We start from the raw sequence: 72,089 nt of genomic DNA on the forward strand, positions 1-72,089 counted from the left end.
TATAATGACCTCCTGGCCCTGGAGCTTCCAAAAACAGGCATTTGACAAAGTTCTTCAGTGTGGCTGGCTGTATATAAACATGAGACCTTTCCAGCCAGCAAATTATTTATTTATTTAACATTATCTGCTTATCACCCTGCAGAAGTTTCTCTCTAGCCTGCCTTAGAGTCCTGATATCTGCATTGAATGGGCATTGAATTCCACTGATCTTAAAGTTGTCAAGGCTGAGACATACTGCTGTAGCCCATGTGATCCTACAGAGCCCTTTTTATAGTAAGTTGTGTTTCACCCTTATATTTTCCTCTGCCAACAGAAATGCCTTCTCTCTTGAGGACCATCTTATTTGTTCCATGCTATCACACTAGAGAACCAACATCACCTGAAAGTTGCATTTTCTTTCAGCTGTCATTTCCCTACACGGGAAACTAATTTCTTAGTTTTCTGATTTATTAATGTACAATTTTACTTTGTTCTCCTATGTTTCTTACATTACACCTAGGTGCTATCTCCTGTCATATCTTATTTGTCATTGGCCAATATAAGATTTAGTTATACATACTTAAATATACACAAACTCATATCCCTGTGCATTGACTTAATAGTGTCATACTCAATAGATAGAATTCTAGTATTTCATGAAATACTTTTATTACTTTAATCTTTGTTTTTAGCACTACATTCTACTTTTAATTTCCTGCGATCTATACTTATTGCATTGCAGCAAGTGTCATATTCAATTCTGTTGACATCTTAGAAATGTTGCAGACTCTAAAGCATTTATTGTTCTTTCTAGATAATATCCTTCTTTCTTTCCTATGTCATGGCTTCCCATACTTCTTAAAATTTATTTATGATGTCAACTGCCCAATTTGTTGGTCAATGACTATAATAAAAATCATCATATTAGTTTTCCATTGAAAAGTTTGAATTTGCTCTTTGGAATAAAAGTCAAGAAGGAATTATTAGGCATACGCTGAAAAACTAAGTACAAAATGACCACCTCTCTCAAACTCAGCAAGGATCCCTTCCATTTTATTTTCCCTTTTAAGTCCCATGTGAGATATAGCGTGACTATCTCTAAGAGACCAGTCCAATTTTGATGCTTGAGTCTTTCTCTCACAAACTATCCTTGGCATGCTGTCTCAGGGCAGAGCAATTTCAGCAGTTTTCAAAGCCATTACAGATATCTAGATGACCTCTAAAAGGCAGCTAAGAGAGCTTTCTGCATTGCCTTGCTTCCATCTAGCAGTCACTCAAGCCAACACACTAGCTTGCAGCCCACTTCTACAATCCCCACCCTCCATGCTAATGCCTAATTTCCTTTATAAGTATATATCAGCCCAACAACAGACCACAAGGAGGTTTAGCTTTTCAAAATGTGAAAGGTGGAACTCTTGTATCTGTGGGCTCCAAGGCATTCTTCATTCCTCCCTTGACTAACTTTATGCCACTGGAATAGTCTGATGATTGGAAAAAATGGGCACTCCTATCATATCACATCTGGAATATGCTAGATTGGTGAAAGATCTGTATGTGAGTTTTATATATGGTTAATAAGATCAAGAACATTAACACATAATCATCTTTTCTACTCTGGATGAACATCTCTTTTAAGAGAAAGGATTTCTTATTTGGACAGCCATGTCTAGGCAGAAATATCCACATTGGGTCAGGAGGTTACAAATGCAAGATGATGTCACTTTAAACTTCTGTATGACTGTGTGAATAAGTTGGTACATTAGCACAATAAAAGCCTTTTATGAAAACATCCTGAATCTATTTGTCCATCAAGATCTGTATTTATAGGCAGCTGTTCTCCAGCGTTTCAGTCAGAAGCCTCCTGGCCACTTCATCTTTGAACAGAAAATTCTAGAACACTCAATCATTGAGCTGTGGACTCTTTCTCAACATGCAGTCCTAACATTTGGATAAGAGCATATTAAGGAAATGATTTGAATTAATATACATATAATCTACTTAATTCCATGATCTATCTACAACAAAGAGAGTGCCTATTTATGAAGGATGAGAAGAAAAATACCCATCCTTGATTTTAGTCTTCTTCAGAGCAATATCATCTGCCATATGAGAAGCTCAAAGTTAACAGCTGTGGATAGTTCTAAAACCAGAAGTGCAGAAGTGAACAAGGAGAGGGATTTGTTCCCATGCTGTTTATTTGGAATGTTTGTGTGTACTTCTTTTAAAGGAAATGTCTTCCCATTTAAATGACTGGAAGATGATTAATTAATAAACTCCTAATTTTGTTTATATTCCTATTCAGGAAAATATTAGGCAGTAGAAGGAACTTAGATCCACTGAAGAATTTTCTTCTTCAATCATGATTTTCAGTGTTGGAAAAATTAGCTTTAGAAACATTAATATTGGGACAAAGGAGTGCTCTAAAGTTGGAGATTTCTGATTGATATTGGCAGGAGAAAGGCTTTACTGAAGTTTATTATAATAATTCAACATTATTTTCTAGCTTCAGTCTCAAAATAATCCAACCCAAAGATCCTAAGAAATAATTGCCTATATCCCTCTTGTTAAAAATGTCATTGTAATATACTTCTAATTCTGTCTTTTTAAAAATGAGAGCAGAAAAAAAATCAATTGTTTGTGGGACAAAACCAATGGAGATGCAATTCACATAGTTATATATAGTTATACATTTCTTCTCACTTTTAAATGGTATTGATTTAAATGTAGATTTCACATGTGGAGCTTGGAAGAAAGGGCTTTTCATTTAAATGTTAATAGAAGAATAAACCAAAATAATAAAAAAGCTTGAGAAAAAAATCCCTTCTATTCTTTAATTAATATCTTTTTATGATGCTTCCTTTTTTTCTTTGTACTGCTGCTGGTGATGTGTCCTTTATTAAAAAACAGCTTTTTTTAAAAAAAAAGAGAGAGAGAGAATATGACTTTGAAAATGCCTAAATTAAAGTGCTTAAAGCTATAGTTGACAGGAGAGTTTGAGCAGAGCCTGAGGTGCTGATAACAGAAATCTCAGCCTTCCATCTTGAAGTCAATCCTTAGCAGCCCATTCATCAAAGTAACTCCTGAAAATGTTCAGTGTGATTATTTTCTGGTTGATGTGGAATAAATGTTCTTTTGGGAGGTAGGATAGCTAGACAATATCTTTTTAAAGTGGCCTTAAAATTTTCCTCCGGATTTAAGATGAGCAATAAGGTTTGTGGAAATGTGGAATGACCTGCAAGTAGGTTGCATTCCATTATGAAATTAGTGAAATTATTTCTGTCAACTGGCAGGCATTTCTGACAATTGCAACAAACAAAGACCATCTCTTCTCTACCCATAGAAGACTACAGTATGTTTAGTATTTCTCATCTATCAAAAATCAGACAAAGATTTGTGTTGGTATAGTACAGAATGTAGATTTGATTGGTTCTGTTATTTTTTTAACTGGGAATTCTGGCCATGAATTGCAGTACTGTGCTCCAGTACTATTCAGCTGTAAATTGAGACCAATGCTCTTTAAATTACGAATGAACTACAGGTAGTCCTTGACTTACAACCCTTCATTTAGTGACCATTTGAAGTTACAAGAGTACTGAAAGAAGTGAATTGTGAACTTAACAACTGTTGCAATGTCTCCATGGTCAGGTAATCAAAATTCAGACACTTGGCAACTGGCTCAAGTTTATGATGGTTGCAGTGTCTCGGGGTCATGTGATCACCTTTTGCAACCTACTGACAAGCAAAGTCGATGAGGAAACCAGATTTACTTGACAACCGGGTACCAACTGCAGTTGTTCAATTAACAGTTGTGGCAAGAAAAGTCATAAAATGAGGCAATTTTCACTTAACAATTGTCTTGCTAAGCAACAGAAATTTTAGGCTCAATTGTGATCATAAGTCGAGGACTACCTGTGCTATGTACTTCCATTTCCTTAATGTCTGATATGTAACTTGCCTCAGATACCTGTATGCACTCCAGCTCATGTTTATTAGTTATTTAAAACTATATAGATTGAGTCCCTTCCTGTCATATTAAGTCACACTAATAAGGTACTGTTATAGGGAACAGAGAGTAAATACAAGTTAGTAGTTGGTAAAAATGCAATATGTCTATCTAATTTTGTCTGATGTAAAATATAGGTAATGTCTGGTTATTCTTCCTACAGAGAATACATAGATGTTAAAAGAATTTCATTGAGCTTGGTGAACAATTCTTGAGTGAAAGTCTCTGCTGTGCATTAACAAATTAACTCCCAGCTTCAGGATTGTCTGACTAAAATATCTTCATATATCTAAAGTATTGTCATGACCTTGCTTTCAGTTTCTTTAGTTTTTGTTGGCTTTCTTCCATCTCATTAGAAAATTTCAGTTTCCAAAGATCAGATTTTCCACTTGGTCTCCCCTGCTTCTGCTCAAGTTGGCAATATTATTATGAAAATGTTTTGTAGAGCCCTGGGACTGCAATTTTCTTAGTTATTGTGCAGGACTCTTGCATGTTATACTATTGTGTTGTTGACTTGCCTTCCTTTAGAAGATAGATATCAACCCACAGCTACGAGATAGTAGTAAAGAAAAATGATATCTGTTAAACATATTCCATAAAGTTCCAAGGACCACAACATAGAATTCTTTATATTTAATTAGTGGTTAGCCATATTTCTCTAATAACCGGCATAGGTATTATTAATCCTCTAAATGACTGAATTTCATGCGAATATTAATCATCAAAAGAAGCAAATAGAACAACATAGATGTAGTCCTACAGCACCATCTTCTAAGCGCCTCCAAGAAAGACTGGAATTGTCACACTTTAACTTGGCACAACTAAAACTCTATCCAGAATCTCATAGAATCCTACATTAGCTGTTATTCAGGAATATGGTAAACGTTTAAGAGATCCAATAGTGAAAGGTAAGTAATTTACTGCTGAAAATATATATAATTATATACATGCAAAATATCTTCCTGATGCAGAGAATGAAAACAAAATATCTCCCTCTCTCTCTCTCTCTCTCTCTCTCTCTCTCTCTCTCTCCACTTGCAGAATTGTCCTTGAGAACCAATTATGACAAGTATTTGCAACCAAATGTTTTTCCATTTATCTGCTTGGCTCACACGTGCATGGAAATATATGGAATCAAAGTCTCATGCTATTTTATGGAAAGACTTAGCAATTCATTTTTTTATTATAAATTAAGAAATGAAATATATTAAAATATTAAATCAGATATGCAATTGAAAGTGTTTAAGCATTCCTGTTAGTCCCATCGACTTCTACAATTTCCATTCCATTCTCAATTCTCTCTTGAAAATGTCCAGGCCTTATTAGGCTATTTAGGGGTTCCTGCACCCCTAGTATTTTGCCTGAATACTTTTGTCATATCTACAGATCAGCTTTTGCTAAATTGGAAAGAACCTCCTCTACAGGTCATTAGGAAATGGAGCTATGTTCAACTTACTCTTTTTCTTAAAACTAATGAGAACTTCCTGTAAGTTCATCTCCACCATAGAACCATGCTCAGAGAACAGCTAGCTAAATCTAAGTATAGGATATTTACAGGTCAAATAAAGCCAAGATTCACTTGACATTTCTATTAATTATTTAAGTTTGTCCTTTTCACAGAACATGTCAGCATTCAGGGCAACATATCTTGTTTTTTCCTTCCATTAATAGCGAACCCAGGAAAACCATTTTATTTAAATTACAGAAAATATTAAAACATGAAGCTGTTTCCTTCTTTTTTCATATCAAGCTGCAAATGGATCTAGATAATGGTCCTCTTAAATATTAAATAAAATATCTTCAGAATGGATCTCCTTCCAAATTCCTGAAAGCACCTTTCTCTGCTTAGAACTAAGAAAAAATAAAGCAAGCAATGTTCCCTCAGGGCCAAGCTAAATGATATATAAAGTGCTTCATGCTGTACCACATACAATTTCTTTTTATTCTAGTGTAAGCATGTGGTAATAAGGAGCACTTAGCTAACCTTGGCTAATCTAAAAAGCTAATCAGGATTAGTACTTGGATTTTCATCTTCTTTACTTTGAAATCCCAGAGTTGTAGGCTTAGACAGGGAAATGGAGAAAACATTTTTGAAGAAGACAGTGCTAAATCATTTCCATACAAGTACTCTTCATTTAGTGACCATAATGGAGACCAGTAACTCCATTACTAAGTGCTGTAGTTGCTAAGCAGAAAATCACATGATCACAATGGGCTTACATCATCATTTCTCAATCGGTCATAAAGCAAGACATCCCATGACCACAACGTCTATGTTCTGTATTAACTCTGGTTGTTGGAAGTCAATTACCAGAAACACAAAAATGACAATCACATGACCATGGGATGCTGCAATGGCCATAAATACATATCCGTTGCAAAGTGCCCAAATAGTGATCATGTGACTGTAAGACACACAACAATGGTTGCAAATGCAAACTTGGTTGAAAAGTTTTTTTTAATACACTATCATAACTTCAAACAGCTGTTAAATGAGGCAGGAAGTACACAGTGGCCTGATCTACATAGATAACACACCATGTGAAGAAGGAAAACCTGATTCCTCCTGCACTCTGCCTATTCTACATAATAATGGATCTCTTGCAAACCAAAAACTACTCACAGGAGCTTTCTATCTCTTCACAATTTAAGAAGGCTTCCCCCCCCCATTCTTGTGCCATCATCAGGCCAATCACATTATATATATATATATGATGCAGATCCCAAAAGGGGTAGCTTTTAAAAGCAGTAACCAAAATTTAAAAGAGTCAAGGAATGGGAGAGGAAACATGGTATCTACAGGATATGGTTGAAAAAATAAAGATAGGGGCCATGATGACACAGTCAAAGCTGTGCCTGTTTTTTGTATGTGTGTTGCATAAAAATCAAAGGAAGGAAAGACAATAGAGAATACAGGATAATTGATAGAAGTACTGTATGAATCGATCCATATGGTTCTTTTTACAACTAAAGACTAAACTAAAGTTCAGAGCTTGTCTTTTTTTAAAATATAGTTTATTGATTTTTTTACAATAACAATCTTTAGTGCTTAGTAAACAGTGTATTGTCTGGGTTCATATATTTAAAAAACAATAAATAATAATTAATTTCTATAATTCCATAATCAATCTATTAATTAATGATATATTTCCTTGATCTTCTCTTCTTCCAATAGTACTCTCCTTTTATCAACATTAAGCAAATATAATAATACTTTCAATACATACAAGGTTGGATATAAACACTTTTCTTCTGTTTGTACAAATAACAGTAACATCAGCATATAACATCTTTTCTGGTCCGCTTATGTTTCAATTGTATTTATAAAAGTCATCTTATTAAGTCACTATATATCCTGTTTTCAAGATTCTTATTTAAGCTTAATTTCCTCTCTGTATTCAAACCATTCTTATCAGTCATAATTTTATCAATGTTAATTACCTTTAAATATCCAAACTTTTCATTTACCATCCCAATATTTTTATATTTCATATATTATAAAGAATACTATACTACATATATCGTATCCCTCTTACTGTAGGGTCCCTTTATATCCATAATTTATTCTTTTAACCATATTCAAACAAGTGTTTAATCATATAGTACTCCATCTGGTAAGTCGAATCAAATCTCTTGGATCTAACTCTAGCCTTCTTTTGCAAAGTAGCTTTATAAGTCAGTGTGTTCAGCTTGCCAGGGGATTCTTCCTGTATTTTTGTGAATGTTGTTAGGAATAGAAAAGACAAGTCAGGTAGGATGTGTGTTTTTTGTCTCCCAAACTCTAATAATTCTCCTGGCTGCTCTATAATTCATTTTTCCTATCTTCAGGTTTATTTTGAAGTCCTGAAAAACAAGATATCTTTTCCATTTCTGTTGTGGCAAAATCTTGCAAGTTTTCTTTTGTATGTATTAGACTGTGGTTCTCTTCATTTGTAGCTTCTCTTCTTGGGTCACTGTCCTCTGTTATCTGGTTTGTTTGTTCATTCTTTGTCATCATTTTCTGAGAGTTTTTAAATTGTAGGTTTAAGTTAAAGATGTGCTCATTTATGTTGTCAAAATTGTTTTTAATCTCATCATAATTTGAAACCATTGTCATTTGAATCTGTCACAGCATTGCATACATTTCCTTCTGGAAAATATTTGCCTTGTCTTGAAGTATGCTCCTGCAGATCTCTGATGTTCCAGGCTAGGGCCTTCAGAAGGAGATATTAGGTGTGTGGTTTCCTGCACTTTTAGATAGGTATGCAATATCCATTTTATCTCCCCCCTCCAGATAGTCTTTCACCAGTACCATAGTCTCTGTAATTAGCCTTGTCAAACCAGCCAATCTTAAAGTCCAAACAACCAAATCTTATATAGTTCTTATCTTTATATATGGTGTTTCCAATTATCAAAGCACTGCTAAAAGCAGTATTTTATACTAGTTCTTCTATTCAGGGGTCTTACAATTATCAGGCAGTCAGATTACAGTCCAGAATGTTTAACCACCTAGAAGATTAGCCAAAAGTCAAGATTTTTCCTTCTCTGTGAACAATTCTTGAGCTTAGAAATCACAGCTTAGTAAGTATTTATAATCCCAGAAGGTCAGCAATTTTTAAAACAAATATAGTTCTCACTCTGCAGTAGGTAGCCCGGTGTGTTTTCTTTCCTCTGTTCCCAGATGTTCTCTATTTGGCGAGAAGCCACTGAGGTTCAAAGGAACAAGTTGATCTTTTTCTGGGCATCTTGCCAATTTTTGAATCAATGCAACTGTTGTTTTATGCCCTAATCTGCCACTAGATGTCAGTAGCTATTCATTTTCCAATTTTTAAAGCAAAGAGTTATTTTCTTGTAATTTCATCAATGCCCTTTCAGTTGTAATGTCTTAACAGTTTTCATAATTTTCAGATTTATCCAGATTGTAGTATTATTAAGTTCATTTCAATATATTTCTGTCCCCCATAAAAATTAAATTGCTGCTTCCATCTATGGAAGGATGGGGGTGTGAGCCCCTCCCTTCTCACTTTCGGTGGATTTTTTGCCTCTTGGGGATCTTTTCCAAGAAATCAGTTACAAAATAGAAGAGAGAAGATCAATATTCTCACCCAGTTCCAAGCACGCTGTTCATGGTTGTTTTGGTTAGTGTTTTTGGACTTCAGCTGCTGGTAGCTTGGGCTAGTCACTGGTGTACAGCTACCCTTTCTCCTGTCGGGTTGGAGGGCTTCCCCCGGATCAAACGGATAGACCACTGTCTTTCTGTGATCCACAGGGGGGTCTCCTTTGTTGACTCTCTAAGGTGACTTTAGACCCATTTAGGGTACCCTGGCAGGGCAAAATCATCGGCCATTTTGCAACAGCGCAAAACCAGAAGTCGGAGCCTGTCTTTTTTTGGGGGGGGGCTGTTGGAGTCAGGTTGAGTGCTTAAACTGAGCACTTAGCCAAGTGATAAGTTTGCTGCTTGGGTGGCAACTTGAGGGGGGAAAAGTTCCTTTTCCAAAGATTGGAACAAGCAGGGTGCAGAAAGCAAGACGAGTATAGCTGCTCAAAATTGTTCAGCATATCTATCCATATGAATGAAATATGGTTTGCAGAATGGACTGTATAATATTGTTTATTTAATGATTATAGCAGATGGTTAGTGTGGATTTTAATTGTTGGTGCTAGTTATTTTTAATGTGAGTTACTTAGTATGAATGTTTTATTTATACCTACCTTACTGCGGACATGTATTGTTTATATTTTAAATTACACCATAGATGTTTATGTTTTACACTATACTGTAGATGTTATTATGTATTACAATTGTATTTCTGTGCAGTCAAACAATTCTGAGTAGTTAATATAGAAACAACAGTTCTAGACAGTAAAGTAAGTCTTCTTTGATTTACTGTGGCATACAAATCTGATAGGCAGACAGATTCTATTATTACAGGTATTATTGATTTAAGCTCATACAAGCATTCTTCTTTCAGCTATGTAATTATCATTATGTTCCTATAATCATTCCTGCAGTAGTTTTCCCAACTTGATGTGCATCAGATGCATTTGATCAGGGAAATATGACTAGGTGAAAGCTGAGGATGATGGCGATTGCAATCCCACAAACATTTAGGACTTAGCTGAAGAAAGCTAATGGCCTATACCAGTGATGGCGAACCTTTTAGAAACCGAGTGCCCCAAAACCGCACCACCCCACCCGCCCCCACTTTACTCCATCCTCACCCTGCCCACCCTCAGGGCCATCCACGGCCCGCTGCAGATCACCCAGGCAGCCCTGCAGCACCATGGTGGCCATGCCCTCCGCCTGCGTCCCCCAGCATCATCTGCTGCCTAGCTGCCATGTGCTTGGCTGTGCTGCTCCACACAGGCCTCACCTGGGGGTGACTCCTCCAGGAGGGCTGCTGGTGAGGAGGGGGCTGTGGGGGAGGTGGGGCTGGGACAACAGCATGTGTGTGTGCCCACAGAGAGAGCTCCAAGTGCCACCTCTGGCACTCGTGCTATAGGTTCACCACCACTGGCCTATACTTTGTCTAATTCTGGAGCAAAGAATAAATAGAATAGCTCATCCAAAATTTCTTTACATTACTAACTGCACATTTTACCTCATTCCCATAAAAAGCAACAACAAAAGGGATTATGCCCATGATTTCCTACAACAGAGCAACAAAAAGAATACATAACCTTGATTATTGCTCCTTGCATGCTGACAAAACCATGCTCCAGAATGCTTCCCATTTATCATATGGGGATCCATGGTAAGACATGTGAGAAGCATTCCAAGAACACCATAAAACTACTTAATTGTAATTAGTAGATCCTTTTTACATGGGGAGAAAAGCCAAAGAAAAATAGAAGTGTGTGAAAGAGGAGGGGTCCCCAAGCCCCAGGTCGTGACCCACTACCAGGCCACAGCCTGTTCGAAACCAGCCCAGGAGAAATTGGCAAATGCATGCAAAGCTCCCCTTGTACAAATGGAGAGTGCTTGCGCTCATGTGCGAAGCACCATTTACATGAATGGACCTTCGCCTACGAGCGCAAGTGCCTGCCATTTGTGCTAGTGGAGTTTTGTGCTCGAATGCAAGTACTTTCTGCTTGCATGCAAAGCTCCATTCACGCAAGTGGAGGGTACGCACACGTGCTGCTCTCACAAATGGAGTTGTGCATGTGCATGCCTATCACTCACTCACCCCCTCCACCCCCATGCAGGGGCCAGGCCACCAAGCTGGAAAGGTTGGGGACCGCTGTGGTAGAATGTCCTGTTGCAGAAGTCAGGAGTAATACATACTGTTCATTTCATGTGAAACTCATCCTGGATAACAGGAGAATATTACTAGCAGAGTTCTGCAGCTATGCATCTCTGCAGGACAGCACCTTGTTTTTATTGATATTAGACCTATTCAATTGCTTCAAATTGTGATATGGTGCATCCTGAAACATGTCTCTCTTCTCTGACCTCTTTCTTTTAAAATTGATGTGGTAGCTGATTCAGCACATCCATGTGTTCATTTCTCACTGAGAGAATGGCTCTGAATATACTTATCTGCAGCCTTGACATTTCTGTACACCACATTGTGACAGGGAAGGAATGCCAGCCAGATAGCTTTGGACAACACCGAGCAATTCCAATAACCATTTTACTATTTTCCTTTCACACCGCACTGCCTTCTGAGAGTGGCATCCTTGGCAACAGTTGTATCAAGGCAGATAAAGATTAAAAATAAAAAATACAATTCCTCCTGATATAACTGCTATTAAAAATATTTGCAAACAAAGTATTTGAGATGGGAATAATTTCCATAGAATTAGACATGGTAGTCTTTTGCAGCAAAATCACCTTAAAGATAAACTGAGGTACTTTGGCAAATAGTTTTGGCAGCATATCATTCTTACACCATAATACATTTGCTTGCCACTAACATTATCCAAATATTCTTTTAACATGTGCAATTTAATGTGGCAGATTATTTCTGAATATAATTTCTAGCCTGGTGTAGATACAAAAATGTGTATCTACAAAATATTTAACCACTGGTGAGCTGAAAACAAACTAATTGTATGCTGGTGCTGATGAGAGATATGTCAGCATCAGTTCTTTTATAAGGAGTAGAGTTATTTGAATGGTCTTCTGGTAATAATGTTGGGGTCGTATCTATTGTACTGAATCCCATGTGAATTCACATTCCTACATGGACAAAATCTAAACCTTATGAATGCTACTGAGGAACTCTATATGTCTGAATTTATATTTCAGTTGGCTTAACATGTGTGAACCATTTTGATTTAGTTTTACAGGGTAAACAGAAAATATTACCCAAACCAATTATACCTTATGTAACAAGCACTCATAGTTTATTATAGTGTATGGCTTGATTAATGAAACTTAATGAGTTTGGCCAAAATGGTGGCCATGTTTGAATATGCTTGAACATATTATGGCAATGCAGACATTGTCTCATCTTGTTGTACTAATATAATCATCTAGCCATAAGACTGTCTACTGCAATACATTATGTTACGCCAGGGGTCCCCAATTCCCAGTCCTTGGACCAAAACCGAGCATGCCAGAAACCAGTCCATGCGGATAAGTGAAACACCATCCGTGGGATGCAGGCAGCATGCAAAACCATGCCCCCGCTGGTCCACGGAAAAACCTCCCTCCACAAAACCAGTCTCTGGTGCCTAAAAGGTTGGGGGCCACTATGTAACGCTGCTCCTCTAATCTCTGTTTTAAAATATACAGTCTCAATTATATTGCTATTCATAGTATTGAATATACTAAAATATGAGAGACAGGCAAGTATTCCCATGAGCCTGGAGACATTCTGTCTATTCAAAGCAGAGTCTTGTTCACATTTTTCTTTTTTGAAAACATGCCTGTTTCTCAACTTTCATAAGATAAAGAGGATTTGCATTTTAAAGAAGATCACAGAAAGTGGAAGAACAAAGTTAACAGAAACCACAACCAAATATCTCCTACTGTCTAGGTCTTGGGGTTATGCTTTCCTATTTGTTAATTCAGACTTGTTCTTGTGCAATTTCTGGATAATTATATTGCAGTTCATCCCTAACAAGGGCCAGAATGGAAAGTGTGGGGAAGAGGCAAATGGGAATAAAATTAAAACCCATGATTTTAAGGGGAAAAAATGTCAAATTGAGTTTTTAGTTTTTAAGTCCCTATTAGTCTTTTGCTAGTGAAAAGAAAACTTTATTTTTCTCAAATAAGATTTGCAGAAGAAACCAGCTTTGTAACTGCCATTTTTTTCTATCTGATGACAAGCGGGATCACTTGAAATTTGAGAGAACAGATGAGTTTGTATTTCTTATTCTTTAAAATCAATGAAACAACACATCTTTTTGCAAACATTAACATGATGTCATGAGAACATTTCTACTCTAGAAGGTCACCAAATGTTCAGTGTAAGGCTTAGACTTTTAAATCATCAAGTCAAACAATGAGTAATATCAACTGGACCTTTTTTTCCCATCGCAGATTTACGCCGAATGACAGCCGGTTTTATGGGCATGGCAGTGGCCATCATCCTATTTGGATGGATTATCGGGGTGCTGGGCTGCTGCTGGGATCGAGGCCTTATGCAGTATGTGGCAGGACTTCTCTTCCTCATGGGAGGTAAGGAGAAAACAAGTTGAAAATACATGCTCCCTTTAACTGCATCAAATGTAATTGCAAGGTCCTAGAAAATGATCCCCTATTCGGTTATTATAGAAATCAGCAGCAATGTGCTTAAAGTTTTCTATAACAACTGGTTCTTATAATTAAATATATGTAGTCCTTACTTAACACTGGCCTGTTTTAGCAACTGTTTGAAATCATGGTGATACTCAAAAACTAACTTTGCAATGAGTCCTTGCACTTATGACCACCACAGTGTTCCACAGTCACATATTCAAGGTTCAGGTGCTTCACAACAGCTGGTGTTGATGACCATCACACCATCCTGCAGTTATGTGATTGCTCTGTACGTGCTTCACAGCCAGCTTCTGACAAGTCAACCAAGAAGCCAGCAGTAAAATCACAAGGGATCATGGAATCTTTGGCTTAATGACTTTAGCTGACTTGCTTAACAATTGCAACAGCAATGAGGTTATACATTTGTTGTGGTCACATGATGTTCAGTTTAATTATCATGTCACTTAGTGACACAGTTTCTGGTCCCAAATTGGCCATTAAGTGAGTACCACTTGTATCAATTTTCTTGTATACTGCTTAATTTAACTTCCTTTTTTAAAGCTTATTTTATTTTCCCACTTTTTGAAATGCTGCCTACTGGTGCTTTTATATAGTTAGCTAGTTAGTTAGTTAGTTAGTTAGTTAGTTAGTTAGTTAGTTAGTTAGTTAGTTAGTTAGTTTATCCCTATAGAGCACTGAAATTGAGCTTGCAGCCTGAATCTGAGACCGGCTCTACCAATTCATAAAAAATGTATCTATTTTACAAACTTCTACCTTTGTCCTGATTATAGGTATCTCAGTTTGTTCCCCTATCTCTAGGCCTCACAGGGGCTAGGGGAATTTCCATGCTTTGGTTGTTATTCCATCCTACCCTACTATACCATAGCATGTAGATCAGCCTCAGTTTAGTTTGTTTTCTGGGTGGTGCACTGCTAAAGCAGCCATAAGCCTTCATTTATATCTTCTGATAATAATTGGCCTGTTTGGATAATCAAATCCCTAACTTCCTTTTTATACCAGATCTCTGAGTGGATGAGGAAAATCCCCAATGTCTTGCTATTGTTTTTGAAGTTCCACCTTTTCTTCAGACACTTTGGATATTCTTCTTCCTTCCATGGAAGTCAAGTTTGCCCAAATTGTAAAGATTCCCAGTTGATGGTTCTGGGTCTCTTAAAGTTCTTCTAGGGCTGATATGGTCAGTGACTTGACTTTCCATTGTCAAATGTTGCAACAAATCCATAGACAGACAATGACTATCATTAAGGACTAGTTTGTTCCTAGAGGATGCCCAGGAGTGATTTCTTATCATTGTGTTCCTTACTGATTTATCCTTGTCATGATGGCTTACTTATTTAGCTTCAGCTGTCAATTAAAACAAAACAACAACAAAAATTCTAGCTGGTCCAGAACCGACCCAGATTGGATCCTGCAACATTATCCTGGGACATGTATATTTGCCTTCATTCACATTATGTCTTCAACATAAATAACGTACTGTCATTCACTGTTTTGCCAGTATTAATCATGGACATACAATTAATCATGGACATACAATAAGCATTCTAATAATATCTTATTGTTAATAAGTCAAAAGCTGTATGCTCCAAAATATCTCTGTTTGACTTTATGAATCTGTGTGGACTCCAGTCCAAAACCAAACCATGAAATCCCTAATATTACTCCCACTAATGAGGAACTAGCACCAATGCTAGCATAGTCCTATCATTCTGATGTTAGAAAAGGTGTCTTATGCCATCGTATATAATTGCATGCTCTACATAAAGCATACCTTATGTTCAGGACAAAAACCAAGAATAACATCAATTTTTATGATACTTGTCCATCTTTAATCAGTGTAACCAGATAATTACATTTCTTTTTTCTATTGAAAATTTTTATTTTTTAAAACATACAAACATTTATAAAAATACAATAAAATTTTAAAATAGAGAACCCCCCCCCCTTACCCTCCCTCCCACCCCCACCCCCCCTCCCTTCACTTCCCAGAGCAGAATACAGGGTTAAGAAAAAAAAAGAAAAAGAAAATTATAATAATTAAAAAAAAGAAAAAAAAGAGAAAGAAAAAAAAATATCATAATTAACCTTTAACTCCATAACTTATAAAACAATTCTCTATAATATTTGATATTCATTCATAAAATAAATAAAACTTTTTAATTCCATATTTTTTCTGAATATAATCTATCCACCTTCCCCATACAGTAATATATCTTTCTTGTGTATGATCCTTTAAATAAGCAGAAATTTTTGCCATTTCTGCAAAACTAGATACTTTAAATATCCATTCTTCTAAAGTAGGCAAAGAATCTTTCTTCCAATATAGACCTACTAGTAACCTTGCTGCAGTTAATAAATTCAACATCAAAGTAGTTTCTTTTTCATTTAAGTCAACAAAAATACCAAGTAAAAATAGTTGAGGAGTAAACTTTATCTTCTTTCTAAAAATCTTTTGAATGTTCCACCAAATCATAATCCAAAAAGCCTTTACTTTTTTACAATTCCACCAAATATGAAAGTATGTCGCATCATTATTGCCACATCTCCAACATTTGGGCTGTATGTTGGAATACATACAAGATAATTTTTTAGGATCTAAATGCCATCTATAAAACATTTTATAAAAATTTTCTCTCAAATTTTGAGCTTGTGTAAATTTAACATTTCTTATCCAAATTATCTCCCATAAATCCAATGAGATCGGCTCCTGTATATTCTGAGCCCATTTAATCATACAATCTTTAACCAATTCTGTTTCCGAATCTAACTCTAATAAAACATTATATATTCTTTTTATATGAGCCGGACCTTGGTTTTTAATCTGAATAACCAATTGTCTATCTTCTAGTGTTATTCCCTCTTTCTTGTCTACAGTCCATCTATCCATTATTTGTAAATATTGAAACCATGACTGTAGAATATTTTGCTGCCTTAATACATCTAGGGATTTCAAATGCCAATTCGAACCAGAACAAATTAACAATTCTTTATATGAAATTTTATCAAAATTTGTCCCCTTAGAGGTTCCCTCAATTGCATGTCTGGGAATCCCCCAGATAGGTATTTTATAATTTAATCTATAATAATACTTCTTCCAAACACGAAGTAAGGCATTCCTCAAAATATGTGATTTAAAAGTCCGATCAACTTTCTTATTAAAAATTAAATATGCATGCCAACCATATATTAAATCCCAACCTTCCAAAAAAAGAATATCCATATTTGTTAAATTAAGCCAATCACTTAACCAAGTTAGGGCGGCTGCATCATAATATAATTTCAAATTGGGTGCCTTAAGTCCCCCTCTTTCTCGAGCATCCTGTAATATCTTAAATTTAACCCTTGGTTTCTTCCCGGCCCATATAAAATTATTGATACCCTTTTGCCATTCCTCCAAATTTGCCTCTTTTTTAAGAATAGGTATCATCTGAAACAAAAAAAGAAACTTTGGTAGAACATTCATTTTTACAGCTGAAATTCTCCCCAACAATGACAATTGCAATTTTTTCCAATCTATTAAATCCTTTTGGACTTTTGCCCATAGTGGTTCATAATTGTTCTTGTACAATTTTCCATTTGAAGCAGTTAGATATACTCCCAAGTATTTAACCTTTTTTACCATCTGAAAACCTGTGGCTTTAATCAAACTTTCCCTTTCTTTAACTGACATATTCTTAGATAATATCTTAGTCTTATAATTATTAACTTTAAAACCAGAAACATTCCCATACTGTGTTATAAGTTCTAATAAACCATCAATCGCCTGATTCGGCTGTTCCAAAATTAAAACCAAATCATCCGCAAATGCCCGCAATTTATACTCATTCTTCCTTATCTTTACACCCTTAACTAACTTCGATTCCCGAATCTGAATCAATAAAATTTCCAATGTTAAAACAAATAACAATGGGGATAATGGACATCCTTGTCTTGTCCCTTTTTGAATATTGAAATTCTCAGTCAATCCCCCATTTACAACAATTTGTGCAGATTGCTGCTGATATATAGCTTTAAGTGCATGTAAAAAATTATCCCCAAAATTCATTTTCTCTACCAAAGAAAATAAAAATTGCCAGTCCAATTGATCAAAAGCTTTTTCAGCGTCCAAAAAGATAAAAGCCACAGGAATCTGATTATTCTTATCCAAGTACTCAATTAAGTTAATAATTTGTCTAACATTATGTTTCATATATCTCCCTGTTATAAATCCTGCTTGATCACTATGAATCAAGTCTTTCATAACCTGCATTAATCTATTTGCCAAAATTTTTGTAAAGATCTTATAATCAACATTCAATAATGAAATTGGCCTATAATTCTTAGGCTCTGTAAGATCCTGATCTTCCTTCGGAATCAGTGATATAAAAGCTCTTTTCCAAGAAGGAGGAACTTGCATACCCAACAAAATACTATTAAAGAGTTCCTTTAGTGGCTCTATCATTTCTTCAGATAAAATCTTATAATACCTAGAAGTCAGTCCATCTGTTCCAGGAGACTTTCCAACCTTTAACTGCTTAATAGCTAAGCCAATTTCCTCCACAGTAATTAAACTATTCATCCCATTTTGTTGTTCCTCTGAAAGTCTAGGAAAATGTACTGATTGTAAATATTTATCTATATCCAAACCCCTTATATTATCACTTGAATATAATTTTGTGTAAAAGTCCAAAAAGCTTTTTTTAATCAAATCTTGCTGAAAAACCTCAGTACCTTTATATTTTACTTTCTCTATAATTCTAGCTTTCTGTTTCTTTCGTAACTGATAAGCCAACCACCTCCCAGGCTTATTCGCATTGCAAAAAGTATTATGTCTCATATACGACAGATTGGTAGCCACCTGATCTGCCATCAACATGTTAAATTGTTCCTTAAGCATCTTTATAGATACCTTTAAATTATTATCAGTAGGGTTAAGAACCAACTCTTGTTCTTTTGATTTGATCTCTTCTTCTATTTCTCTACGTCTTTGTGACCCTTTTTCCCTAAAAACTTTATTCAATTGAATCAAAATTCCCCTCATATATGCTTTACTAGCGTCCCACACCATAGACATCGATGTTCCCTTATTCATATTTATAGTAAAAAAGTCCTTTAAATGTTCTTTACACTTTTGTACGAACTCCTCCCGATTAAATAAGTTCTCATTCAATCTCCAGGATCTTCTATTCCCGTCTTCCGAATATAACTCCATCCACACCGGACTATGATCTGACAATGTTCTAGGAAAAATTTTCACCTTCCTCACTCTAGGGAGGAAGTCACTAGTAATCAAAAAAAAATCAATCCTTGAAAATGACTGGTGTCTATCAGAATAAAAGGTAAAGTCTCTATCACTTGTATTCCTTTCTCGCCAAATATCAATAAGCTCCAATTCTTCCTTCAAATCAAAGAAAGTCATAGGTAATTTAGTTTGAATAAAAGTTTTAGAGGAACTTCTTTTGTCTATAGTTGGGTCTAAAACCCCATTCCAGTCACCCATCAAAATTACCGATTTATAATCCAACTGAGATATCTTGCCATGCAGCAACTTATAAAATTGTTTCTGTTGTTGATTGGGAGCATATAGTCCAACAATAAGAACCTTTCGGCCTTGTAATAATAATTCCACAAAAAGATATCTTCCTTCAGAATCAGCCTCAATTAGTTTAGCTGAAAAAGTTTTCTTCACATAAATTACCACTCCCCCTTTTTTCCCAGGGGCTGGAGCAGTAAAATGTGTGCCCAGACGGGAATTCATCAAAAATTTAGAATCCTTTAAAGTTATATGAGTCTCCTGCAAACATATCAAATCATTATTATGTTGTTTCAAATAATGGAAAATCTTTCTTCGTTTCTGGGGCACGTTTAAGCCATTAACATTCCAGGTCAGGAACCTGACCATCTCCACCGGCCTGGAGCCTCTGGAGCATGGCCTGCAGATCTGCTGTCGAAGATCTTTTTGGTCTTGCCCCTCCCACAGGCTCTGTAACAACCAAACTTTCACCACTCTTCTGCAACTGCTCTTTTTCTTTACGTTTATGGGCAGCTCGTGTCATCCTTTGCTCTTTTATGTCAGAATTCGGTGCAGCTTGTTCCATAACCATCATTGATGAGGCTCCTGCCATAAGAGACTCTTCCGTCATCCTTATTTGTGGAGGTGGTGACAATCTTGCTTTTAAGATAGACTGATAAAAATCTCTTGCTTTGGAAACAGTAGTTAATCTGTGACGTATCCCTTCATAATTTACTATTATTCCTCTTGGAATCTCCCATCTGAACTGAATTTGACGATGTTTCAACTCATCAGACAAGAAAGTAAAATCTTTTCTGGCTCTTAAAATTTTTGGAGGTATCTCTTTTAAAATTATCACGTCTTGATCAGCAATTTGAAACTTTTGTTTGTAAAAAGCCTGTATAATTTCATTACGGATAGATCTTCTAGAAAAATAAATAACCACATCTCTTGGTAGATTTCTCTGTCTAGCAACCCGTGAATTAACTCTAAAAATTTTTTCTATCTCATTCTCAATTATTTCAGGCCGCCAACCAATATTAGGAGCAATATCTTTCACAATAATCATCTTTAAGTCTTCCTGAGGAAGATAATTACATTTCCTTAAGGTTGCATGCTTTAGCGTGTTTCAGAAATGTATGTTCTCCATTGCCATTTGACTATTGTTGATAGAGTCCATCACTGAAGCTGCCTTAAGTTCTCTGCCATTGTGTTAGTTATGAGAATATTGCTAAGTGAAGGGGATTTTTATAGCCAGTAGGGCTTTAAACATAGGGAAGATTGTCCCATCTCCCCTATGTTGACCAAATGAGGGCACCATATTGATTACTTTTTAAGGCTTGATCCAACTTGATTCCTTTTGGCCTGCTTGCTTAACTTGGGTTGAGAGGACAGAATCTACTGCAGTGTTAGATAATAATGAAGATGGTTGATGTTTATGGAGATTCTCAGTCATCCAAGTCACGGTTGTCCCAAAGGTGCTTTTTAAAAGGCAGCTGGACTTTTCTTTGTTTTTGCTTGAAGTTATTTTGCTTCTCATCCAAGAAGCCTCTTCAGTTCTTCAGTTTCAGAACTATTTCATTTTCAAAGAGCTCTAGAAGTATAATTCTTCAGAAATCTGATCCCTGCTTCTCTCAGCCCATCTACGGTAAATCTATAAGAAAAAGTGGGATGAGTGTTCACTAAACCAGAGCTTAGCACTGAAAGTTTGACTCAGTGCACAGATTGTATTAAATCTCTGTTTCTGTAATACTGAACTTATATAGTTAAACCACATTTAAACCTAGCACGCCATGCTAGCCGGGATTGTAGGGTTAAGTTTAGAGTTCACTGTGTCATATGATTGAAGTAAATTGGGTCTGAATGTGTTTTGTTAGTATTGGATTAGCATTTTGTGACCTCAAGCATTGTGACTGGTAAACTAGGGCTTGTAGCCTAATGTAGTCTGCAAACTCACCAATAATGGGAGAACCAAGCTGATGTTAATCAGTTTCCTAAAAATATCCAAAAATCAAGAAAGAATTGGCAGACAATGGGAGAAAATCACTGTTCAGCTTCTGCCATGTAATTATAACAGGAAGTAAATGAGATCTTTCTGACCTTTAGGATCAGTTGCAAATTGGAACAGATTACTCTGGTTTACATTAACTGATATCCTTCAGAGATACTGGAGTACAACACCTATTAACTAGAGAAACTTATCTATAGACAGCATTAGTTGAAGATTGTAGTCCAAAACTGAAAGGTGCCAGGTTTAGAATACCGGTATATTGAAGGGTGTTATTTTTCCATTACTCAACCAACCCAAAGTTTGCAGCATGAAGGTTAAAGGCTTGTTGCATCTGTCAGAAACAAATATCTGTGCTAGGGGAGCTTTCTAGTTATATAGCTGTTGTTTTGTTTTCAGTCAGTGTTCTAGCATAAGACTCCCCATGTGAGTTCATTTTAGTCTCATTGACTTTAAAGCTCCATGCAGCCAGCTTTAAAATATTGATGGCTTGTATTCAATGTTGCCTGACTCGCTTTTATGGAGAATAAAAAAGGCAATTATTTTGGAGCTTTGTTTGCTTGTTTGATTTTTTAGAGCTTGATATTTTGACCATCTGATGAAAAACAATATCAGTACAAATGTAGTAACTTCCTGGGTATTTTTGACAAAACAGATCACCGTCAACTCAGTATCAAACAAACAACAGACTAAGAAGCAAATGCCAGTATTTTCTTCATAGTCAATTTATTTGATTTTTGCTATAATTTTCTTGGTGTGCAGCTCAGGCAGTGGGATGCATGGCTGCAGATAATTAGATATATTAACTTATATCCCTTTTCTGAAACAAAATATTTTCCTTCCATTTAACTATTCACAAGTACTGCCTATTAATGTAATATTAATGTATCTGTAAGGCGTCTCATGAAAGTCTTCCAATTTCACATGTTAAAAATCCTTGTTACATATTTTGACACAGAATAATCTGCTGCTAACAGTGACTAAAGAAAATGAAGGACACTTAAGTATATAATAAAGCAGGGTCATTTAGGAATCTAGTTAATTGTGGGATTTTAGCAGATAAAAATTTTCTCCTGTCAAAATCCCCTCTTTTGCTACATAATGCGCCACTATACAAGGATGCTGTTCGCATTTACATTTAATAACACTAAAAGGATAGGGATCCTAATGAGGCTCTCCTTATGCCAAAGTTCAATTTGCATCTTGGGTGAATCCAGCCCTTGTGGTTTTTTTAATGAATCATTGTGGGAATTCAGCTTGCTTGCACACTGCACTTAGACACAGATTCATACATGTGTATGAATTTCAGCTTTCTAGGAATTCTCTAACATTTTTGGGTTTCAAAATCTAAATCCAAATGCAAAAATGCTAGAAGATTCTTGGAAAGTCAGTGTTCAGACAAATCAGCTATCAGTTGACATATCGAAATGAACCACATTTACACACCATTCAAAAGAGTCAATAATAAACCGAGGAAAGAAAAAAAGGACTACAAAACATCCCTCACTCGCTTGCAATGATGATGTTACCTTGTTGAGTAACAAAATGTCTGCAAGTGAAAGCAACCAAGCTTAGAGAACACCAAAAACTTCACAGTTCAATTCTGAGCTACAAATATTCTCTTCTATCAGATTTTTTTTCCTGCCAGTTCTTATTACTCAGCATAACAAGGGTGTGAACTCAACATTGAATCTGATTGTATCAAGAGATTTGTCAAAATGAATCATTTGTAAGCTATTATCTCATATTCTCACATTTAAAATCCCACAGAGAGGGTGCAGTGCCTTAGGATGTGTTACACATTGGCATTCAAAAATGTCTATGCAATGAGATTTAAAATAATTGTTAAAATAATATGCCTTCCTTAATTCAAATTACAACCTTGGGCAATAAGTGAAATGGTTTTTCAGATATTCCCCATTGATAGTTATATACCTCTTTTGTTTTTTCAATACAGAATTCATACTTATTTACATTGGCCCAATACAGTAATTAGGAATTTCATTTGCAAATCTTTGAAATAGCTTGCCTACACAATTTCTAGTATTTTAAGAGTAGTCCATCATTTAGAGCCTAACTATATAGCAAACAATGCCTGTATTTACCAGGTTTGTGTGAATATGCATTTTATTTTTGGAAAAAATAAATAATCAAAGCTGAAACTTACTTGAAATTAAGAATGAATGCAGTAACTCTGGTCTTTGGATTGGTGAACTGTATAAGCCACCCTAATGAGTTCATGATAACTTACTTCCAAGTAAATAGATATAGGATTACTGACTCAACACATAAACTAAGAATGATTGAAGTTTTTCTCACATCCAAAAGAATTTGGTTCTAGAGCAGGGGTGTCAAACTCTATTTCATTGAGGGCCGCATCAGCATTTCGGTTGCCCTCAGGGGGCCGGGTGGGTGTGGCCAGGGTGGGTGTGGCCTACTGGGTGGGTGTGATGGAGTGGGTGTGGCCTATTGGTGGGCATGGCCAGCTCTACATCGTTCAATTCAAGGGTACCTATGGGGGCCTGGGCAGGAGTGGGACAGATCTGAGGGTCTCTGGCAGAAGGGGGTGGGACCGGGGCAAGTGCCAAGGCATGGTCCACTGGAGGAGCTTCACTGCCTGCTGAAACCCCTCTGCCAGAGCCCATCAAGCCGGATATGTGAAGTAGGTGAGGGCCATTTGCTGGCCACTTCCAGGCGATGGTGCATTTCTACATTCCTCACAAAGGGTGACACCTCCCCAGCATGCACCCAGGGGGCAGGGCCAATGTGGCAGGGGCTGGTTTCTCGCTGTTTCCAGATGGCTTTGTGGAGTTAAGACTGAATGTGTTTCAGCATAGATGACCACCACAAAATTGTACATTGGCTCCCTCCTGGCCGGCCTGGGCCAGGGCCAAGGCAGCAGGGGCCGTTCACTCATTGTTTCCAGGATGGCTTCGCTGGCTACATGAAACCACTTCGCGGGCCGCATCCGGCCCCCGGGCCTTGTGTTTGACATTTATTTTATTTTATTTATTTTATTTTTAAAATTTATAAGCCGCCCCACTCCTGAAGGACTCTGGGTGGCTAACAATAAAAAACACATAAAACATAACAAAACAAACAATGCAAAGACAATCATCCAGGGGTCAGGTTTTATAAACCCCAGGCCTGCCAGAAAAGCCAGGTCTTAAGTAGCTTACAGAAGACCAACAGGGTGGGAGCGGTCCTAATCTCCGGGGGGAGCTGGTTCCAAAGCGTGGGTGCCATCACAGAGAAGGCCCTCCTCCGCGGCCCCGCCAAATGGCACTGCTTGGTCGACGGGGCCTGAAGGAGGCCCAGCCTGTGGGATCTAACCGGACGTAGGGAACTATGAGGTAGTAGGCGGTCTCGCAAATAGCCTGGCCCTGAGCCATATAGGGCTTTAAAGGTAATGACAAACACTTTGAATTGGACCCGAAGACCAATAGGCAACCAGTGCAGTTCACGGAGGATAGGTGTAACGTGGGTGTATCGAGGAGCACCCACTATCACTTGCGCGGCTGCATTCTGGACCAACTGTAGTCTCCGAATACTTTTCAAGGGTAGCCCATGTAGAGCGCGTTGCAGTAGTCCAGATGTGAGGTGACAAGGGCGTGAGTGACTGTAAGGAGAGCCTACCGGTCCAGGTAGGGTCGCAACTGGTGCAACAGGCGAACTTGTGCAAAGGTCCTCCCAACCACAGCCATCAATTGATGTTCCAAATTCAGCTGTGGATCAAGGAGGACACCCAAGTTGCGAACCCGCTCCAAAGGGGGTATATTTTCCCCCGCAAGAGTCAACACTGGACAATCGATATGATCCTTGGGAGGTAACATCCAAAGCCACTCGGTCTTGTCAGGATTGAGCCTGAGTCTGTTAACATGTCTGTTCTAGAGCTTCCATCTCAGCAATAAGCTTTCATAGCTTAAGCAATGTGTTGTAGGAATTTATGTCAACAGGACTTTGTCCACATAGTGGCTGGATTCCCACAATATGCTAAACTATATTTTATTTTACCATGGTTTATTGACTATATCAACAAGGGAGAGGTCACATACAATGCTTACAACATAAACTTTGATAGTCTATGATGATTCTCAGTCATCCAGGTCATGGTTGTCCCAAAGGTGGGTTTTTTTAAAAAACAACTAGACTTTGTTTTGCTTGAAGACATTGTACTTCTCATTCAAGAAGCTTCGTCAGTTCAAAACTGAAGAAGCTTCTTGGATGAGAAGCAAAACGTCTTCAAGCAAAACAGAAAAAAGTCTAGTTGCCTTTTGAAAAAGCACCTTTGGGATAAACTTTGATTGCAAAACCAAATGGCTAGGATTACACAACATTGTAAAGCAAACTAAATATATTTTGGACTACAATTCAAAATCGTCCTCATCTAGTATGGCTTAACAGAATGCATGAACCCAATGTATTTGTGTGGGAACAATTCCTGAACCAAATTTGTTTCCAAAATTCTAGTAATGATTTAACAATAATATAATTGTTTTTTCTTTCCTAACATCACCAGACTTTCATTAGCCTTTAGAAGTTCCATAATCTTCAGTTTATAGAACCAAGGATCTTGTGTCCTGAAGATTTTTATAGAACTTAGTACTTACAGAAGTATAAATGGGAGATTATGAAAGTTACAACCCAGCCTGTCAGGAAGGTGGTAGCATACTCCTTTTTTCAGTGTCCTCTTTGCTTTTCAGGTTGGAAAAAATAGATCATCAATGAATATTGGGAAATACAGCTCCCGCAACTCCTTTACTTTGGTAAAAATAATTAACACTTTGGTAATAATAATTACAACAACAACAATGGGAGGGAGAACTGCCAATATACTTTATGGTGATAATACCATAGAACAGATGCCAATGACAAAAACAACAATTGTTGCCTTCAGTAAGAATTTAAAATGTTTTAGCTATGCTTATCGAGATGAAGAACTTTGTTCATTGTCAGCTAAAGATGAAGAAGAAAATTTGATTCTCAAATCAGGTGATTTGGGGATTGGTATTTTACCATGTTCATCTATATTGAACCGTTACGGAAAGATGGGCATCTGAAGAGAGGTGCATGTTTGTCCCCAATCACTTTTTCCTTCTCTTCCTTCCCCCTATGCCTATTTAATGTAAACTCCTCCAAACATTTATTATTGCACATTTCAATTCTTAAAGGGTCAGAGCATGTTCCTATCTTTCATCATTTCTATGCAATGAGGTTTTATGACCTTGTTTCATTTATACAAAATCTCATCCTTTGCTGACCTTTTCTTTCCTCATGTCTCATGAATGTTTTATGCTATATCTATTGTATCAAGGTCTCTACCCTACCATAGTTGTCACAGAAGCATCTATGATTTATTATCTGTGATAATATTATCTGTGATAATTTTCTTGGTTTATTCCTCTGGATAAGAGTTTTCATTACACACACACACACACAGAGAGAGAGAGAGAGAGAGAGAGAGAGAGAGAGAGAGAGAGAGAGGGAGGAACTTGGTATTCAAGTAATTCTCAACTTACCACCACAATTGTAAGAATTTACAACAATATCCATTGTTAAAATAAAGCATTTGTTAAGGGAGTCACACACAAAGTTGTAACCTTTTGTAAGAATTTACAACAATATCCATTGTTAAAATAAGGCATTTGTTAAGGGAGTCACACACAAAGTTGTAATCTTTTTGTTTTGGTTCTTAAGCAAATCAATGCAGTTGTTAAGCAATTATGTAGTTGTTAAACAAATCCAGCTACCCCTACTGACTAATTCTTATGAGAAGCCAGCTCAGAAGGTCACAAATGGCAATCTTATGAGCCGGGGATGCTGCAACTGTTGTAAATACATGCTACTTGCCAAGTACCTAAATTATGATCATGTGACCCTGGGAGGCTGGGATGGTTGTTGAGTACAAAGGCCAGTTGTAAGCGACTATTTTTCAATGCCATTGAAGCTTTGAATGGTTGCTAAACCAATGGTCATAAGTCAAGGACTACCAGTATGACTTTTCTAAAATGTTTCTCTTGTTAGATTCAAAACCATCCCATTAGTAAGGAAGAGGAGACAAGGACAAGGCCTTACTCTTTACAACTCTGTTATGGCTCTTTCTAAAAGAGAAAATGTAGACCTGTCTCTAAGTCAATATGTCTAGGGACATTTTTATCATTATGAGATTTCTATCCCCCTTTTAGTTTTGGTCAACTTCGGTCACCTCAGGGTGATAAATACTCCTGCCCACTTTTTTTCCAACAACAATCCTGGGAGGTGGGTTGGGCTAAGAGAGAGAGCTTGATCCAAAGCTACCCAACTGACTTTTATACCGAAGGTAAGACTGGAATTCATCTCTTCTGATTTCTAGCCTAGCATCTTAGCCACAACACCAAACTGGCTCTCTTCAGTTCTGTCAGTAAGCCTGTGGACTCTTGGCTTCCATCAGATATTATGAGCCGTGGTGGTGCAGTGAGTGCAGTATTGCAGGCTAAACTCTGCCGACTGCTAACAGTTCAATCTTGGCCACCTCAAGGTTGATAAATCCTTCCATCTTTCCGAGGTCGGTAAAATGAGGACTCAGATTGTTGGGGGCAACATGCTGACTCTGTAAACTACTTAGAGAGGGCTGTAAAGCAGTATGGAGCATTACATAAGTTTAAGTGCTATTGCTATTGATTGTTTAACAAAATAAATTCTAATTTAAAAAAAACCTAAATGGGAAACTATGCTTCAAAGAAGGTATTGACCTTTAAAATAAATCTTATTTATAGGACTCTGTAGGTATTCTTAGGGGAAAAAAATGGATATAGAATATTGCAGCCTAGGACTGCAAAAATGCAAATAATCAGTATTTTACGTGTTTCTTTGGTTTCATCTATTTTTTGTCTGGAGTTTTGCAGTCCAGATATGGTAGCCTAACTCATGCTCTCTGGTTTTTTTTTTATAAAGACAGGTAAGTGGCAGATAGAATCCTAATGTTTTGAAAGGCTTTTTTTTTTTTTGGTAAGTAGGTGTTTTGTGACTATTAGGGTCACTGCTTCTGTTCACAAAACACCAGACTGCCAATGAGCAAACTTTGCTGTTTGCTTCCATTTAGTTATCTGGATTTCTGTAGCCCAGATATATTGTGTCCACCATGAACCAATTTTGTAATTTACATCAACTTGACCAATTTGGAGAGATAATAACAAAAATAAATTGTGTGTGGCGGGGTGGGGTGGGATAAAACAGGAACCTGTTTTGCATTTTTAGAGACGTTTCCCACACTCTTTCAAATAGCATCCTTATGTCAGACAAGTTAAAATGGTTTCCATGCTTCTTACTAACAGTTTAGTGTTCTTTTAATTTCTTTTCTAGTAATTTGATCTTGTTCTGTCCATATTTGTAGGCAATCAGTAATATATTTTGGTAGAGATAGATTGTCATTTGCTCTATTTATATTGGCATGCCTCATTCCTTGTTTTTCCTCTGCATATCTTAATTTTCCACAATGCTTTGGTCTAAAGATTTTCTTACAATTCACTGTAGAAAGATTTGCTTTAATCTTTCAATAAACAGTGCCAAAATATCAAAAGTAAAGAATCCATACAGAAAGTACAAAGGTTAAAACAGTATAATCACAGGGACAGCTCAGCCACTCAAGAGCAGTACAGCCATTTTATAGACTCTCTTTGGGGACCCACGCAGTATTACAGTGTTATTAATAACAACATAGTATTCAACAGGGGTTCAAAAAAGAGAAGTGGTTGATGTGGTTCTGATACAGTTCAAAAGTTTCAGAAACATAGGAGAATTCATTATTAACTGTGCTCCCTGTCAAACCAAAATTTCTAGCTCATATAGTTGCAAAAATATTCTCAAAGATATCCGGGTATAGGAACATAAGAAATTTGGTACAATCCCAGAAAATGGGTTGATTCAGTATGCAGTTTAAGCATGCGTGGCCATAGTTAAATAACTCGCCCATCTAACTGCCTGTTTACCAACACTGGCACACAACACTTCTCTGGGATTCAGCTTGGCATCTTTTGCATGCAAAGTATGTGTTGTTAACATTGCACTATAATCCATTTAGATGGATTTCTGATGAAATTGTAGAAGTATATGAAGTGGTTCAAGTAGCCTGAGGCTAGTCCTTAGTGTCTATTTATGGACCTGGATGGTACAACAATTTATGAAAGACATAAATAAAAAGCAGTGTGAGTTTAGCAAATAGAGTTTATTTCCATCATTTGAACAAGCTCAATAAAATGACCATTTTGAAAACAAAAATTAGCACAGGGTTTGTGCATTCCAGGCAATAAAATTATCCTGACTACAATCTTGACTGCATGTAACAGCCTCTTCAGAAATTGTATTTTAAAATATGCCCCTAAGATTATAATATCTGAATGTTGCAAAGGTAGATTTTATGCAGGTTCAGGATAAGAGGCAGCCTCTATTAACTGCTGTTCCATATGGAGAATGTGACTTAATGGCAAAGAAAATTTGTAAAACTATACTTTGTGTAATATTGTCTGCCAGAAGTTGCTCATTTTTTTCATTTGAATTTGCACAGTTGCACCAACGCTGAGATTTATGGTAGCAAGATCATAGGGAAGAAGGACAGAAAGGGAAAAAATGTTTAAATCTAGCTACTATCCAATATTGTATTTTATTTCAAATTCATGAAACAGAGAAATGTTTTTTTTTAATTTTAGAAGAAGTCAATTTTTATAACTATTAAACTGTGTGAGATTATCTTGCTATCTCTTTCTTGGCATCTCAGAAAACAATACTGTAATGCCATCTTTCTTCAGGATGTAGTCTGATTTCAGGATATGGTATGCTAAGAATGTAAAGGAAAGTAAAACACACCTTCCAATTTTTCATTTTCTATGAGATGGCCAAAATGAAGGAGAATCCTATCACCAGATATTTATGGGGGATTCAGAATGGAAAATAAACAAATTATGTGCTGAAATCAAAGCTAAAGAGCTTTATCTAAGCTAAAAAACTTGCACTGGCAAAAACACAGTGCAAGGTTATACAAGTCCCTTAACTTTTGCTCTTGGTGGTGCTTGTGAAATGTCAAATAAATAGATGCAAGTTTGGTATGGGTTACACTGATTCATGCCCATTTTTACCCTCACTTCCTCATCAAATAGAACTTTGCATGGCTTCCTTTAGTATAAGGGTAGAGAACATCCAGTCCAAGGGACTGGTGTAGTTCTTCCCTAAGTCTTGTGATTTCTAGAAGAGATGGGGAAGGCACCACCCAAATTAAAGGACAAACAGCTAAAAACTGTGGCATAATTTCTCTCAAGTTTCTTGTTGGAAGCAAAAATAAGACATGTTATTTTTAAAACAGTAAATATAAAACAAAATAGCCTTCAAAAGGGGGAGAGTCAATTTGACCAATATCTACCAACTTGTCACTATATCATTGATGAACCTTCTTTTGCCCCAGCACTTGGAAACATCTTTACATACACATACAAGTGTATATCCCATCAAATAATGACTGCCTTTTCAAAGCCTAGCATGTCTCCTTATTTGTACTAGCCATTTTTCATTGATAAAACAATCCCCAAAGTGTGGCAGCATTTAGTCTAATTGACTCCTCCATCCACAACGATTCTTCTCCTAATTCCATGTAGGGTGAGAGTGTGCAACTGAAGTTTCATAGTCACTTTCTCATTCATTTCTTTGTTGAGCTGCATTTCGCACAAAATTTCACAGCATGTGCAGATTGTGCCAGCTGGATACAAATTTCTGTGGAAATCTCCCATCACAGCATTCTTGATGCTGGAAAATGTTAATGGGTGGTCTTTTCCCTTCTCCCTCCCTTTCCTTTCTTTGTCAGCAATTTTCTCTATCAAGAGATTTGTCTTTAAGGAGATGAGACTGTACTGTTTGCGTTCCGTCTGCCTGAACTGAGGATGCATGCAATTAAGTGGCAAATGAAGTGTCCACATAAGAGAAGCCATAGATAACTACCCTGTGCTGAATCATCTGGGCCTCGGAGTTAATATACCTTGAATGTGCCATATGCTACTGAAAACAAAGCCTTCCTCCAGAAAATAACTCAACAAAAAGCACCCTTAAAATATGGAATGACTCAACAGAGATTTAAAATTGCTGTCTTAAGGCTCCAAATTAGAAATCCTTAACTATAAAAAAAATTCCCCACAAAACTGTGTGGATATACTGTATATATATTGTGTTTTTATTATAGAATATTTTAATATAGAATTACAGCATGCTCGGTACTATTTCTAAGGCTGTCTTTCAAGTAGTATTGGGCAGTGTAATTTCATTTTAGACTAAGATCACCCAGATATACAAATCTCTATTGTAGATTTCATTACTGTATTCCGTAGGAATAAAGCTTTCATAGTATTTAGCATTTTCTTACTGAAAGTTCCCTATACTTCTTAAATCACAACTATTCCATTTTACCGAGATGGTTATGGGTGGAACTACTGTATTTATTTCAACTGTTTGGTGGTAAAGGCTATCATATGAATAACCAGGGCTGAATTTAAACTTAGGTAGACACTGAATGTGGTGAAGCTGTAGAGGTTCTTGTTTGCCAAGTCCTAACAGAGAATAAGGCTGTGTCACAACTGAACTTGGCAAGAATGCCACCAAGATTCATAGTAAATCCACGATGTCCTGAACAAAAGAATGCTGCAGAAATAAAGCATACCACAATCAATTAATGAGGACCATTTCAACCACATAGAAGGACTCAATTTACTTTCCTATGTGTAATTATAACAAAGCTACAACAGTTGAAAAAAATCTGAAGTTTTGTATGGCCCTAAGATTTAGCTTGTTTATTGTTTGTTTATGTCTAGATTTGGTCCAACAAATGTATCATCTGTTCAGCTTCTATGACTTCTCATGCTTTCATTAAATCCCAGAAAAAAAATCATTGTGAAGGATCTTGTACATTTTTATTGCAATGCAAGGATAAAGGCTGCAGAGGAAGAGACAAATGTGTAACAGCCAGAACAATAGCAACAATCCTTTCTATTGTTTCATAACTACAAAGCAAGTTCAAACACTCTTCCAAAAGGAATGCTAAAACATTGCTAAATAAATAAGGTGCCTTGGGAATGAGTAGAAAAGCAGAATTGTTTTTTTCATAAGAATAAAACTTGAAGAGCCGATTTTCACATGGTATTATTTTGATGATAGCAACTGGAAGAGATGCCATTCACCATTATCAGTGATGGTGTGGACAGTTCCAAAATATAGACCTGCTTTTAATATAAATTATTTATTACTTTATATTATTCTCTAATCTATGGTTTTTAAAACCATATGTTTTAAATTTAATGAAGATTACACATGTTTTGAGCTTGCTGGTAACTATGCGAACGTTAACAGAAAATAGTTCCTATGGATGAAAGGTCTTACTTTAGAATTTCAGATTAGCTTTAAGTTTACTAATAAGTATGTTTTCAAAGAAGGGGAAATTATAGGTATCTCCTGAAAGGAAGGAAAATAGTACTAAAGAAATGATTGTAATAGAAAATGAGATAAAGGAGGGATATTTAGAATTATTAGATTCAGGATAAATTGAAGAGAATATGTGTAGCTCAGGATTGAACCTAGGGTCTTATGCTGCTCTCTGAGCTCAATTGTTTTTTTGCAGACATTTCATTATCCAAATAGGTGACACCATCAGATGATGTTATCTAACTGGATAATGAATCATCTATAAGAAAACAATCAGTTCAGAGAGCATCAAGGAACCCCCAAGAAGCTTTACTGAAATATGTGACAGTGTCAACATTATGTCCAGTTACTCCACTTTAAGTAGAACTTTAACTGACGTGTCCATAAAATAATAGCCATGATAATGAGAGCTTTAGATGATGAATCCCATGAATAACACCTGCATGGCCTGTAATATTATTTCTGTGGTAACTCTTACTTTGGTCTTTTAAACAAAGATGGTCATCTTTGTTAATGAGGGCTGAGAAATGAGAGAGAAGAATTACAGCATTGTTCAATATTTTTTCTAATGCTGTCTTTTCAAGTGGTGTTGGGCAAAGTAATTTCCTTTTAGTCCTTGCTGGAGTTGGGGTACCTAGGCATGCATAAGTCTCTCCCTCAGTCAGCAACTGGAATTATCCTATCACCATTTCAATCTTGGAACAGCTTTGTAAGGAAAGGTTGCTACAAACTTCATGATACAAACTTCATGGCTGAAAGGAATTTAAACCCCAATCTCTCACCTGACTGAGTATTCTATACAGTAATGGATGTCAATATTATATAACATTCAATTTGGATTTGCCACCTATCAAAAAAAATGCAAAAATGAGTTGAAGTGAATTCATTTTTTCCAGTATTTAAACTTGTCTGATAACTATTTTAAAATCAGTTTGCATATTTCGCATGTACTTAAAAAAAACAATTAAAAACCTGTTCAAATAAGCTTTAAAAATTATGCAGGATCAATCCCAAAGTCTGATAAATATCCAAGAAAAGGAGATTATATATCAGGCGCAATATTTTTTATGAGCATCATCTTCAATTGTTTATGCTTAGAAAGCCGCAAGAGATTTTTGGACTGATAACAAAAGGATAATATACACAGCATATAAGATTTGCTGAACCAATAAAATGTTCCAAACTCCAAAGCAGTTTAAAGGAACATCATTTATTGTTACTTAAAAGAGAACAATTCAGGAAGATTACAAAATCCACAGTTGGGCAATATTTTTATGAAGACCAACCAAAATGTAAGAATAATTGTTTTTTTAGTTGGACATTAAAAAGCCTATGGTCCAACTGTGGATTTGGTTGCATTTTTTTATGGACCAGAATAATTATTTTAACTATGCAAAGCAAAACTTTACAGCAGTATAAGCATTCATGGGAGTTTCTAGGGAGGAAACCACAGTCTTTACATGTTGTCAGCCCACCAGATTTGAGAAGACTGAAGTAGAGCACTATAATTAACCATAACATAACATTGGCCACCTTTGGAATAGGATAAATATATGTTGATTACTTCAGAGAAATTGAGTAGATTGCAAGCACACATACCCTTGTCTTGAATTAATTTATTATCCTTCTACATTCTAGTAGATAGTTAAATATTACATATTTTTTCCTATCCTCCATAAATATTCTCAGAATTTATTGCTTCTTTTTTTCCCCCCTAGAAATCAAACGCCCACGTAAGCTATGAAGTGACTCATAAGATATGAAACATGCACTTGAGCAGGCAAATCTGATTGATCTGAGCTTTTGTTCCAGGTCAAAAAAAATCTACAGCTTAATAAATCAAGCTATATTTAAAAAAAAAAACGGATTGCCAAGAAATAGAAAAATCACTTTTACTTTTTCTGCCCTTTCCCTGACAGAGACTATATGACATTAATTGACTGGTAGCAATTCCACTAGTGTAGTTTTCTCCCAGGTGGGGTTGCAGCAGTGGAGATGCTATGTTTGTTTGATGGCTATTGAAGGCTTTAAGAGGTCATCCCCAATTGAGTTTCCAGGATGTCCTCAACTTTGCACTGCCACAAAACCATTCAGAGCCAACTTCAAAAGGAAAGATATCAAATGTCATTTCCCATGCCTTGGGATTCTTCTTTGCTGCTTTCAGGTAGGCAATCACATATAGGAAAGGAAAAAATAACCTTTCACACAACACTGTAACCTTTACACTGATGGTAGATCACAGGAAAGTCTAGGGGCATTTCTGCGTAGCACAGTTTTTATTCTCCAGTCTTTCCATAATGTTTTGAAGCCATACCTCTGGCTGTATTCACTCCATCAGAAGCTGGAACAAGTAGGAATAGAGCAGTCAATTGGGGCTCCCTTCCAATAGAGAAGTACGAAACTGTTATCCAGTCACTACCTTCCGCCTTGAATAACAAAACTCCCTTCACCCCTGCTTCACACAGGGAAAAAATCATATTTTTACATTAATAAAGGAGAATATTTATTGCTCAGGGTTGAAATGGGAGGTCCTTGGTGCTCTCTGAGCTTCACTGTTTTCTTGCAGATGCTTCTTTACCCAAACTAGGTAACATCATCAGTGATGACCAGTGTTACCTAATTTGGATAATGAAACATCTGCAAGAAAACAATGAAGCTCAGAGAGCACCAAGGACCTCCCATTTCAACCCTGAGCAATAAATATTCTCCTTTATTGGTACCACATATGGGCATCAAACGCTTCAGACAGCACACAAATGGGAAAAGTTTGCCTGTAGGCATACTTCCACCAAGGAGCAACTTTTTTTCCTGCATGAATGCCTACAACAGCATATCCCACCAATACCAATGATGTTACCTAGTTTGGGTAATGAAATGTTTGCAAGAAAACAATCAAGCTCAGAGAACATCAAGGACGCCTCATTTTTACATTCTCCCTTCTCCAGCAGCATCCATGAGCAGGTCAAAGCAAGAAAGTTGTTAGAAGCAACGTTGCGATTGTTTACATCAGTGGTTCTCAACCTTTTTAATGCTGCGACCCCCAACCGGTCATAAGTTGAGGACTACTCAACCGGTCGTAAGTCGAGGACTACTCGACTACTCAACTGGTGCAGCACCGTTTGCAGAATGGGACTTTTGGCGGGCTCAGCAGGGCAGAGACAGCCTGGACAATTCCTATTGGCTTTTGAAAGCCAATAGAATTAGACTCTATTCAAGAGAGTCTATTCTATTGGCTTTCAAAAGCCAATAGAATAAAAGGGAGTAGCACAGCTAAGGAAAAGGGGGGGAAAATGGCAGACTGCATTGTTTGGCGACCCCCGTGAAATGGTCGTTCGACCCCAAATGGGGTCCCGACCCACAGGTTGAGAACCACTGGTCTACATGAAAATATTATCTTTGTCAATTATCTATTATCAGTAATTTATGGCTGCTAATCTTCAGATCTATAATTCTATAATGCTTGCACAATTTGCTACGTAAAAGATTTTGATGAAGAAGTTAGAACATCATCCCATTTCCATCTGATTCTCTTTCACCAGTATATCTGGTGAAAAAAAAGGAATTAAGAACCTTTTCCCTACCAGAATGTAAAGACAAAGGCCCTACATAGCAAAAGGTTTTTGAACAATTTCACAAACTTTGTGCTAGCAATGCTGCCATACTTCAGGGTCCATTTTAATACATATGGGAGATGGAAAGTAGGGTAAAAATCTCTCTCTCTCTCTCCCTCCCTCCCTCTCTCTCCTTCCCTGTCTGTCTGTCTATCTATCTATCTATCTATCTATCTATCTATCTATCTATCTATCTATCTATTTAATTTCTATGCCATGCACTTCATTGATAGTGACCCTGGATAGCTTAAAATAATAAAAAGTTACAAAGCGCTAAAAAGAGTTAAAATTAGAAAAATTGAATAAAGAAGTTAAAGGTTAAAAACCAGTATGATGGGCAGTCTGGGGATAAGAATCTTCTCTAACTCATCAGCCACTCCTAATGCAGCAGGTTCCTTTTGGGGGCCCAGGCCAAGTGACAAAGCCATGTATTTAGGCTCTTCCGGAGGGCCAAAATATTAAATTAGACCAAAATTCTAATTATTAAGGAAGAAAATTATTAAGGAGCCCAGAATTTTTGAGAAAACATCAGGACAACTCATTCACACTAAAGTAACATCAAGGCAATCCTATATTTTTCCATTCTAAAATGGGTAGATGCATGCCTGCCACCATTAACTTTTTACTATACTTTTTATTTTACACAATACTGCCAATCCTACTTTTATTTTACTTTTGCTGCAAGTCATTTTCCTAATATGAATGCCATTAATAGTCTTCCCACATGAATGAGTTCTGAATTAACTGGTGCCTTTTTATACTAAAACAAAATGTGAATTTAAAAATAGAACTAAATCTATAAAACTGTTCATAGTTTAAACCAGAACAATTTCTGTTAGCGATGAACTTGAAATAACTCCTTTGCTCCAAAATGTAACAGTTTGACCTCCTGAAAACATTTTTTGAATTAATATTCTGGAGGAAAAGATGAAAAAGCTTTCATATTTCATTGAGCTGTTCAGAAAAAAAGAAGGGGTCAAGCCGAGGAAATCAACATCTAAATCAGCATACTCTCACAAAGAATTTTTACAGTGGTAAACAGAGTTCTTGCCTGTTCTCTTTTGTTCCATCTCCAAACTTGTCAAACTGACACATTTCAGTTATTCTTAAATTGGCCTTTAAGATTTTTTTTTTAAAAAATGTCAGATTTAGAGATAGAAATCTCCTTTTTTTTCAGATTTAAAAATAGGCTTCTTCTTCTTCTCCAATAGGAGAAGAAATGAATGGGCTGTGTTCCTGAGATCTTCAAAATAAGAAAAATATAATTACACTTATTGCTGTTGAAACAATCATAAGAAATCAGAGGAACTTGACAAGTTAGAGTTGGAACTTTTTGAATCCTCCCTATTGGTTTTCTAATTTTTAATTTATTTCTATTGGTCTAATCTTCGAATAGGAAAAAGGAAGAAATACAGTGAAAACAAATACAAAATGTAATATATATGAAAGGCAACACAGTTTTTAAACCTTGACATGAGGAAATAACAGTCTTTCCATTAGATTGATTAAATGTCAGTTAATAAGCAGGCAGCAAATGTATTAGCATCTGGGATAGTATTGTCTTTCATCATCAAAGAGTAATCTCTTGCTATACAGATAGTCCTTGATCTATGATCACAGTGAAGGCTGCAGGATCCAATCATAGATTTAGTGGTATTTATAATTTCCTAAAGACATAAAAGTATATCCAAAAAAAAGAGAGCATCATGTATTATCTTTGGAAGGCTACAGATCCATCTAGGAAATAGTCATCCTGGCTAAATTGTGTGTCAGTAAATGCATAAGTGAACAGAAAGCAACATAGTCTCTACATAAAACTTAAACATGACATCTTTTTGCTAACTTGAATGCCTACTTATTTATATGAAGTTGTCCAACAATTCAGAAAAAAAAGAACAATTTATATATTCACAGTGAAGTCTGTAGGGGAAATAAAATTAGCTAGAACAATATTAGAGTCTTGAAAAAGACCTAAAACTTGATTAAAATGTCCAGACATAATTAAATCATGCACAACTAAAATGAAAAGACATTCAAACCTCTGTGAAAAACACCTTGATGATCCTTAGTAAGCCCATAGGAATTAGTAAATGCAGGAAATTCATTAAAATCAGTGTTATTTAAACAATTAAATAGTTCTGAATGATTTATTTCATATTCCACTACAAATATTGAAACATTAATCAAAATCCTTGTAGATTTTCATATTCTACTAATAAGTATCTAAGCAATCTATCCCTTAAGTAAAAAGCTTTTACTTATGAAGGATATTTTTTTTAAAAAAAAAGTTCTGACTGTATATTGCTCAATTTATTTAGATACTTAAGTCTAAGGCCTTTTACATTTCAGGAAATGACTAAAGATGACATAAAGGAATTGGACATCAAAAACCCATATGTAAAATTCTATTTCCATAGGTAAAACCATTCATCCATCCATCCATCCAAACTGAGACAGACTTTTAAAAAAGAAAACAAAAATTGTATAGAAGTTTGCACACTGAAAAAGGAAAAGAAAAAGAAAAAGGTTTTTAAAAGACCAAATGAAAAATATGAAGCAGAAACAAAAAAGACAAGTAGGAGAGCAAATGGTAAAGTATCTCTAGAAGCAACATGTTGAAACCAGACTTTCTTCCTTGTCCCCCAGCTAAGATGGTCAATCTCTCTTTGGGAAAAGACAGGCTGTTTACAGACTGACATTATTTTTACACAAATAGACTTTATAAATGGATCGTGGGGGGCACAGTATCAGAATTTTCAAATTGAGTAGCCTTTGCTTTGTATGAATCAATTATTATGGTTTTTAATTCCACTATTTTTTTCTCTTTTTGCTTTTGCTTAAAAATGTCTGTTTCATAAACACATCCCACTGTTTTTATCTGCATAAATTCAGTCATTCTAAAAAAAAAGTAGATCATTGTAAAGAACTTTTAAATGATAAGCAAATCCTGACAACATTCTTTCTTGGTGACTTTCTCTGTTACTTTTCATTTGGGCTAAGATGGAGCTGTCAGTAAAGTTTTGCTGTTCCTATGTTCTTCCTGTGAAATTGTACAGATCAGCAAACAAATCTCACAACAATAAAACTATACTTTATTGAGAAAGTATATAGAATATAGTAATAGAGCTATTACTAGAACTAGTAATATAATCTTGCAAGTCTCTATGGAGATTCTCAGGTCATGGTTGTCCCAAACTGAAATTAAAACTCAAGAAGGATGAGAAATGAAACATTTTCAAGGAAAAATCCAAGAAAGTTCAGTGCCTTTCGAAAAAGCACCTTTGGGACAATCTTGCAAGTCTGACTATGTTTTCTGATCCCTCCCTCATATATCTCAAAGAGTCAGTGGGGAGCTAAACTCTCATTCCAATACTGTCCCTTTGTCCTGGGCATAAGGTATGCATATTTTGTTTGTTTGTCTGTTTGTTTATTTTATATCCACCTTTATTATTATTATTCTTCCTATTTTCCCCACAACAATAATAACTCTGTCAGGTGGGTTGGGCTAAGAGTGATTGAGCCAAAATCACGCAGCTGGCTTTCATGGCTAAGGTGGGACTTAAACTCACAGTCTCCCACTTAACCACTAGAGTCTAGACCAAGCTGGCTCTCAATGCATGTGCTCCTGTTGTTTCCTTAGTGTCTCCCCTATCATTCAGTATGCACAGATACTCCAGAATGAAATTAACCACTATTTTTGGATGAAATTTTACTCACCATGTAATTTTTTACACTTATGGCTTGGGAGGGCGCCTTTAACTTTAAAATGATTATAAATCCAATAATGTTTAGGAAATGAGGTTGGATGAACCCAGTGTCTTTAAAGGTTCCTCTGTGATTGAAAGCTTGATGGCTTCTCTTAATTCCTGGAGCTTAGACCTTTGGGTCACTACTATCGTGAGGTCTCACCATGAGGGCCAGCCATTTGGGACACAGGTGGGTAATCTCTCATCCTCTCCTTGTCCAGGGAGATTCTGTAAAACTAGGCTTATCACCGGTCATTCAGAGTTAGCTGTGTCGTTATCTTTGTTCCTCTAGAGATGTCTTAGCTAACCATTGCCTCCCCTGGAATTCCAAAAACTCCAGAATGGAGTTATAACTATGCATGAGGACGGAAACCATAAATAACATGAAAGGGAGAGATATTACTTGGAACTGCAGCTGCCTAATGGCCCATGAGATCATTTAAAGACTGCAACCAGGAGTGCCAAGATTACAGTCATTGAGCTTAATACCTGCTTCACTCGATGACTGAGATTCTGATGTCAATTGTAGTTGTAAGTTAGAAACTACCTGTACTTTGTATTCGAGTTTGCTCTATTTGATAACAAATGCCATTAAGTCTTTGTGTACTTCTTTTATGTAATTATAAGGGTCTCTCAAGTCCAGCTTCACGTCTTTTGAAAAAAAAGCTTAGGGTATGTGAAATAAGAGGCAAAGAATAGTAATCCCTAACAATTATCTGGTTCAGGAGTCCATAATCATGTACTGTCCTCAAGAACCATCTCCCATAGGGATAAATATTGTTAGTATAGGCACTGGGGATTAGGAAGTTTGAATAAACCCTTTCCTTAAACTGTCATCCAGCAATTCCTTCAGTGTGGGTAATTCTTGAGTAGAATCTGGTAAGTCTAGCTGGAATCTGGAGTCCTGGTTTCAGTTTGAAGGTAGTTACATGTCTGGTAGAGAGGTGATACAATTGCCTCTTCTTCCTCCTCTAACATATCCACAAAGTCAGAGTATTTTTCTGGTAAGGTAGGAGAGTCAATGCACCAAATAGGTATGTGGAAGGATGAGAGTAAAAAGCTTCCAATCAGTGTTGTTGACATTTCATTGATGGAAAATAAACTGTCCTTGGCTCATAATGCACATCTGGATTATGTAATTGTAGTCAACCAATCCTCAGCACATTGGGAATCTGTAAGGAAACAAAAACATTGAGTGGCAAGAATTCTGTATGATTTCAGTTGTAAAGGGTTAGCATGTTACAACCCAAGCCCAGCTTGTAGCATCTGCCCATCAATTGTTCTAACCCAGCATTGGCCTTTCCAGCATCTAAATCAATAAATTAAACTTTTGTGCTGCAGCTCATCTATAAAATTGGCTGTTGCCCCCAAGTCCGAGAGTTGTTTTTTCCAACCTTTCTAAATACTCTTCTAAAGAAAGAGTAACAAGAATAATAAAATTTGCTTGCCTGTTGTCTGAGTTCTCTTGAATTGTCTGAGGGTCTCATGAAGAGGAAGAGAACCTGCAAAGTTTCCCAAAGCTGTGGCCTTGAGCAAGTTTGACATTTGCTTACTGTGCAGCCTGTAGATCCACATGTGCAACATTTTGTTCATTCAGAACTTTAGCTGTACAAGATCTGGCTAGATGTCTGAAAGCTCCTTGCAAAGGCATAATCTGATATTTCTTCTCTGATTCTCTCCTGGAACAAAGTTTTCTTGATTGCTCCAATTTGCTGGGACTCCAGTATTGGATTTTAAAGAGGCCCAGGCAAATGGGGGGGAGGAATTTACAGAGGAAGAGAGATTTTGTTGCTATTTCTTCTATACCTCAACTCTTACAATAACTATCTATTAACATACCAGGTTAGACCAGCTCTTCCAAATTATCTGGGGTGCCTTGTGTCGTCAGTTCATCTCTCAGCTTGTTAACAAGTCCTTGAAACTGGTCAGGATAGAATGAAATCATTCCACCCCAGATTTCTAGCAAATTATTCCAAATTTGTTATAAGCATGTGCCTTGTTTGAGCTCTATTGCTCCTTCACCCTGATGCACCTGCTGTTCTTTTAATGGTTTCTGGCTAGTTTCTTCAAGGTCATCTCCATGGCTCCCTACAGAAATAGAGAGACGTTATTCTTGTTTTCTCTGTCTTCTGATTTCAGAGCCATAATTTATCTCTACAAAGCAGTAATTTAAATAAAAAAACACAGAAAGGGATTTCTGTCTGCCAAATAAAGCAATAAAAAGTTGAGGAGATAGCCCTTTAATATGGGAGAAAACCAAGTTCATAAATTTACTTTCTTACTCTCATTTATTGGGTTATTGACTGCAATAGAGAAAAACAGTGGAGAGAAAAAATATTGCTATTGGATGCAGCACAAGAAAGCTGGAAAGAGGGAGTTTGAACTGACAGTGATTCCCCCAAATCACTGACACCCTTTAAAAGGCCATGGAACTGCCAAATTACAATTGGTGAGCTTGTGCCAACCTGGGTTGCTAAGTACCAAACCAGCTTGTGCCAACGTGTGGCAGAAGATTGCCACAGACACTTTCAGACATTGTTATTGCATTTTTAAAAACTGTCTCTCCATAAAGGGGATGGATGAGGCTCAAACTAGAGTCGAGTTCACACTGAGTTTTCTCTGCATGACTATTGGCCTACCCAAAACTGAGGAGGAATGCCAGCTGTTCTTTTGAATTGACAACCTGCATGAACTGGCCCAGGTTCTGCATATTAACAGGATCTTAGTTCTCTATTCTGATCCATAGCAGTGGGGAAGCTGTTTGGTTTGGCTTTTCAGTAAAAATGTATGAAGGATTTATGATTTCACAAAGCACATCAGCCTTGTATTAGCCAATCAGTCTGTTTGCTCTTTCCAAAGCAGTTTAATAAATAAATAAGGGCAGATTTAAACTAAACCTTGTCTGTCACATGCCCGTCTGTTAGCCAGTGATGAGACTATAGTGTGTAATTAAACAATCATTTATATTCTATGCAAGTGTGTGCCAAAACAATAAAGAGCTCTCAGGAGCCTTGTGCTGCTGAGGCATTTAATCCATGCACAGAAGGAGCTTGCTGCAAAGCTGCTTCAGCAGAATAGGGTTTCTCACAATGGAGCAGGGAGGGAGTGGGGCTGCATTCTTCAATGATTTGATAACGGAATAATTTAAGAAGCTAAAAAGGAGACAGTGTTTCATGGGTCAGATCCACTTTTTTTGTTTTGCTTGAGTGTTCCTGATATTTCTCCATGATATAAATAAAAAATGTCAGGAATTATTGAGTGTACTTGCTGGATGTATAGCCTATAAACATACACATCTCATAAGAGGTAGGTAGGAGGGTGGACTATGTCCAAATGTTTGTATGCATCATAATACTTGAATTTATTTTAAAAATATAATGTATTATCTACATTTTGTCACATGGGAACAAGATCTTTGGCTAAGTTGAATTTTAACCAAATACCATCTCAAAGATAGATAGATAGATAGATAGATAGATAGATAGATAGATAGATAGATAGATAGATAGATAGAAAGATAGAAAGATAGAAGGATCAGTGGATGGAGAGACACACAAATATGGGAACTTCAAGGCAACAAATATAAGATTTCTTCTTCCATTTCTTTTTCTATCCACAAACTCTATGAAATAGTTCGGACTGAGAGAGTAAATGATCCTAAAGTCAATCAGTGAGGTGAAGGATGACTTGAAACTCATTTTCCCCAGATCTAATTCCCTGGACATTGGGCCACATTGCTGGGGCTGACAGACAAAATAAATTTCAACAGTATCTGCAGGATTCCTAATCCATATTTAAACACTTACATTTTTATACCAAGAAAAAAAAATAGAAAAAAGATGGTAGAGGTTATGGTTATGGTTACCTTGGAAAGTGCTGAATTATCTGTACTCAAGCAACCTTACTGGCTGCAATTAAACACCAGCTTTACCTAGTTAATTGAATTATTCTTTTTGAGTTTGTATCATACCCTGAACTATAATCTAAATAAACTGGTTTGTTTTGCAGAACTCAGTAAGTCAAAAATAGGTCATTCCCCTAAAACTACTGAAGTTAATAATAACCAAGTTTAACATGTCACATTTACTTGGCCTTGTTAAATATATTGTATGAACTAAGCTTGTGTCTATTTTTAATCAAAAATCTGAAAGTCAGCAAAAATCAGCTAGGATTTGGGCTGTGATGATGACACATGGACCCCACGTGAGAAATCAAGTGAATTGCTTAGGAATATCTGGGTACAGTGAGGAGATTTCAGCCAGCTAACTGCATTGGCTTGCTGTGCTTCCCTATTTGGTTCACAGGGCATCAGTTGGGATTCTTCCCCATTTGCAATACAGTTAAGTCTGATAAATCACATTTAAGTCACATAAATTCACTAAGTTATTGAAGCACAGTTTCTGCTCTAAAGTACAATTTTAAAAGGAAAGGAATATAATCCAGCAGTATGGCAGCAGTGGTATACTGAAGACCCAGCTTCAAGCCTCGTGCCGTACCAGAAACATGGCTCTATCTCCATTGAAATGGAAAGAAAGAGCTACCGTACTCATATAGCAGACATGTCAAACTCGCGATGTCATGTGACGTCATGCAACGTATTGGGACAGTTTTGCCATTGCCAGCAATGGGGTGGGCGTGGCTTCTGCATGACACGTCCGGCCCATGGACCGGCAGTTTGAGACCCCTGTCATATAGGATCATAATCACAAACCAATCAAGTTAGAAAGTTAAGTTGATTTATCCTAAGAGAATCATCATTTAACCCTGCCAGTAGAACCTGGAACCAGAGGTTTTAATTATTAATGCAAACATATTCTTTCCTAGTGAGGTCTGAAATATGAATCACCTTTTTATTGACTCATATTTCATTTGCCATGGTGGGTCACAAGCAAAAATTAAATGAGATTCTCCTATTATTGACTGATTGTTAATTGGAATTGCATGGAAATAATAGCTGGCTATTCAGAATATCCATTAGCCCAGGGGTCCCCAACCCTTGGTCTGTGGACTGGACTGGTACTGGGCCACGGCATGCCAGTACCCAGTCCGCACAAACAAGCAAAGCCCCATCCGTGGGATGCAGGCAGCACACAAAACCACGCAGTCTCCAGTCCATCAGTTTGGCTTCTACCATGTTTTTTCCAGTTCTCATTAAGCTTCTCAGATGGATCTATAAGTATGATATAAATGATGCTCCTCAAAATTGATTGTAGCAAATATGAGTTTTGAGAAACTCAGCTGTTCACCAAAGGTACAAGAAAGTCTTGCATTCAATCCTAATTGCATTCAATCCTAATGAGCACATGAGCAATAATATGGAAGTTGTTTGCTACTGCAGCCTTCCAATATACTTTTCTGATGTTTCCAGTGTAATGTATAGTATCATGGGCTTTTGGATGGCTATCAGAGTATTTTTAGGGTGGGACAGTATTGCCTCTCATTGACAAAAAAGAGCTTTATCAGAAGGATGACATGTTCAAGATGAAAGTGCCACCGATATTATATTCCCTGAAAACCTGCAAACCTAAACGTACTCAAACTATGAAGTCCTCCAAAGGAGTATAGTTTAGATCCACTGGATTGTGAGGTTTTTTTCTTTTAAATTATGATTACTGTATTTGACTAGATGTTCTAAATTTTTGGCTGGAATAGTACATATTTTTAAACAGTAGCTGTTGTAGTGGGAATCAGTGGGAGTTTCCAATCAATCCATTGACCCATAAAATCATACCCTAAGGGCCATTATCTTGGACACTTACTGTTTTAATTATTAGTTGTATATTTTAAGTTTGGGCAATTACCTTGGAAACTGAAGATAGAATAAAAATATTTTAAATTAACTAAGTGGCATTCTAAAATTCCTGAGTCATCCATCTCTGATTTTCCTATGCTTTCTCCAACTACTTTCTTTGTAGGCAAAAAAAGAGCAAAGAGTTATTGTGATAATTCTAACTAATTCATTCTTCTTGGTTTTTTTCTCTCTTTTTTCTTTTCTTTTTCTCCTCCAGGAACCTTCTGCATAATATCACTGTGTACATGTGTAGCTGGAATCAACTTTGAGCTCTCCCGATACCCCCGGTACCTGTATGGACTCCCTGATGACATCAGTCATGGCTACGGCTGGTCCATGTTTTGTGCATGGGGAGGCCTAGGTCTTACTTTGATCTCTGGCTTCTTCTGTACCTTGGCCCCTTCTGTTCAACCTGTCCCCAGGACCAATTGCCCCAAATCGAGACCTGAGAATGGGACAGTGTGCTAAGACAAGTACAAACAAGCCTATAAATATACATATTATACATATATAAATATAAATTAATATACATAAACATATATTATATATAGATCTCAAACAGTTGCCAGTGCCATGGTAGAGTGGAGTCCAGTGGGGCCCCTACATCTTCTCTACAGCTTTGTATTGTTCTTGTTATTTTTTCCTGGAGAAAGGAATAGCTTTTCGGCAACATTGCTCTTCCATTCAGCTCCTAAAAAAAATCTTCAGCATCCCACTTCAAACATCAAATGAACTTATTGTTGCATCTGTCTACCGCCAGTTGGGTGTGATGTGATAGGAAAGGGGAAAGGGTATCTTGGTGAATCAGGTACTTTTACAAGGAGTCAAGAAAGCAAAAAAAAAAATAAAACATTGTATTGGGAAAATATAAACAATAAATAAGTGAACCTATTTAGTTACCTCTCTAAAATCTAACCTTCTCAAGGCCATCTTCAGAATCTCTCTGCTCGCACATGAATAAAAAAAACAAAAAACCTTGCCTGTCCCATCAAAGAGGAATGAAGCAGAAGATTAAGGCAGGTTTCCCTTTCTTTGCTAAACTTAAAAAAAAAAAAAGCCAAGATTCTTACAGAACAAAACTGCAAGTGAGGATCCTTGAGTGGATGTTTTAGCAATGCTGTTTCAACTTTCCTCTGCCTTACAGCCAGGCTTAATTGACAAGGCTGAACTGCTGGCAAAAATGCAAAGAGAAAGCCTCACTGAAAGGCTGTGTGGTACGTAGTGTATAACTCCCCCTCTGTCCCACCTTTTTTTTTTTTAAGTAAACCTGGTGTTTCCATGTGATCTTCTACCAAATTCTCCTCACTGTGATTGCAACAAAAGGTGTCAAGACTTATGCATGGATGAGGAAAAGCGTGTTTGGAGGCTGCACGTTTCAGTGTTTGGATTTGTTTCTGCCTCTGGTCTCCCCTTGCCTTGGAACAGCAAGAACCATCTGATGGTGAATAGAAGCAGTTGTGGGTGGTACAGGGAGGGAATGTGGTTTTTGTGGTTGTTTGATCATCATGTGGGCTGTGCAGGAAGAGCTCGGGCAGATGTTGTTGTTGTTATGCCATTGTTTTGTTAATTACAATCATTTGGGTAAAAGCCATTGCAGTGATGGGGAATTCTAAGGAATGGTAATAATAAGGATTGTAATACATGGTGCTCCTTCTTATGCCCATCTGCACCAAGATAAGATATCCGTACAATTATCATAAACTACCTGATTTTCTGAACCTTCTACTTGCCACCCAGAGTTGTTTGCTACAAGATGGGCAGTAAATAAATTCAATAAATAAATAAAAGATGAGGAAACTTGTAGAGCAGAAGGCATTGAAAGGAGAGACAGGAATTCCATTCCTCATAAAAACAAAACTTTTGATTCTGATTTGATATTTCTCTTAGAGGGGTATAGTAAGGAGTGGTTAAATAAGTCAAACTGGCAGCTGAAATGGTACGATTGAAGATTTTTCTGTTTGTATGTGTGTCACCCATTAAAAATGGATGGAATTTCCACACACCTTTGTGGCCACCACTTTGACTTCTTTGATCACCAAGTGTGCCCCTATACATACATACTTTTCATTTGTTTCTTCTCTTTTCCTTATTTCTTACTATTTCTCTACTTATTTATACCTAAGTCCTCCCATTAAATATTCAGGCTAAAGTTCTAGAGACAGTTAAGGTAATGAAAATAACAACTTATGATCCAGAAAAACCTGTGATCTGATTAATCCTTATGGAGATTGGCATAGAGAAGGAAACAAGACAATGGAATAGACACGCATACTAATTGTATATAATAATGAACTTCAGAGGGAAATGCTAGAATAACATTGGAGGATGGATTTGCCAAAACAGATGAACCACACTTCTATTTTTACTACCTTGTGATATAAAATAAAACTACCAATACAGACAAAAGACAAAAAGCAAGCACAGATAGCATATGGACAGTCTTTCCAAGTATATTCTGAAGTATTTAATCCACATAGCAACATCTTCTTGATGTCTCTTTTGATTGTAGCTACGCATGCAGATAAACCATGTGGTTACACTGTGTGGGTCCACCACTCACCCTTGGATTAACCATTAAGCAAAGGAAGAGCATGTTTTTAGGGCACCAAGGGAAGAGGGCACCTCATCATTTTTTCCTTCCAGCTATCATGCCCTTAATTCTTTCACAGTTGCCTTTGACTTTGGTTTTCAGCATTGAGCCTTAATGTTTCAGTTAAGCAGTGGAAGGGCCAAGGGCACCATAGTTGGGCTCTGCTTAGGGCTTCATTGACCTTAATCCAGTCCCGCTACCATATAAACAAATGAACTGCATAATTTCTCTCCTGCATCAAAAGCACAGTTTTGGGCTGCCTGTAAGGGCATTTCCATCAGCATCAGCTTCTACCTCTGGACCCAGACTTTCAGTCATGCCACTCCACATGTGTCTTTACAGCTCATGAATCAGAAATATCATGAAAGGCCCCTCCATATGGCTAATGGGGGAATGCAAAACTTGGTAGTCTTGTCACCAGGGCTTTTTTTCTCATAGAACGCCCAGAACGGAGTTCCGGCACCTTTTTTGGATGGAACCTTGTAGAGTAGGCAAGGAGGGTTGTATGACGTGTGTGAGTTCCAGCACCTTTTTTTTTTTTTTTTTTTTTAGAAAAAAAGCTCTGCTTGTCACCATCCTTGTTTTGCAGTAAAGGTGGGGGGGGGAACCCTATACATTGCACAAGGAAAGAACAGCAAATATGTATTGAAGAAGTTGAAGGAATGATAGCAAGGCATCACAAAATGGAGGAGTGTCCAGGGAATGCAAAAATGAGATGAGGCAAGATTTCTAATCAATGGGAAATAGGTTGCGCCTCACCTCTTCAGGAGATGTTGCAGTATTATCTTCAGCAGTGATTGACTCAGAATTAATTTGTTCAGTTGCAGAAGATCTCAATAAGACTGACAGTGTGTTACAGCCACTGTCTCTGTAATGCTAATAATAATAATGCTAATCCTGCATCAGGCCGGCTCATGTAAATAAGGTTTATTATTTAGTGGATCAAATTATTGAAACAATTGGATGAAGATGGTCTTGTATACCATGGGGTTTGCTGAAATTAAATTGGATTAATTGAGAGTCAAAGCACGCAATAGGGGAAAAAAATCCCAACAAAATTGTATCTTTTCTTTTGGCTGAAGAGAACCCTCAATGCAGATTTAAATCATGCAATATAAAATGAACAAAAATGTGCAGAATATTATAATTGCTCCAAAGCACAGCAATAGGATTCATTAACGGCACAGAATATTTCTGATGTGGAAGCAATTCTTCTATCCATTCTGTAAAGCTACAGGCCATCTATAGATTCAGGGAAATTAGAATCTGAGTAACAAGGTCATTCAAGTCTCCTGCAATTCAAGCTCAGTCCTGGTGACTTACTCCAGTTTCCTTGATTTTAACTGCAGGAGGTAAAAAATGTAATTGGTGCTGCAGACAGTTCCAGAAGCAAAGTAGAATAAAGGAATTCTCAGGAACTACTTTAATGTTGAAAATCTCAGTGATGAGATAAGATATCAATAGAGAATATTGGTCCACCATCTTCTTTTTAACATTGGCAGAAAACTGGAATATGAAAACTGGAATGCAGTTTTAACGCAGTTTTATGTGCCTACAATTGATGCCAGTTTTCTCCAACCTATTACCATCCACCTATTTTAAGAGTTGGCTTCCTTAAGAAGCATTACCTATGTATAACACAAAGACTTTCTGTCTATGGGGTTAGGATGTTTTTGGCTGAATTTCATAGGATGTTCAATCACCAAGGTTGAAATAAGGGTCAAATGGTCTGAAAAAACTGTTAATTCTGCAACCAGACTGAATGAGCTGAATTATTTGTGGCTCTTAGGAGATAGCAGGAAACTCAGATTCCTCATGTGAGCCACTTTTTTTTACATAAAATGTCCATCAGTTGAGTGCCTTTTTTCATATATTTGGCCTTTATTCATAAATTTACTACTTTTTAAAAAAATGCAAAATATTAAAATGAAAGGATTTTTAGGTTTTCTCCTTCAAATAGTCTATTGTAAGATCTTAATGTGGCAACTACAACTACAATATGAATCTTGTGGCACTTTAAAGACTAAACCTATCAAGACATAAGGAATAATGATTCCTCAGAATGTCAGCCATTGATGTGCAGTAGAGCAGATGGCAATGTCTTGCAGGTCATCAGAGCAAAACATCAGGACACCCACCAGGCCCAAATAAATTATTGGGACAGAACACTCCTCAATACAGGGCGCTGTAGGTAAAGTGGTCTTGCTGTCTTTGGCACAGCAGCACAGGAAGTGTGTCCTTGTATAAAATTTCTTTCTGAGAAAAAGAATTTTCATGAAGAATTCAGAGGAAAGGTGACAAAAGTCCTTTTGGTTCAACTGATGGGGCATAATGCACCACCGGTATTTTTTAAAATAATTTTATTAACAAACTAAAAAAAAGAATAAAAATCAAAAATAGTGGAAAAAGGAAAAAAATGAAAAGACAAATAAGAAAGAAAAATAAGAATATAGTAAAGAAAAAGAGAAATATATAATGAAATGATTTTCCCTTCATTACAGCAAGTATAAACAATTTTAATAATTTCTCACTTTCTCTTAAAATACAGTAAATTATCCCTTCTTTCCAAATCTCATCTCCTATGTTTAAAAAAATCCTTAAAAATTCATTGTTTCAGTCCTTATCAACAAAACCCATTAAGAGTTAGCAGAGATAAGAACAGATCTATTGTAACCTTGATCAAAAAACCAACTTTGTATTTCTTCTTTTTATTTTAAAAATCTTGTTCTTTAGTCACTTCAAATAATGTCCTAAAACTCTTCCATGATATATTTAAACACAGTCTGTCTATAGAAGCAGACACTCTTAAAATTAAATTCTGGGTTGATTGTTCAAAACTATCCTTCAACATATTCAATGTTAAAATATTTTGCTTCATTCTGTTTTAGTCAAATTTAAGTATTCTTCTCCTTTAATTGTAATCTTAAATTCCTTCTGGTTCCCTCTAGTGTCCAGCCTTCAAAACCTCATCTTTTGTGTGTGTGTGTGTGTGTGTGTGTGTGTGGTTATTCGGGTTTTCTCTCACGTAAAATTGGAAGTGTCTTGGCGACGTTTCGATGAAGTCTCATTCGTCATCTTCAGGCTGGTGCTTTCGGCTTCGTGCTTCTAAGAGCACGAAGCCGAAAGTACCAGCCTGAAGACGAATGAGACTTCGTCGAAACGTCGCCAAGACACTTCCAATTTTACATGGGAGAAAACCCGAATAACCAAAGACCTACATACAAACACCCGCGAAAACCTCAGAAAAAATATATATATATATATATATATATATATATATATATATATATATATAATAATGATGGTGAAAATGCGACTCCCGGGCATAATTATAAATGAATGAATAAAGCGCGTTCACCAGGAGAGTTTAAAGTTAAAATACTTTAATTAAAGTATTTTACTATATTAAAAGGTTGCCAAGCTTTCGTTGGGAAAACTCCCCAACATCTTCAGGGCTGAGAGACCGTTTCTAACAAGGTGATTCAAACGGGTTCCATAGACGTCTGCACGTGGTTCCTAGACTGTGCTAGCATTCCCTGCTGAACAGCTGATAGGTGGGAGGGGGAATCGGAGTAAAGATTTCTTCTGTCGTTCTCTCGAGCACTTTTGTTCACATTTCCGTCGACCTCAGGGGGTATTGTTAAAGTTATGTTCCGCCCTCTCCCGGCAGTATTGGCTCTCGTTGCAGTGGGGGGATTTAGTTTGATGTCATTGTGTATCCTACCATGGAGGCGGGGCTTCATCGGCTGCAATTTAACATCTTTCCTCTGCTGCATGCTCCCGTATTTATTTTCGCTCGCATGTACAAGCATCAACTGGATGTGGTATTTTTCAATGTTTGAATCATCCTCCTCCATCATGGTGTCCCCCATGCTCATCTTCCCTCGTAGGTCAATATTCAAGTTAAATCCCCCCCATTTCTGTGAGCAAAAGTCTGTTGGTATTTGGGCAGATTCCCCGCTCATGTTACTTTCCCTTTTATCAAGCGAACGGGTCGTCATCACATGTTTTTTCTCCCCTCTCTGTATGGGATATCCACCTTTATTATTATTATGGGTAGTGCTAAATTTAGTGGTTCTATCCTCAAATTTCTTAAGCGCTCCAATGTCATTATTGTTGTTTTCTCCAATTAAAGGGGGTGTGGTTTCCCCTTGATATTGTTGGGAGGTTTCTGGGTAGTCTATATCAGATTGTTTCTGGTAGGGAGGAGGTGTAGCTCCTGGTTTAGAATGTTGTGGATGTTGATTGTAAGGTTTGTGATATAAAGGATGATGGTTTGAGTTCCATTTTCGTAGCGCTTGTTGTGCTGGGTGCAAGTCAATGTGACGATTGATTGAGTTGTTATTCGAGAACCAGGCTTCTTTTAGCAGCCGACCTCCCTTCGTGGCATCACTGGCTATGATAAGGGTGTTATTGAAGTCAAACTGATGGCCTTGTTGTGCCATATGCATCCAAAGTTGTGAGTGTGGTTCGCCTCGTTTTATGGCCAGTTTGTGTTCGTGGAGGCGAGTTTTCAAGCGTTTGGCTGTTTCTCCCACATAGTTGCCTTCGCAGTTTTTGCAGTTGATCTTATAAACAATAGCAGATTTCTCCATGGTAGGTAGGGGGTCCTTTGGACGCATAATTTTTGATCGTAGGGTTTGGTTAGGTTTGTGAGCTACTTCTATACCATGGGGTGCTAGTAGTCTGGCTGTGGCCTCTGAGATGTTACTTATGTATGGGAGGGAGATGCGTGTTTTTTGTAGGGGGGAATCCCTTCTTCGTTGGGTGGTCTGGTGCTGGAAAGTTGTACAATGTCGTTTGATAAATTTTAATGGATAACCGTTATATATGCACGTACGGAAGAGGTGTCTCCTCTCTTCTTTCTTATATTCATCCGTGCTGCAGTGGGAGTCAACGCGTTTAAATAACGTTTTTATGCAGCTGATTTTATGGGAAACAGGATGATTACTCTGGTAATGGAGGATTCTATCCGTGTGGGTTGGTTTACGGAATACCTTCGTATGTAGGTATCCATCTGGTTGACGGTGGATGGAAACATCTAAGAAGGCAAGAGAATTGTGTCTTTCTTCCTCTACAGTAAACTTTATGTCAGAGTAGATGGAATTTAATATTCCCATAAATGTAGTTACATGTTGTCTTTTGACAATGGCAAATGTATCGTCCACGTATCGAACCCAAAATTTGGGTTGGTATAAAGTCATAGCCTTATGTTCAAGCTGTTGAAGGACTACCTCAGCTATAATACTGGAGATGGGGGAGCCCATCGGGGTTCCTTTTATTTGTTCATAGATGGTACCTTGGAATGTGAAATAAGTCTGGAGACATATTTCTATCAATTTCACGAGGTCTTCCGTCTGAAGGGAATCTTGGTGATGATTTTCATTCATAGGTGTCAAACGTTCTTTCAGGACAGAGATGGCTAAGTCCTGGGGAATGGAGGTGAAGAGAGAGGTGACGTCGAACGACACCATCATCTCATCATCCTCCACCCTAAGGGTCTTAATTCTAGTTAAAAATTCTTCTGCAGATCTGACCATGGTGTTACTGCCATCTACGAGGTGGTTGATGCGGGTACTAAGCCATTTAGCTAGTCCTGAGATGGGGGTGCCCCTGAATGATACAATGGGGCGAAGGGGGGTACCTTCCTTGTGGATCTTTGGTAGACCGTAAAAACGGGCAAGGGCCGTGTCACAGGGACGTATCCTCTTTAGGGTGTCATCTCCGATCTTCTTACAACGCTTAAAGTTGTCTAGCAGTTTGTTGATTTTATTTTTGAGCGTTATTGAGGGGTCTTTTTTAATTACTCTATAGGCCAACTTATCATTCAAGAGTTCAAGTGCTTTAGCTGTATACAGTGTTCTATCCATAATAACAGTCACCCTACCTTTGTCTGCAGGAAGTATGACAATAGTATCATCTCTTTTAAGTTGTGTAAGAGCTCCAGTTTCTTCTCTAGATAGGGTGTGATGGTACCTGTGGTTAGTTAGTAGCCCTGTGATCTGTTGTCTAATGGAATTTCTGGTGTCTTCATCTGTCCCCATATGATGCATCGCAGGCTCCAGTGCAGATATAAAATCTAAAGGGTAGGCATCCATAAGGTTATGATTAGTATCACGTTGCAGTAGGGTGAGTTGTGAGTTGGTCAGAGGTTTGGAAGAGAGGTTACAAACCACTCTATTGGTAAAATTACTATATTGGGACTTACGTATGGCATTCATCTTACGTTGGAGGTGTGCTGTTGTTTCTTGGTTCGTTTTTCTAGCTACCATTTGGATGTGATGACTCAGTGCTTGGAAGTGGTGTTCTGATAAAGTCAAGTTACAATGTCTTTGAAGTTCAAGAGCCCATTTTTTTAAATTTTCTACACGTCTGTGCTGGTCGTTAATAAGGGCTTTAACCGTCTGGCGTTGAAACCGATGGAGGGCTTGTATGCATTCATTTGTATCAATAACAGGTTTCCTTCTTAACATCTTGGGTGGGAGGTCCTCTCGAGCGCAGGTGTGTAGGAACGCTATTCTGCGGTAAGCTGCTGAGATGCATCTTGTCAATTTCTCCCATTTTCTGGCTGTGAGCAGTACTGCTCGATCATAAAATTCAATAATGATGGTGAAAATGCAACTCCCGGGCATAATTATAAATGAAATGAATAAAGCGCGTTCACCAGGAGAGTTTAAAGTTAAAATACTTTAATTGATGCCAGTGATGCCACGAAGGGAGGTCGGCTGCTAAAAGAAGCCTGGTTCTCGAATAACAACTCAATCAATCGTCACATTGACTTGCACCCAGCACAACAAGCGCTACGAAAATGGAACTCAAACCATCATCCTTTATATCACAAACCTTACAATCAACATCCACAACATTCAAAACCAGGAGCTACACCTCCTCCCTACCAGAAACAATCTGATATAGCCTACCCAGAAACCCCCCAACAATATCAAGAGGAAACCACACCCCCTTTAATTGGAGAAAACAACAATAATGACATTGGAGCGCTTAAGAAATTTGAGGATAGAACCACTAAATTTAGCACTACCCATAATAATAATAAAGGTGGATATCCCATACAGAGAGGGGAGAAAAAACATGTGATGACGACCCGTTCGCTTGATAAAAGGGAAAGTAACATGAGCGGGGAATCTGCCCAAATACCAACAGATTTTTGCTCACAGAAATGGGGGGGATTTAACTTGAATATTGACCTAAGAGGGAAGATGAGCACGGGGGACACCATGATGGAGGAGGATGATTCAAACATTGAAAAATACCACATCCAGTTGATGCTTGTACATGCAAGCGAAAATAAATACGGGAGCACGCAGCAGAGGAAAGATGTTAAATTGCAGCCGATGAAGCCCCGCCTCCATGGTAGGATACACAATGACATCAAACTAAATCCCCCCACTGCACGAGAGCCAGTAGCCGGGCGGAACATAACTTTAACAATACCCCCTGAGGTCGACGGAAATGTGAACAAAAGTGCTCGAGAGAACGACAGAAGAAATCTTTACTCTGATTCCCCCTCCCACCTATCAGCTGTTCAGCAGGGAATGCTAGCACAGTCTAGGAACCACGTGCAGACGTCTATGGAACCCGTTTGAATCACCTTGTTAGAAACGGTCTCTCAGCCCTGAAGATGTTGGGGAGTTTTCCCAACGAAAGCTTGGCAACCTTTTAATATAGTAAAATACTTTAATTAAAGTATTTTAACTTTAAACTCTCCTGGTGAACGCGCTTTATTCATTTCATATATATATATATATATATTTTCTGAGATTTTGGGGGGTGTTTGTATGTAGGTCTTTGGTTATTCGGGTTTTCTCCCATGTAAAATTGGAAGTGTCTTGGCGACGTTTTGACGAAGTCCCATTCGTCATCTTCAGGCTGGTGTTTTCAGCTTCGTGCTTCGAACTGACACCCACCATGAAGATGAGGCACGACCACGAACGCGAAGCCAAAAAATAGCAAGGCAGCCCACCATCTTAAACCCCCCTGCAACTCAGACTAACCTGAGCACAACAAAGCCCCCACTCAAACAGAACACTCCCCCATCCAATCAGAGCACAGCCAACCCCCCGCATCCAATCAGAGCACAGCCAACCCCCCGTCCAATCAAAGCACAGCCAAACCCCTAATCAATCAGAACACACCTCCACCCAATCAGAACACAGCCAAGCTCCCATCCAATCAGTTCATACCCCCACTGGCAGTTAAAAGGAAGAAACAGCTAAGACCACACATTGCTCCTCGAAGCATGAAGCTGAAAACACCAGCCTGAAGATGATGAATGGGACTTCGTCGAAACGCCAAGACACTTCCAATTTTACGGGGGAGAAAACCCAAATAACCAAAGACCTACATACAAACACCCACGAAACCACAAGGATTCTTATCATTAATTCTAGAAACTCATTTAAAATCCCGTAGTCCATTTGTAACTTTGCAAATCAAAGTTTTAATTGCTTTTTTGCTGTTTATTCAAAAAAATATTTTTTTAAGTTTTTAAACTTGTATTTAAATTTGTTGCACTGAGGATTGAAGGAAATTCATCAGTGCAACACAATGTATCAGTCCAAAGGTTCCTAATAGTGGAAAAGCAGTTAAAAAGCAATTTCCAAAAGTGATTGGAAAAAGAAATATGTGAACCCAGTGTCCCTTTAAATAAATAAGATGGCTCATTTATATCATCTCACAGAGCTCTAAACCCGCCAGAGATCATTCCTTATAAGGACTAACTATCTGGAGCAGTTTTGAGTCATCTCATATCCTTTCCTTGTCCAGAGAGAAATTAGCAAGACTCAGTCTATTTGCTGACTCTTCATTCCACTTTGGTTGCTTTTAATGCTTTCACCATTTCTTTCCCAGAAGGCTGGCACCTCCAGTAATTATGATGATCACCACTACTCTGAGTAAACTCTTATAATAGTGCAGTAGAATAATCTATCTCTGGCATTTAATAACTGATAAAATAATAATGATGCAAATCTTAATCTAGGTTTAAAAAAATTAAATAGGTGGAGTGATTTCTGAGATCTTTTATATGGTTTGCAATATCAATTATATACACTATGATTATGCTGAATATTTAAGAAGTAGGAGCTCCCATTGCAACTGCATAAAACTTCCGCTTCATAGGAGCTGCAATACATAGTCTAACATTCAATATTAAAATCAGTGAAAATACAGTCCCATGAATTCAGTTGTGCTTATCTGTGGCTGCTTTGGTTCAACCTGTGAAACACATTGAACTTAAGATTTTCAGGCAGCTAATATAAAAACTTAGCTTAGAGGTGGAAAAACCTGGCAAAGGTATTGTTGACGATGCTACCATGAAATATGAACCTCAACAAAGAAAAGAAAGAAGTAAAATAGTTTTTTTTTAAAAAAAAAAAAAAAAAGCAAAGTTGTCACTTCTGATCTTAAGAAGTCACAGACCTGTCCTCTTTCACCTTCTCCTCCTTACATTTTTCCTAAGCAGGGGCTCTAGGTTTAAGGCCTTCTGCTTTGTGTTTGCATAATTGTTTCCTACACTGTATGAACATATGAGTAGCCCAGCATATGCTTCTATTAAATGCTGCATTTGGTCTGTACCTAGTCTGATACCCTGCTAAAGGCAACTCTGATGAAAATATATTTTAATTGACATGTCACCATGAAGATAAATGAAAGTCACCGGTGTACTTGTATATGTGCATACTTGTATGTAGATGTATATATGTAATTTTTGAAGAATTTCAAAGTGTTCAGATGATCTTATAGAATATTACTGTTTGACTGAATGTGTTTAATGATGAATCTATGACTTCCCTTGGTTTCTTTGGGAAAATACTTTGCAATGAAATCAAAATGGCCTCCCTCCTTTATCTTAGTCATAACTTGGGGGTGAAGGAACAAGGGGGTGAAGAAACTAACACTGTAACATGAACCTGAAATCTTTGGGATGTATAGTACATTCCATACTGTAATACACTACAGGTTCATTTGAAGGGTCTCATAGTAAATCTGAATCTATGCTACAAAATTTTAATCAGATTTATGCCCATTTGTTATTGCTTCTCCCAAAGCCATTTGGGAACTGTAGTTTAGTGAGAGTGTTGAGATGTCTGTGTGAGATTCCTATTCTATATGGCCTTATTTCATAGCGCAGTTAGACCTTACTTTGAACTGCTGATGAATATCTCCAATTGTTTACCATAGTGGTAACTTACTATAGTGGTAACTTACCATAGAGTATATATTAGTCATTTTGTAGATGAATTGATTTAACCTTGATCAGGTAGGATGAGGTTGATGGCTGTCCCAAAATATTTTGTTACCAAAAGCAGGGCAAGGTGGCACTTTTACTTCGTTCTATATAGAAAAATCGGTCGGAATAATACCTGAACTTTACATGGGCAATGAACCAACATCCACTCTATTTCTGAGAATAGCAGATTAATATAGAGTGCATAGTTCTATCATTCAAGAGAAAGTGATCACTGAGAAATTGTTATTGTTGCACAGTCAGCAATCCCTAACATCTGCTTCCAAAGACAATTGGCTCTTTATGTTCTGTTTAGGGCTGGTACTAATGGGATGAAAATCATCTCTTCGCTGTTAACCATTACAGATTATTAGAGGTTCATGGAGGTTACAGTCGTTTGGTAAATCACTCAATATTTTAGTCACATTGATCATGCAAAGATTTTGTGATCTGCTTCTAACTGAATAAAGGTTTTTACCACTTCACAGATCAGTTAATCTTGTGTGGTTATGGGTGGATAACAGTTTCTCTTAGAGATCATGGGTAAATTTCCTAAAGGCCTTGGGGCCACAAATGTCTCACTGACATTTTCCTTGGTACCATGAACCCGCACTCTTCATAGTTTTAGTTTACTAGTAATCTTTTTTTTTTTTTACCAAAAATAGGATAGATAGCATTCTATAAAGGAACTACCATTTTCAAATATAATCTGTATTCCCAACAATGCCTCTGCGTCTGACATTGATCCCAAAGCCATTCCATAGAAAATAAAAATGCTAAGAGTCTGCAACTCAGTGTTTGGAAATGAGCCTACCCATCCAGATGAAAGGAAAAATTAAGCTAAGCTATTATACAAAAATTCCTGGGAAGTCAGAATTAATGGTAGTAAATCAGAGTTTTGTGATTAACTGTGCCCACCATAGTAGTCATACCGAGAAAGTTCCCAAAGCATGCTGTTAAAATTACAAATGAGATCAATTGTCAAAAAAGATTATAGGCTCTTGTATCAACAGTTTATAATTTTAAAACTCTATTCTCATCAATATTGTTGCCCCTGAATACCTAGCTCAACCATTCATTTTTTTTATCCCTCCAAATGTGCTGGGACTCCCAGAATTTCCAAATAACATTTCAGTTGGCAGTCCATCTCCTCTCGAGGCATTCCAGCTGAAATCCCTGTTCTTTAAGTTCTACAAGATTGCAGCGGCTCTCGACTACAATTGTGTTGCAGGAAGGGAATGCATATCTGTGAAGTACATTAGGAAAAATCGTATTTCCTCTCTCTTGCAGGAGTTAGATCCATCAAAAGACAATGTGTAAGTCCTAAAAGTTTTCCCTTGCAGTTATCCAAATTTTGGAGGCCCTATGGATCACGGGCGCCATTTCCAAGTCTTTCCTCTCTACTTTTTTTTTTTAATTTTAATACCTCTATCTCTGTCTCCTTTCTTTCATTCTCTCATGAAATGCTTTATATAAATAGAAAAAAAAGCTTGTTCTATAAGTTTCATTTTCATATCAGTACTTTCCAGATGTGACTGTGTTTTTTAATTCAAATGCCTGTAAAAATATGTACAAACTTAAAATTGTGAATTGGAGGGCAGGGGAGGGAAGGGGAGGGGAAGGGGTCCAGTCTTGAAATGAATTCAACAGATGAAGCATCCTAAAACTGTCTCACTGATTCTTCCTCTTTGTCAGTGAAACAAGAGGATCAGGAATATTGGCGCCTCCATTGTTGTTCCTCTTACTGTCAAAGTCACTGGTTCTAAGCAAACTGTTTGCATGTATTGCTGTCAACAGGAAAAAAAAAAACCTTGTCTCTGAAAGCCTTGTAAGGTCTGTGTGTCATAATAAAGTCAATGTTATAAAAGTTAATGGGGAGAAAGTCAGAAAGAGAGGTTGAAGTGGTTCTTTCCAACACCTTCTTTCCCTACAAGTCTCCTAGCAGCAATTCCAAGTATCTTTTGCTCTTGAGCAGTAGTTCTCAACCTTTTTAATGCCGTGACCCCCAACCGGTCATAAGTCGAGGACTACCCAACCAGTCGTAAGTCAAGGATTACCCAACCGGTCGTAAATCAAGGACTTTCCCTTCCTGGGAGCGCCACGCATGCGTGGTGCTGCCCCGTGCGCCGGCTGAGGCTTAGCTGGCAAGGGGCAGCGACAGCGCAGGGCGACCACCAGCTGGGCACCAGCTGGCCCAGCCCAAGGGAGGTAAGGCACCCGCCAGGCCCCACGCACGCCAGCAACCCTCCCTGCGCCTGCCGGCCTCCCACCTTCCACCCCTGGCCCTCTTTTACTTACATTTTTAGTAGTTGTTCAGCAGGGAGGGGTGGAAACTTCCAGACAGCTCGCCTTCACTGCAGACAACTTGCAGCACCGTTTGCAGAATGGGACTTTTAGCAGGCTCAGCAGGGCAGAGACATCCTGGACAATTCCTATTGGCTTTTGAAAGCCAATAGAATTAGACTCTATTCAAGAGAGTCTATTCTATTGGCTTTCAAAAGCCAATAGAATAAAAGGGAGTAGCACAGCTAAGGAAAAGGGGGGGAAAATGGCAGACTGCGTTGTTTGTTTGTGAAATGGTTGTTCGACCCTAAACGGGGTCGCGACCCACAGGTTGAGAACCGCTGCTCTTGAGTATCTGTCATCAGCTTCATTGTCCTTGGTCAAGATGCACATTTGCCAAAAGAGTTTTGTCCTTGTTTATCTCCTCAGCAAGTGGCCTTATAGTGCTGCTGAAGCAGCAACAAATGAAAAATTTTACAACATGGTTTATGTTTCTCTCCTTTCAAAGAAGGCCACTGCTGTGATTTTTAGTTAATAATAACAACCAATTTAATTACTAACTGAAAACCAAATGCTCACATTCCAGAAAGGGCATGGCTTCTAGTCCTCCAATTCTGTCATCTTGCAGCATAGCAGCTAGTCTGCCCTTGCTATTAACCTTATCTCAGGAAACAAATTTGGGTGGTAAGGAGGAAAGAAATGGCAGTCCTTTGTTGCAGAACAGAGTTTTTTGCACTTTGCTCTGTGTCATCTGAACTTGATTGCTAATTTAATGTGAGATGGTTCTGTCACTACTATTGAAGGATAAGTCAACTGCTGATCTAGTCCTTTGTCTCCAGTAATCACACTTCTTGAGTAAGTCCCAGCTCCGTTAATATAAGTAAGTTGAAACCATATGGTTGTCTCGTGGGGAGAATCTTAGAAACACCATACTTAATCTGCCCTTATTTTTCCTGTCATTTCTTTCTGTGATTTCTATATTATTCTGTTAGGGAAATGTCATAAGATTAAATGACCAATTTTAATTTTAAATTAAAATACTGAAGGAACCATAATGTGAGGTGTCTCTCCAAGTTGCACTAACTGATCTAAAGCTGAGTTTATAGTTTTGGCAGAACTGAAATTTCTTCTGAACTACTCTGATTTGGAGTCTAGTTAGTAACGCATGTGTAAAACCAGAGTTTTTCCCCTAGATATGTTGGTTTTTACAAGCAGGATCATTTTTTAAAATGGTGCAACACACACATTTCAGCAGCCTAATTTGCCATAGTTGTTGCTGTTGCTGAATTTGCAACTTATCCTATGCACCATGATTAAATTATACTTAATGGAGCATAGATGGGTCCTGAGTTGCATCCAGTTCTCCTTTAAACTACTATGCAATTCAAGTAGCCTTTCCTTGATTTTATGTTCATTCTGCACATACTGTAACCATTATCATTTCCCAAAAATATATCAGATGGAGTACAATTCAGTCATTAGATATGTGAGTTTGGACACTCACACTTTGTATATAGGATGTTGTCCACTTGCCTTTTCTAAGTGAACAATTTTCAATATTTTTTTTACAGATTCTTTGAAGGAATACTTCACATCAAAGTAACTTCCAATACTTCAGTTGAAAATATTTTTTTCCCATTTATTTCCTACAACTCAAAAATTTCATTACATATTTTGTAACAAAAATATGAGATGTGCCCCTGTAGAATTCATTTCCTCGTTGGATCAAATTTGGCTTCTTAACTGGGTCACTTATTTCCCTATAATAACCCAGCAAGATTCTGTTCTTTAAAAATAATACAGGCAGCACTGTCTTATCTGTCAACTAAACTAAGTCACTTTTGATTCAGTGGGGCACGCTCCAAGTAAAGAAGTTCAAGGTCAACACATTGTCTTGTTTGTAGAATGGCAAACAATTTTCAAAAGTTAAAGAACATCTACAAATAAGGACAATGATAGCCCAAGGGGCCCAAAATAGCATCAGCTACTTATGATATGTCTGAACTAACATAAGCAACTATTGCAAAGGTTTTGACAGTGCCAAAAACTGTGGGGAATCCAAATCTGTCAGACAAAACAGTCCATGAAAGCAATTTATTTATTTATTTCACCTGCCTTTATTACTTTATAGGTAATTCAAGGAAGGAATATACATAATACTCCTTCCTTCTCTTAGTATGCCCACAACAGTAACTTTATAAGTTGAGTTGGATTGAGAGAGAATGATTGGCCCAAGTCATCCAGCTAGTTTTCAAATTTTAAAGTGGGACTACAATTCACATTAACTCTCCTGTGAGTTAATGATGTGTTAATTATCCTAATTATGCATATTTAACTGGAAGTCAGTATTACTGAATTCAGTTGCCTTAATTCTGTGTAAAAATAGAAATGTGCCCTTAATGTTTTATATTGTGGAAGCGTAACAAATAGAACTGGGGTTTTGAGGATTAATTCACGGGTGTTTTTTTTTAATGGTAATTTGAGGCATCATTATTGAAATATGGTGACCTTCAACTTCTAATTTGAAGAACATTAAAAGCGTGTAAAGTTTATGAACTGCCCTGTCACAAAATATGTCAAAAATCAGAGACAACTATCTAACCTTTCAGAATTCAAAAAGAATATCCATATATAATCAAAGGAAAAGAAGGAATTAGTTTGAAAATGTGCTTGAAAATGAGTTATAGATAAGATGGCATGGTTGAAGAAGCTTGTTACAGAAGAAACAAGAAAGTTAAAATATCCTCATTTATTGGCATCTAGGATTCACCTTATGAGAAATGGAACAATATAATTTACAGACTAGATTTTCTTCATACCTCAGAACATAAGATGCACTAATTTTGAGTAGAGTGGATTGTCAATTGATCCATTCTATTCTCTAAAGATCTCCCTCTTGCTCTCAGATCTTATATCCATTTTTTCAGTCTTAGACATACTCCCACTCATCCTGTTTCTAAATAAGTTGATGTGAGATGCAGACTTATCTCTAAAAAATTCTCACTTTTTGGAAAAATGCTTGAGTATCTATGGCTGAACTGACCCAAATAGCACAGTACACAGTGAACCTGTTCTTGGACTCCTTGCAATGTAGATGTGAATGAATAAGACTGTGATTGCTATTATATAAACTTTAAGAGAAAGTTTGCAAGTTATATGGTCAAACTATTCTTGGATATTTTTAGAATGCATACATGAATACTTTTGCAGAAAATCATTGGTGTTCTGCATATAAAAATCTCCAAATCAGACAACAACCTTTTGGTAACAAATTTCTACACAATTATTCTGTCTCTCATGTGCACCCCCACATACATGTACATGCACACATGCACATATGTGAATTTACCACTTTAAAATAGATCAGTAAGAGCAGTGTGTCAAACCTCAGATGAAGAAATGTCAATGTTTCATCTTAAACTTCCCCTCAGTTTGCTTCTCATAAAGAATAGTTGACCCTTGGTTGCAAGATAATATTCAAAGTCCCAGTATATCTGCAGCCTCAGTGACTGCAAAAGGCATAAATCATATCACAGGATAGTCATATTTGATATTTTGAGAACTGAGATGGTACTTTGCATTTCCAAGAGTTGTCAGGAAGTTAACCCTTTCATATAATTTGGGCCTCTCCCATATTACCCAGCCAAAGGCTGTTACTTGTGGAAATTAATATCCATCATGGCTAGAAACACAAAACTGGGGGAAGCTAATCTAATATTTAGGACATTTTCACATTATTGGGACTATTCAATAGGTACTGTATGTGTTGAGCTCATCAGAAACACTATCTTGATTCAGCACATTCAAAATGGAACTGCAAGATTCTGACAATGATTTCATGGTCTAAAATGTTGATAAATCTGAATCCCATCAGTTCAGTGGTGACTTCACGGTTACCACTGATTATTCATGTTTGGAAAAAGCCAAAATATTTAAAAGATAGGTGATGCACATTCACAAATCACTTCCAAGTGTGGTAATTTCTTTTATAAATGCTAAACACTTTGCAACTTACAAAGATAAGTAAAGACCACCAGTTATATAGAAGGTTCCACCAAGATAAAACTTTGTTTTGTTATGGATCTGAGCATTGCTGGTTGCCAACCTCCTGGAATGTTTATATGGTCAGTAAACTCTGTTAACTTTAATTGACAACAAACATTCTTTTTCAGTTGTGTTTCTTAAATGCATCACTGAATGAAACTCTGAGCTAATAAAGGAATAAATTATGCATAGCAAACCTCAAGACAGTGTTGGCCATCCCTCCATCCCTCCCACCCACTCCCACTCCTTTCTCCAAGTCAGGTCTGTTATTCAATTCTTTCCTAGTTTGCCTTTAACTTCAGCATTCATAGCAGAGATCAGAGTAATTTCCTTGAGTAAACCCTGTTGGTTAGACTGTAATGCATCTTTTCTGGCTTCATGAAATGCAAGTAGCCAAAATGGCTTTTGGTGCTAAAAAAATAAAATAAAAAATAACATGAATTAGTATGTTTGATTCTTCTTCTGATATGATGTGGATAACTGTGTTGCTTGATCTTTTTACAGCTAAAGCTCCATCTTAGTGCATCAACTTCTTCACATTATTGGGTATAACAATGATAGTTGTATGCAGCAAAGCCCTTGTTTGGCTTTCAGTTCTTCGTCCCACAAAGATCCATCTGGGAGCTTTTTGTTTATTAGAGCAATAGAGAGGATTCCAGGAATGTAATAGGACATTTGGATTTGGGGAAGACATACAGTATTTCAAGATTTTTCCTGGAAAGAGAAAAGGAAAAAAAATGGAAAAGAATGCTGAGTATTACAGGGTTTGATGAGGGTTAGGTGGGTGGAAAAGTAAACAAAACTGGCTGCATCTGGCTTTTTTTGTTTTTCTTTTCAAATTCACAGGACATTCTGTAACTCCATTGATTTACAATATTGTCTGGTAATTAAGCAATTTGTTTATGAAAAAAATGAAAAAGTAAACTGTCAGTTGTGGAATGTAAACTGATTAAACAATTAAATAAAAGGAAACCATGTTGTGTGTTTTAACCCTTGTGTTTGATTATTTCTTTATAGTTCATCCTATCCCACTGGCATGCTAGCAGCTCTTGATTATCTTTTATTCCCTCTAATAATGCCAACATTTAAGCCATTATAATTCCCATTCTATCGGGGGAGGGCAGGGGAAGACTGAGAATGAAAAAGGTGTTGCATTCAAGATAGGCATCCTTTATTGCAAATCACCAGCACAGTACCTTGTGTGCCGTTATAATTGGGCCATTTTTTTATGACAACTTCAATGGGGCTCACAAACGATAGAAGTCACAATCTGACAGTCACATTTGATCTGCGGCATACACATCATCAGCGTCTTGACATTTTTTATCATAATCTGCAGGCAATCTAGTGCCAATTCACTGCTAGAATATGTATCTGCAAGGTCTATGAAATAAAACTGGTAGATTCCTCTATCTTTCTACTCTTCAGTGCCCTGGATGTCCCAGCCAACAACAAGTATCAGCAATCACTGAATTGATTTGGGAACAAGAAAGGATTTGACAACCCTTAGTTTCCTGTCCCTTTCTTTACTAAAAATAGGAATGTCAATCATAAAGGGAGCCGAATTACACAGTAGCATAACAGGCTCAGAAATGTGCAAGGTATGCAAGTGTGGATGCTCCCGAGTTCATACGGTTAGGGATCTAGTTGGATATTGTCTCACTGACATTAAATTAAAGCTTTAGACAAAACATGATGAAGAAAATTCCCTCCTTCCTTCCTTCCTTCCTTCCTTCCTTCCTTCCTTCCTTCCTTCCTTCCTTCCTTCCTTCCCTCCTTCCCTTCTTCCTTCCTTCCTGTAATGTTGACTGCCTAGGATTCTGTATCATTTCATAAGTTTCCTTTAAAAAGCATCTCTATCATCACTCTTCGGACTCATTTCAGTTCAGGTGTTTCCTCCAGAGTATTTAATAATGTACCAGAGTCATTATAGCAGGGATGTCCAATGTTGGCATCTTTAATACCTGTGGACTTCAATTCCCAGAATTTCCCAGCCAGCCATGTTGGCTTGAGGGATTCTGGGAGCTGAAGTTCACAGGTCTTAAAGTTGCCAAGGTTGGACATTATAGCCTACTACACAAAGCTCCATCATTGCTAGCATCTTCCACCAGATCAAATATTTGCCAGCAGTTAAGCATTTAATGACAAAAGTGCCAGCTTAAATCCTGTTAGAATGTAGAGTTTCTTGGGCAGGGGGAAAAGAAATCAGCATTTGGGCTGAAACAAAAATGTACAAATCAGCAACAGAAATATCAATTGTCAAATGCATGAATTTATATTAGCTGGCATGCATCATCTTTTAATGGATCTGAGGAAAGTTTAAGTATACAACAAAACAAAACAATATCTATTTCAGCAGAAAAAGTAATCAATCAGTTACCAGCAAGACAAGGAATCTTTTAAAAATTCTTTTGCACACAGGCAGCTGTAGAAAAATAAAAGGAATTACAGATAGATCAAAGTGAATTTTTGGCATTGTGATACCCACTAAATATTAAATGGTCTCATCGTATCTTTTGCTTGTTGTGTGGCATGAACTCCCTCATAGGGTTTCATAAGATGTTTTTCTTACTTTAATTCCCAGATAATGTTCTTAACTATTATAATTTCCACGGCCAGCCCTGAGATTAAGCAGAGTGTGATGGCTACTTCAGGAAGTTGATGTCACATGGCAGAAAGCGAGCGATTTTGGCTATACAATACAACTTTCCTTGTAACTCTGAGATAGTTCCTTAGTGTTGAAGTAAGATTTAACTATATGAGAATAGTTTATAAGGCTTATGGGGAAGATTTTGTTTTGCAGTTCAGACAGTAAAATGATCAGGCAAAGCCTGTTTCACTGCATGGAAAAAGTGCCCTCAAGAAAGTACTTCATTTTGTACTTTGTGGCTTCTTTCTTTTGTTAGTGTGAAAGCAGAACAGAGATTCTTCCTCCTTTTGATATCAAAGTTACTTCAGAATGTTGTCTCTGTTCATTCCAATATGAAAGGGCAGATATGCCAACTTCCAAGATTAATATGTTCTTCAGAAATTTGTTATTCACTGGTTTTCACACTTCTAAACTATTTTCATGCTGTTCTTGTCATTATAATGCATTTTAATGTGTGTATTTTTTCAGGAGAAAATGTGTATAAAAATATATGAGAGAAACTCATTCAGCCGATGAGTGATATGTGTGAACAAGTTTATGCTTAAAATGAATTCAGGACTTATATAAGCATTGACTTAGTCAAAAACAAAACAACAGCATCCATTACCAGAACACAAATAAAAATTCAGCAATACAAATATGAATATATTTATGTGCATATCCATGCGTATTAAAACAATAATCAATATTTTAAATTATACTAGAGGAAAGTCTGAAGTAGAATTTAAAATGCAATATGTTTTTACAAGAGTTTTTAAGCTCAGAAAGAAATTTGGCAATTATAATGGTGTAAATGCTAAGAAAAAAAGACAGATTTTTTCAAAGATTTTTTTTTTAAAGGATGGCTTTTAAAAAGAACCTTGTTTTCTGTTTGCTTTGAACTGTGTATCAGCCGATGAGAAATAGTGCTTTTCCTTGAAAAGGAGCAATAGTGGAAGTAAACAGTGAGATGGAATGTGAAAGTGAAATGGATGAAACTTAAACTGATTTGCCCACATCTCTTTATAAATTTACCTGCTAGATCAGGCTCTTAACATCATTGACCAATGATATGGTGTCTCACCCAGAGTTTGATAAATCCTAATACCATCTTAAAATTACGAAAAATGACCATCACCAGAGGACAAGAGTGTTTCTCAACCTGGTTATCTTCTAGACTTTTGGATTTCAACTCTACAATTCATATCAGTGTTGACACTGGCCAAGGAATTCTGTGGAATCCATCTTCACATATTTGAAAGGCACCAAAGACATGGAAGTCTGAGTACAATTTGTTTGTAATTGATTTGGTTTGTGTTGGCTGTAATTGGTTTACATTCAGCTTGATATGTGCCAAGAACTGATGCTACAGCCTAACTCACACTGTGGAAAACTCAGAGTTCCTTCATATTAATTAATACGGCTGTTCTTCTTAAGACACAGGTAGATCTTGTCCAAAGAAAAGTCAAAACAAAATCAGAGATAAAGAACAGTGGCTAGGCTATCATGCTAACCTGAATTGAACTGAACCATAACGAAACATTTTTTAGTTCACTGTTTTGTGTAAATCGAGCCCATGTAGCTAGCTTATTATTCATGTTATACAAACTAGAATATTGGTTTCATTATATAAACTATGACATCCCTCCTCTACTTTTTCCCTACAACAAACCAGCAGAGTAGATTGGAGTGTGAAAAAGCAAGCTACCATTTAAAAAAACCCTCCCATTTTATAACCCTGTAATCCCTTTATTTGGAGCGACTGGATGGAGCTGAGCATTTACTGCCTGGATGCCCTTCCTGACGCCACGTGGAGTTGGCAGCAGATATTTTTTCTTTGTGTAAAACAACTAAGAGAGAAACATCTGCCGCTACCTAGGACTGAATTCTCAACCTTCCGAGTGGGAGATGAGCATCTTCATCACTAGGCCACCACGCCACTCCTGAAAGAGCAAGCTACCACATCTTCACAAAATCAGGCCTCCTTTGTTTTATTCAATACTACACTGACTATATCAGAACTGGATAGTCCAGTTTATCTTCAGATAAACGAGTAGGTATGTGGGTAAGCACAGTCATGAGTCTCCCAAAGGAGACAGAAGGTAGTCAAAGCAGCTAAATGACATAGGGAATGAATAACAAAAGGTCTTCAATCACTAAGTAATTGAGTCCATAATTTTTTTTTTCTAAAGGAAAGTCTCTTAGGGATAAGGAGAATCCATTTCTGTTGTCCAGAACAATTTCCAGGTAATAGATATCTAGTTCAAAAGAACAGGGCTGTCTGAAAATATTAACACTGTCTCAAAGTCAAATTAATGCATGTGATTCCTTCTTTCCAGAATAAATACTAAAGGGGTCAATTGGAGTTTTACAGTCCAGATCTGGGATTCTGTTAATAACCCTTTGCAACAGCTGAAGGTTTTCAGAAGTAAGTCCAAATATTTTGGCATGGAAAGAACAATAGTTCAGTGAATACCACCAAAACAACATCATCTGAAAAGTTTTCCCTGTTGTAGGGCTGCACACAGCTGCTGTTAGACAGATGTGAAGCCAGATTATCATGCAAAAAAATCTACAACTGAATGCTGCATTTTCCTGCTGACTATTGGTAGTGGCATAGAGAGTTCTCATTTGATTGGTCTCCATTTTCTTTCTTAACAGGAACCTCATAATACAAGTTGAGTCAAGGTGGACAATTTAAGTTTTGTCTTACCCTGGCAGTTTACCATAGCAATGTTTTTCAATTTCAGTGCTGATGGAGGAATTCTGGAGTTGAGATCCACACACCTTAGAGGTTGATAAACACTGTGCTGTTCAAACAATCTTCCATTCCATGAAAGTTTAAGGCAACACAACTCAAAATATAGTATGTAGCAGTGTTTGTGTTCATGTGGGGAACTAGTTTGTAGCATTGTTTGCTTGTAGTATTCTTTCTCTTCATTGCTCTTTGCTCGTGTTCTCCTAGAATGAAAGCTATATCAGGTTTGCATCAGTTTATCCAGTTATGTGGAAAATATGTGGTTATAATGTCATTTTTTTAAAAAAAAATATTTCATTGATTATTTTACTGTAAACTGCTTCAAATGTTTCAGCATATAAATATAATGATAAATAATGTGCACAGTAAATAAACCTGTGCACAGTCACAAATTGTGGCATATCTCCATGAATCTCTATGAATACATTGCCTGAAAAGTTCAGTGTGATATAGCTTTAGAAAAGTGTGTACTGGTAGTTCTCAAGTTATGACCACAGCTAAGCCCAAAATTTCTCTTGCTGAGACATTTGTTAAGTGACTTTTGCCCCATTTTATGACTGTGGGAAGTCACTCCCCCGCCTCAGAGAAGGAAATGTCTTGGGGAATATTTAAAAAGCAGAATATTATATTTCCCCAATGGAATAATGGAAAAAAAACTTAAAAGGCAGAAACCTCTCCCTCTCCCCCAGCCAAAAACTCAGCAGGCCAGGTCTGTAAAAATGTAGATTTGATAATCCCATTCAGGAAGACTGAGGCCCCATTCATGAGCAAATACTACCTGCAGAAACCCATTAAAGACAAGATCTTTCAAAATCCCTTGGGACAAGATTTGATAGCTAACAATATCAAAGTGATAGCATTAGAACCAGTAACCTCTCACCCAAAAATCCAACACAGGATAGTCATCTGCCATAGCCTCAGAGAAGCAGGACATGACCTTTAGGACATCATAGGATTAATCCACCATGATCAGAATACCAAAAGAACACGCTCAAAAACTCAGGTCAAAGTTCATGCCACAGGAACAGGAACAACTCCAAACACAGAAGCCTAAGAAGGTATAAAAACCCACCACTCCCAGCTCCATGTGTTCATCTGCCCCAAAGCTACATGCTGTTGTGGCTCTGCTCTTCAATAAACAAGAATCTTCTTTCTAAAGCAGTCTCCATTTTGTTTATTCCCGGCTTGGACTGGATTTTTCTTTCAACATGACCTTTCTTGCCATAATTGTTAAGTGAATCACTGCATTTATTAAATTAATAACATGGTTATTAAGTGAATCTGGCTTCCCCATTGACTTTGCTTGTCAGAAGATTGCAAAAGATGATCACATGATCCTGTGACACTGCAACTGTCATAAATATGAGTCAGTTGCCAAGCATCTGAATTTTGATCACATGACCATGGGGATGCTGTAATGGTAAGTGTGAAAAATGGTCAAAAGTCACTTGTTTCAGGGAAGTTGTTACTTTGAATAGTTACTAAAGGAACTGTTGCAAGTCAAGGATTATCTGTACAAAAGCATTACCTGGTCTGACACCCTAAGAGGCCAGACCAGATTCCGTCTGAATGTTTATCAAGTTTTAGATCATAACCCTAACCAGACCTTTTCCAGATGTTAGTCCCCAGAATTACAATCCCAGCACATCTGGAAGTTGTCTATTTGAGAGATGATAGCCTAAGCCTTATTAAACCATAAAATATTAGCACACAGATAAACATTAAATGTAGGAACAAATATGCACTGCACAAAATTATGTTTATTTATTTATTAAAGAAATTTATATAGCTG

General features: G+C 37.2%; 1 protein-coding gene across 1 annotated transcript; it reads left to right on the top strand.

Moving 5' to 3' along the window:
• The first annotated feature begins 10,910 nt into the window (after positions 1 to 10,910).
• On the top strand, positions 10,911 to 46,575 carry LOC120313632 (transmembrane protein 178B-like). Its single transcript, XM_039355727.1, has 3 exons — positions 10,911 to 11,235; positions 13,452 to 13,589; positions 45,965 to 46,575. The coding sequence occupies exons 1-3, from the start codon at positions 10,911 to 10,913 to the stop codon at positions 46,213 to 46,215; spliced, it is 714 nt and encodes a 237-aa protein (XP_039211661.1). The 3' UTR covers positions 46,216 to 46,575.
• The last annotated feature ends 25,514 nt before the right edge of the window (positions 46,576 to 72,089 follow it).

The sequence above is a fragment of the Crotalus tigris genome, unplaced genomic scaffold (assembly GCF_016545835.1).
Source record: "Crotalus tigris isolate CLP2741 ecotype Arizona unplaced genomic scaffold, ASM1654583v1 scf7180000018740.96573, whole genome shotgun sequence".
NCBI classification, from domain to species: domain Eukaryota; kingdom Metazoa; phylum Chordata; class Lepidosauria; order Squamata; family Viperidae; genus Crotalus; species Crotalus tigris.

What these genes read in the sequence shown, in the direction of transcription:
- LOC120313632 (XM_039355727.1), top strand. Translation starts at nt 10,911, where the DNA reads ATGCAAAGCTCCCCTTGTACAAATGGAGAGTGCTTGCGCTCATGTGCG. An exon ending in TCCTGTTGCAGAAGTCAGGA is followed by an intron (nt 11,236 to 13,451) that starts GTAATACATACT and finishes TTCCCATCGCAG; the next exon opens with ATTTACGCCGAATGACAGCC. An exon ending in ACTTCTCTTCCTCATGGGAG is followed by an intron (nt 13,590 to 45,964) that starts GTAAGGAGAAAA and finishes TTTCTCCTCCAG; the next exon opens with GAACCTTCTGCATAATATCA.